Below are 72,089 nucleotides of genomic sequence, written 5' to 3'. Positions count from 1 at the left end.
TTATTTTATTTTCAATTTACATTATTGTTAATTTCTAATACCTCACTTATTTAATTTCTAGACATTTTCAAATCCCCTAATTTATTTTATTTATTTTTCAGTAGGTTCATTTGGAGTCATGGGCATGACTATTGCCACGATTATCGACACGACAGAAATTTTGTTCACAAGAAAAATACGAGAGTTGATCATAATTACCAATCCTTGTGAACTCGACCCTACTACTCTTTACGACTGTTTAGACTAATTTATTATAGGAATTTTTATTTGGTGGTTTTGACGCTCATCACTCACTTGGCAAAGTACTTCAGGTTTCTTAGTAGTACGGAGCAGGCTTCCTCATTTACTCTGGTCAAGCAGATGGTCCTTCAAGGGTTTTTTTATTATGAACCACATGCTGATGATTCACCGACATCTTGGAGCTGGTCCAAATCCATTTACATTACTTCGTCTGGATCCATAGGATGAGTATGAAGAGCTCCCGGACGATGACCTACCTAAACATGCAGACCCATCTCGACCCACTATTCTTGTTAGTCATTTCGCTGCTGCCCATGTTGTCACACCTGAGGACATATATCACACACAACAACATCAATTAGAGTAGATTAGTCACCTATAACAGCAACAGGACCGTATGGAGGCATATTTACTGCAATTGTGCCAACACTTTTTTTCTCTCGTCATTAGTTCACATGACTAGCCTAAAGCCTCTCAATCCTGACATTCCTTAAGATACCAATGAATGATTCCTCCTAATTTTATCTTTTATTTATCGTTCTTTTTTATTTTTATTTGTACTTTTATTTTTATGGTTAGTGTTAGTGTTAAATGTAACACCCCCAACCCGGCCTGGACGTTAGGGCCGAATCTGGTGATGTCACATGGTAGCGTGTTAGAAAACCGTAGCTTTGTTTAAAAAATTTTCCATTTAGAATTCTTCAATATCTTTTATTAATTCCCAAAACAGTAATTCTTATTCAGCCATTAGTTTTCAAAACATTATGTGTTGCAGAAGCTTTTTAAAACAGTTTGTGTCCTTATGGGTTTTTTGCCAAAACACATGCATTTCTTTTGAAAACCTGAGTTTTCATTCTTCTATCAGATATAACCAGAAAATAGTATAAAATTCAAATTTTAGGTAGAAATCCATAGAGGTCATTAATATAGAAAAATACCCCAAAATAAAACTTAAAATCTTAAATAAGTAACAAATAGCAAAAAAGAGTCGTGTGGCCACCGCTAAGTCTTTCGCCGCACCGATCCGCCTATGTCTGGGGATTACCTGTATAGATTAAACAGAAGGATGAGTTTATGTAAACTCAGTGTGTAATCCCCATGCAAACAAACAGACAATAACATATAATCTCAGTTTGGGCCAAAGCCCTTTTCAGTAACAATAAGCATTAGGGCATTAGCCCATCACAGTACAGTAACAATGACAGTTATGCAGTTATAAAATCCTACCCAACCATCCTCTACACTCCATCTTCGTCTAGCCTTACACTTCATGTGGGGATATAATCAACCCACCCATCCCTACACTCTAAATAGTACCGAATGCAGCACTAGACAGTAGTGGCAGCTAAGCTGCCAGTAAGTTAGGCTTGAAGCCTTCCAGTACACTTCCTCCAATCAATATCAATTCCCAACCCAATGCAATGCATCATACAGACATGTCATAGTATCATGTATAATCAGTATAGTGTATTTAGCATGCTCAACATACAAACATATATAGCTATCTTATATAGGCATGTAATAGTCTTTCAATCATTTCAGTCAATTAGGAGTCCAGGTAAACTTACCCACCCTACAGTAGGTTTACAGTTGACTTGGGCGACCTGTGCAATCATAGCAGTCAAATAGTGAAAACGTGCCCACAGGCCCATGCTGCATGCCCATATAGGCCCACACGCTCATGTGCCTACACACCCTAAAATGGCCTTGGCCGTGTGGATCACACGACCTGGCCCAAAATGGCCTTAGCCGTGTGGATCACACGACCTTGGCCTTGGCCTAGGCGCGTGGAACACATGGCCCAATTTGGCCCGGCCCATGAATAGCACATGGCCAGCCCCGTCGACCACACGCCCATGTTCGATCCACAGCCTACCACACGGGCGACCGCACGTCCGGTTGGCGTCGACAATCACATTCTTCAGCTTTTTGCTGATTTCTATTTTCAGAGTTGTGTTTACACACCTGGTATGGTTTTTGGTACGCACACGCTTCTGAGACAAAAAGCACCTAACCAATAACAATTCCATGTCCAAAATCAGTCGCGCTTAAAACCAATACCATTAAAACAACAATAATCAAACTCCAATTATGTTGCTTACCCCTACTGCTCCAAAAGATGTAACCTACGATTCCGAAGGTAGACCAAGTTTGTTGCGATTTTTTACTGCCAAAACATAATTCGACACCACAGAGTGTTAGGAACTTCACAAATTAGCAAATAAAACTTCTCCAAAACATTTGAGGCATAACTTCTCTCCCTTACCAAAAGACTTACCAACCGAATGCTGCCCATATTGATCCGAAATTTCAACTTAAGGGAGAAGTCGATAGAAAAGGGAGAATGAGGGGGAGTCAAGTATTTGGCCAAGGGAAACAGAGGAGAACCAATGCCAATTTTCCCTTCTTAGAGAGAAACCGAAAATTAAAAGTGAAGAAAGAACAAGAATTTGGCAAAGGTTTTAGGGGAAAAGAGAGAAACTGAGGCGAGTAAACCAACGAAAGAAAATGAATCGGTAGGGACAGGAGATAGAAAATCGGCAACATAAAGGTGGTGTTTGGGAAAGCAACGGTGGCAAAGGGAGGATTTTGGGGAGCAAATAATTCGGCAAAAAAAACAAGACTAAGAAAAATGGAGAGAAAGCCAATCCCAAGCCAAAATTTTGAAAGAAGAAAAAAACAGGTATTCAAATTCGGTACCAACTCTCATCATATCCCTAAAACTTCTCCTCAAAATCCTCACTACTAACCCACCATAATTCCCTCAACAACCGAAACCAACCCTCATTTAAACACTTCAGAATTTCGATTGGACCAAAATACCTACCCGAGACAAGCAATAAAATATAACACTCCATTGCACACACCAAGACTTAAATTCAAGACCTCCAGTACTTTGCCACTCCACTTAACCACTAAACCAACAGGCCCATTCTATCATATTTTACCCATTTTTAATCAAAAGCCTACTGAAAAAGAGCAAGGCTATATTTAAATAAAATCACAAAATTCTAATCAAGTCAAGGCTTGAACCTAATACTTCTCAAACACACCCAAGGCACTTAACCACTAAAGCAGACGGTCAATTATGTTAAAAAAATACGAAAATAAATATACAAGAGATTTTTGGGGTGTTACATTATTTGTTTTTCTTTTGTTTTATTTTTCGAATTAATATGTTTTTCTATGTACATTATGGTTATTACTTTTTTGCCTTTTTTTATTTGTTCTGTCACCTCTTTATCTTATTTTATTTTTGTCTATTTTCTTATTAGTGTGCACGGAACCTTGTATTTAATTAGGATCTCCTACATCTTTGGATTTTAGCTTTCTTACACAACCATCCAAATTTAGGGCGGTTTCATTTCTCTTCCTCCCTTTCTTATAATACTTTGCTTATTGTGACTAATTTTGTTTATACATTGAAGGCAATGTACATCTTAAAGTGTGCGGAGGATTTTATATGTTTGTGCGATATAATCCCTGAATTGTTATTTGTGTTTAAGTAATTTCCTCAAACCTTACATTAGATTTAGTTTCTCTAAATTTGGAGTTTTTATTGATTTTGTTTGGGATTAATTTGTAGATTTTTATGCATTGTTTGATTTATACTTTAAGACATGAGAGAGTCAAGCATGATAAACCGTTTTTCGAATACTATTATTTTAGGTTGTCTCCTTGAACTGAAGCATTATCCTGAATTTCAAATTTACAAGTTCTGAATTTTAAATTTACAAGTTTAACATCAAAACCATAATTTTTGTGAGCTTTTGAGCCTATAGAGCATGTAATAGGCCAATTTAGCCCGGGCTCATAAAACAATAATAAACCCAAAATAATAAAACAATGTCCAAAATTATATCATTTGGCCCGATCGGGATGGCCCATTACTTGAAAAAGTAGAAAGTCTATCTACAAGCTTGATGCATATGGAAACATAATCTTCAAGAATATGCAATCTTAGATATGATATGTAATCTTAGATATGATATGCAATCTTAGAAGATATGATTTTGTAATCTTAGAGATTTAATTTGTAGATACCTTTTAATCTTAGCCGTTGATGTAATTAATCTGTACCGCTGAATTTGGGGAGACTCAACTATAAATAGATGCCTTTCCCTTCATTGTAAAGGACTGGAGTTGGGGAGTAATAATAATTCTTAAGAGTATTTATTCAAATTTCTCTCTCTCTTGCGTTCTTATCTTCTATGGCTTGTTCTTATTTTGTTGATTTGTGTATAATTTATTTATTGATTTGTATATTGTTTCTAATGAATATATATATATATATATATATATATACGCACATGTCTATGTTTTTTATTTGCTTAAATACAAACTTATACTTTTAACACATATGTTATAATATATATATCTATATTTATATATTTTCTTTATTTTCATAAATGCATTATATATATTTTGTTATAAATTCTATAGTCCAAAATTTTATATGTAAACCCATGTGTATGTCTTTTATTCTTTATAATTTCAATATATATATTATGTACCTTTTATTCTTTATATTTTTGTTTAGTTCCTTCATTTTTTATTGATTTATGCTTTCATTTACATTTTAAAAGAATGTCTTTTTTTTTATTTTGCTCATTTATTTGATACTTTAAATGTCATCGTTTATTTTTTTCCTTATTTATGTTTATATTATTTCTATATCATTGTTGCATTTATTATTATTATTTGTTAAAGCGGCATTTATACATACATCAAATGAAACATTATATTGTTTTTACTTGAATTTATAAAAGAAAACTTGAAAATAAAGGCAATACTCAAATTTAGACTCTTGAAAAGATTGAGCCCTAACGTATTGGGTTCCAATTTTCTTCGTTGAATTTAATTATCAAGAATGTTTTTAAAACAAACAAAATAAAAAGCTTGTCGTTGGGAATTCAATATGTTGTGTCCTAATGCATTGGATGTGACGTGTTGATCTCACGAGATAAAGATTTTTTTTTCTTTCTAAAAATTAATAAAGGAAATATTCAATGTTTAGGATTTTGAGAAATTGTGCCCTAATGTATTGGGCCGCAATTTCTTCTTAAATCTTAAACAATTGAATATTCTCTTAAATTTTATTACATGAGTTTCTTGGACAAACTCATTTTTGAAGAAATAAAATATTGTGCCCTAACGCATTGGGTGTGACATTTTCTTCTCCAAAATGAGAGAGTCTTAATGAACAACTTAATTTAACTAAGGATCGTATTTTTCAACTCTCGACATCAGGACACTAATTAATCAATTTGGTACCAATTTTTGGGCGTTACGAGGGTGCTAATCCTTCCTCGTACGTAACTGACTCCCGAACCCGTTTTTCTAAAACTCGTAGACCGAGGTCACTTTTAGGTGATCCAATCACACCTTAATAAAAGATTGGTGGCGACTCCAATTTTCATCGACAACTCCACTGGGGACATTTTAAAAAATAAGAGAGTCGAGCCAGAAAGTTGATTGATTTTTGTCTTATGGTTGAGAAAATATTTTTTTTTTTTTAAAAGTCATGAGATCCTTTTGCATTCATTATTTTCTTGCTTAATTGATCTTTGCATTATACATTACATGAGTTGAATGATTTTACCCTTTTAAGTGGGAGTGAGAAACTATTCCTTCGTAAGGTTTTCACCTCCGTATTGGATAGTGGATCGCTTTCAGAATACATCGGTACCTATGCCTTCGTGAGATTATCATCTCCGTATAGTCATAGGGAAAATGTGTTCCCCTGAACCGAACTTGATCTATATGAGCCTATAATGGATGAAGATCGAGGAATTTGTTGGTTCAGGTACCTTTGCCCTAGAAACCGAACCTCATATAATGAATCTTAGGAACTTGCCCTAGGTAGAGTTATGTCAAACCCCTAGTGGTCACCCGAATAGGTTTTCTATTTATTCTTGCTTTAGCTTTGTACTAACCTATTTTCTTTTTGGTTGGGATTGCATTGCATTTTCATCATAAAAAAGAAGGTGTTGATTCACGTTCAGTTGCTAAATAGAGAGCTTGTCATAAGAAAATGAGTTTCTTGATAAAGTGGATGATAATATGGTTGTCCGAATATGGTCCAAGAAAACGTGATAAGAGAAGGATGATAGTTTAATGGAGGACTACACGACTATGGCTCCGTTGCCTAAGGATTCAAGATAACAAAGATTATTCAAGAGCCGCTGAACTTTCTTAAAGAGAAGCCAACGAGCATCACGAGGATGAGTGAGCAATAAGTTGCAGCCTAGATCAAGCAAAGAGGAGATGGAAGAGATGTCCCTTTTGAAGAGTTCGTGAGACTTATCTTAACGCTCGAATGAAGAAGAGGATCGAATGTCTTCGCGAGGGCAAGGCCGTATAATTATCCATTTTATGTAAAGAGATTTGTTTTCTAGAAAATTTTTCTAAATGTAATTGAATTAGAATCAATGTCTCTTTAGGCATTCATTTCATGCATCTGCATTACATGACATCATATGCATTGAAAGAGTCTAATTGAGTAAATTTATTTCAGTTAATCTGGAAACCAACCAACCCACCAAACACTGCTACGGTACTCTATCAAAAACTAAAGACGTGGACCAAAGGATGGAAAGGCTAGAACAATTCCAAAAAGAAATGCAAGATCAGCTTCAACAAAAAATGAAAGAGCAACTCGAAAAGATTTAGCAGAATATGATAGACAAAATGACGGAATCCCAAGGGAGTATGATGACACAGTTAACGCGACTGTTGACTGACAGAAAGGATAAAGGAAAGAGCCCTGTGGCCAATGTCGAAGAGGAAGGTGATGATGAACCCCAGTATCCCCCAGGATTTACTCCTTCACATGTTCAAACCCAAGTTGAGGTATACCCGCACAAATCTACTGTCACAATCAGACCTCAGCAGTTCCAGGCCGGTGCTTCAAACTTTCAGGCTGGATCTGGCTCTAACCCCGGAAACTCCCTACTAACTCTGTCATTTCTGACTTCGATGAAGTGGTTGAAAAAGAAAGAATAAAGGAAGAGTTACCAAAGCAGTTAGAAGAACGGTGCAAATGGCTCGAAGAAAAGTTTAAGGAGATGGAGATCACTGAAAACTATCGTGGGATCGACGCTAAAGAATTGAGTTTAGTTTCAAATTTAGTACTCCCTTACAAATTCAAAATGCCCGAGTTTGATAAGTACAATGGAACTTGTAGCCCCGAAGATCATATTATCATGTTTTGTAGGCGGATGACTAGGTATGTTAATAACGACCAACTACTGATACATTGTTTCCAGGATAGCCTCCCAGGGGCAGCATCCAAGTGGTACAATCAATTGAGCCGTACCAAGATTAATTCATGGAGAGATTTAGCACAGGAATTCGTAAAGTAGTACAATCATGTAATTGACATGGTACCTGATAGAATCACTCTACAAAACATGGAAAAGAAGACTGGTAAAGGTTTTAGGCAATACACACGGAGGTGGAGGGAGGTTGCCGTCCAAGTTCAGTCATCTCTTCTAGAAAGAGAGATGACCATACTGTTCTTTAACACATTAAAGGTCCCATTTATCACACATATGTTAGGAAGTGCCACAAAAATCTTTTCTAACATAGTTATGAATGGTGAAATGATAAAAAATGCAATCAGAAGTGAAAAGATTGATGCTAGAGGAAATAACAGAAGGCAAGCTTCAAAAGAAAACGAGGTGAACAGCATATCGATTGTGGTGAATCAACCAAGAAAAGTGGTTGCTAATCAGCAGGGTTCATCAAGGCAAGAATCAGGTGTAAAGCAAGGTACTGAGAAGCTCCAGTTCACGCCAATTCCAATGTCGTATAAGGAGCTGTATCAAAGCTTATTCAAGGCGCATGTTGTTTCCCCTTTTCATGTGAAGCCTCCATAGCCTCCGTACCCCAAATGGTATGACGCAAGTGCACAATGCGATTATCATGCGGGAATTATGGGGCACTCAATTGAGAATTGCACTACATTTAAAAAGTTAGTTTAAAGACTAATCAACATGGGTGTTGTCAAGTTTGGTGACTCATCTAGTGCAGAAAATCCACTACCCAATCATGATTGATAATGGATTGAATGCAATGTATGAAGAAGTGGTGGAAAACGATCACATCAATGCCATATATGAAAACACACTTGCAAAGGAACCTTGATAGACATCCACCCTTATAAACTTGAGAGTGTTCTAAATAATCGGATTGTAGAAGAAATCTCTGTAGCATCTAGAGCTTCCTTAGATTAATGTTCAGAACACACTTGTTGCCTTTAGCCTAGAGGCAATAAGAATTCCTTTATGAAATAGGCTCATGTCTGAACGTCACTATTCTAATAAAATACATATTTGCATTCATTTTTGAGCCAATATTCTTTCATTCTTCTCGAATAATTATTCTTTCATTCTTTTGAATTTTCTTCCACATTATTCCTTTATTCATTCATAATCATAATTGAACAAATAGTTATTCATAAATTTATACATTCTTTTGTATATTCTTTGATATTTATTATAGGTCCCCAGATATCAATAACATGAGTGACGCTGCTACAGGCTCAGAATTTCCTTTTGAGCAAGGCATATGTTTAGAGGGATTTCATGACTTTGAAAATGACATAGATTGTAGCTTGTCTCCTGACTTGTTGAGGATGGAAGAGCAAGAAGAGAAAAAAATTTACCTCCTGAGGAGAAAATGGAGATTGTGACCTTGAGGGAACATGCATGACCGAAGAAACAAAGTAAGACGTTGCTGAGTTACTTCAAGAATTCAAAGATATCTTCACATTGTCATACCAAAACATGTCTGGATTAAGCACTATCATTGCAATCTGAACAACAGCATGATATCAAAAATTTACAGTATGTTCAAGATTAACATCATGAACGATTCATTTAGAATTCTTTGCTGGGGCAATGCCTTCTTCTTTGGCTCATCATGGTTTTGCCCGTCGAAGTCAAGTTGCCATTTCTCTATTGTTGGATTTCATCCTAATTGAAGAGGAAGATCCAAAGTTTTTTCGTCATAGTTAAATTTCGCCCTAAAAGGCTCTATGAAAGAAATTTGATCACAAAGAAGATCTTACACATACAAGATAAAGGTGGAAGATTTTACCTAGAAAAGCATTGATTTTGATCAAAAGAGAGAACAAGGACTTGCCTAATCCTATGAGTTCAGATTCAAAAAAAATGATGAAAAAATGATAATGGAAAAAATGGGGAAAAAAAGAAAAAAAAGAAAAAGAAAAAGAAAGAAGGAGAGGAAAAGGATAGGCTAAGGCGAAAACCTACAAAGGGCACCTTGAGACCAAAGGGGATTTGAGTTAAAAACCCGAAAAGGGCGGCTCAAGTTTTGGATCAAAATGGGGCATGAGATGATCAGAGTTACTCAAAAGTAGATCAAAATGGGGTATGCGGTGATCTTGCTATGCCTGAGATGGCAGGAAAGGGTACGCGACATCTTGGGGCATCGACAGAGTAATGTAGATCTCCTAAGCACATGTCAAACTCAGAATGGTCTTTAGGAAGTTTGTACAGAGAAGTTCAAGCTGCGATATCTGGGGCACCTAGTTTTTATACTATTTATATTTGCTTATTCTTGGAATACTTCATTCTTTTTCAAGATAAAAATCAATTCCTCTTTTATTCTCAATATTCTTGATAATTTATTCATTGCAAGCTATGCTTTCAAATCAATTCTATTTTATCTATCGCTTTGTTCTTTTTGCAAGCATGTTGCATTAGAATAACGATTAATGGACTAATAAAACTTTCAAAAGGAAAGTTTTGCATATTACTCTAGAAGTTTCTAAATAATACGAGAACCTGAAACAGGACTATTGTTTAGAGCGCACCAAGTTTAAAGGTTGGAAATCTGAGAAAGAAGAGTCTAAATTAAGATTTTCTCTTTGGATTTTGTTGTTAAAAACATTGATTGAACAAAATGACAAGATGGGGTGTTGGAGATAAAGCTTCATTGAACAAATAAGCGATGATCACCTTATGATAAGAAAAAGTTCCTTTTGAAAAGAAAATTCTTCATTTGTGCATAATCATTTGGTATGACACCCTGGGAATGGTGTAAAGAACCAAAGAGTTTCACATTCTGTATTCTTGAATTAAGATAGGAGCGGATTGAGAAAAATTTAGATTCTTCTACCCTTGGGTCACAGCGGGAGAAAGATGATACAAATTTTGCGTCTTAGTGGATTGAACTTTGAAGTTCACAATGGGGGCAATCTGATAAAGTGTTTCTTTGGAGATGCCAGCTGAGCAAAAAGACGTTAGTGTTAAAGCCTTAATAAACTTTTAGCAATGACAACCTAAGCGGGATAATTCTCGAAAAAAAATTTGCATTCATGCAAACACCATTCACTCATGCCTAATTAGGAGCATTTGATTCATTTTGATCATGCCATCCTAATCATTAGGCATAAATAGGTTCATTATACAGGTCATGTTCCCTAGAGAACAGATCAGTGAAGATAACAAATCTTGCCTTCCTACACCACCAGCGAAGCAGATCGAAGACACCACCCTTGCCTGCCTAGGTTGCAGCGAAGTAGGTTAAAAATAGCAGATCTTGCCTTCCTGCACCAACAGCGAAGCAGATCAATGACCCCAGTCTTATCTCCCTGGTCAGCAGTGGAATATGTTGAAAATTGTAAGTCCTATCTCCCTAGTCAGTAGTGGAATAGGTTGAAAATTATAAATCATATCTTCCTGGTCAGCAGTGGAATAGGTGAATCCTATCTCCCTGGTCAGCAGAGGAATAGGTTGAAGATTGTGAGTCCTATCTCCCTGGTTAGCAGTGGAATAGGTTGAAGATTGTGAATTTTACTTCCCTGACGTTATAGCGGAGTAGATTAAAGCTGAAGGCATCGAATCTTATCTCCCTAGCGTTAAGACTTGAAATAGCTGAGGTGGAGTGGATTAAATCTGTGGGCAGCAAATCCTATCTCTTTGGCATTACAATGAAATAGATTGAAGCCAAAACGGCGAATCTTACTTCCATGACGTTGTAGCGGAGCAGATTGAAGCCATGACGGCGAATCTTATCTCCCTGGCGTTAAGGCTTGGATTAGCTAAAGTGGAGCGGATTGAAGCTGTGGGCAGCGAATCCTATCTCTTTGGCATTACAGTGGAGTAGATTAAAGCCGCAACGGTGAATCTTACTCCCTTGGTGGTGTAGTGGAACAGATTGAAGCTACGACGGCGAATCTAGTTTCCCCAACATTGTAATTAAAAATATTGAAGCCGCAACGGCGAATTTTACTTCCCTGGCGGTGTAGTGGAACAGATTGAAGCTACGAGGGCGAATCTCGTTTCCCCAACATTGTAATTAAAAAGATTGAAGCCGCAAACGGTGAATTTTACTTCCCTGGCGGTGTAGTGGAACAGATTGAAGCTACGACGACGAATCTCGTTTCCCCAACATTGCAATAAAAAAGATTGAAGCCGCAACGGTGAATTTTACTTCCCTAGCAGTGTAATGGAACAGATTGAAGCTACAACGGCGAATCTCGTTTCCCCAACAATGCAATTAAAAAGATTGAAGCCGCAAACAGTGAATTTTACTTCCCTGGCGGTGTAGTGGAACAGATTGAAGCTACGACGGTGAATCTCGTTTCCCCAACATTGCAATTAAAAAGATTGAAGCCGCAACGGTGAATTTTACTTCCACGGCGGTGTAGTGGAACATATTGAAGCTACGACGACGAATCTCATTTCCCCAACAGTGCAAATAAAAAGATTGAAGCCGCAAACGGTGAATTTTACTTCCCTGGCGGTGTAGTGGAACAGATTGAAGCTACGACGGTGAATCTCGTTTCCCCAACATTGCAATTAAAAAGATTGAAGTCGCAAACGGTGAATTTTACTTCCATGGCGGTGTAGTGGAACAGATTGAAGCTACGACGACGAATCTCTTTTCCCCAACATTGCAACTAAAAAGATTGAAGCCGCAACGGTGAATTTTACTTCCCTAGCGGTGTAGTGGAACAGATTGAAGGTACGACGGCGAATCTCGTTTCCCCAACATTGCAATTAAAAAGATTGAAGCCGCAACGGTGAATTTTACTTCCCTGGCGGTGTAATGGAATAGATTGAAGCTACGACGGCGAATCTCGTTTCCCCAACATTGCAATTAAAAGATTGAAGCATAGCGGTGAATTTTACTTCCTGGCGGTGTAGTGGAGCATTGAAGCTACGACGGCGAATCCGTTTCCCCAACATTGCAATTAAAAGATTGAAGCATAAGCGGTGAATTTTACTTCCTGGCGGTGTAGTGGAGCAGATTGAAGCTACGACGGCGAATCTCGTTTCCCCAACAAAGCAATTAAAAGATTGAAGCATAAGCGGTGAATTTTACTTCCTGGCGGTGTAGTGGAGCAGTTAAAGCTACGACGGTGAATCTTGTTTCCCAACATTGCAATTAAAAAGATTGAAGCATAGCGGTGAATTTTACTTCCCTGGCGGTGTAGTGGAACAGATTGAAGCTACGACGGCGAATCTCGTTTCCCCAACAGTGCAATTAAAAAGATTGAAGCCGGAAACGGTGAATTTTACTTCCCTGGCGGTGTAGTGGAATAGATTGAAGGTACGACGGCGAATCTCGTTTCCCCAACATTGCAATTAAAAAGATTGAAGCCGCAAACGGTGAATTTTACTTCCCTGGCGGTGTAGTGGAATAGATTGAAGCTACGACGGCGAATCTCGTTTCCCCAACATTGCAATTAAAAAGATTGAAGCCGCAACGGTGAATTTTACTTCCCTGGCGGTGTAGTGGAACAGATTGAAGCTACGACGGCGAATCTCGTTTCCCCAACATTGCAATTAAAAAGATTGAAGCCACAACGGTGAATTTTACTTCCCTGGCGGTGCGGTGGAGCAGATTGGCGCTTCTGACGGCGAATCCGTTTCCCCAACATTGCAATTAAAAAGATTGAAGCCGCAAACGGTGAATTTTACTTCCCTGGCAGTGTAGTGGAACAGATTGAAGCTACGACGGCGAATCTCGTTTCCCCAACAGTGCAATTAAAAAGATTGAAGCCCCAAACGGTGAATTTTACTTCCCTGGCGGTGTAGTGGAACAGATTGAAGCTACAACGGTGAATCTTGTTTCCCCAACATTGCAATTAAAAAGATTGAAGCCGCAACGGTGAATTTTACTTCCCTGGCGGTGTAGTGGAACAGATTGAAGCTACGACGGCGAATCTCGTTTCCCCAACAGTGCAATTAAAAAGATTGAAGCCGCAAACAGTGGATTTTACTTCCCTGGCGGTGTAGTGGAATAGATTGAAGCTACGACGGCGAATCTCGTTTCCCCAACATTGCAATTAAAAAGATTGAAGCCGCAACGGTGAATTTTACTTCCCTGGTGGTGTAGTGGAACAGATTGAAGCTACGACGGCGAGTCTCGTTTCCCCAACAGTGCAATTAAAAAGATTGAAGCCACAAACGGTGAATTTTACTTCCCTGACGGTGTAGTGGAATAGATTGAAGCTACGACGACGAATCTCGTTTCCCTAACATTGCAATTAAAAAGATTGAAGTCGGAAACGGTGAATTTTACTTCCCTGGCAGTGTAGTGGAACAGATTGAAGCTACGACGGCGAATCTCGTTTCCCCAACATTGCAATTAAAAGATTGAAGCATAGCGGTGAATTTTACTTCCTGGCGGTGCGTGGAATGATTGAAGCTCGACGGCGAATCCGTTTCCTCAACATTGCAATTAAAAAGATTGAAGCCGCAAACGGTGAATTTTACTTCCCTGGCGGTGTAGTGGAACAGATTGAAGCTACGACGGCGAATCTCGTTTCCCCAACAGGGCAAATAAAAAGATTGAAGCCGCAAACGGTGAATTTACTTCCCTGGCGGTGTAGTGGAACAGATTGAAGCTACAATGGTGAATCTTGTTTCCCCAACATTGCAATTAAAAAGATTGAAGCCGCAACGGTGAATTTTACTTCCCTGGCGGTGTAGTGGAACAGATTGAAGCTACGATGACGAATCCTGTTTCCCCAACAGTGCAATTAAAGAGATTGAAGCCGCAAACGGTGAATTTTACTTCCCTGGCGGTGTAGTGGAACAGATTGAAGCTACGGCGACGAATCTCGTTTCCCCAACATTGCAATTAAAAAGATTGAAGCCACAACGGTGAATTTTACTTCCCTGGCGGTGTAGTAGAACAGATTGAAGCTACGATGATGAATCTCGTTTCCCTAACATTGTAATTAAAAATATTGAAGCCGCAAACGACGAATTTTACTTCCCTGGCGGTGTAGTGGAACAGATTGAAGCTACGACGGCGAATCTTGTTTCCCCAACATTGCAATTTAAAAAACTGAAGATGGCAAGTCTTATCCCCTTGAAATTGTGTGGGGCAGACTAAATAAACAAATTGTACCTCCCTAAAGTTTTAGTGGAGTGGATTAGAGTGATGGATCTTATCTCTCTGAAATTACAGTAGAGCAGATCGCGTCAAACTCATTTTTAAGTTGCAGTAGATCAAGTTGAAGCTATAAGTCTTGTCTCCCTAAAGTTGCAGTAGAGCAGATTAAAGATAGTAAATTTTGTTCTCTTGAAAAACTACAACGTGCAAATCCTATCTCCCTGGCATTGCAGTAGAGTAGGTTGAAGCACCAGTTCCTATACCTCTGAAGATGCAGTAGAAAGGAATGAGGCTATTTGAAGAAGAAGAAGAGCTCTAAAGTCTAGCACAGCCAGGCAAAATTGGCCATTTCTAAAGTCTTTGCTCCGTTCTCGTTACACGATAATGAGCAAAGAGGGGCAGCTGTAATAGGCCAATTTAGCCCGGGCCCATAAAAAGATAATAAACCCAAAATAATAAAACAAAGTCCAAAATTATATCATTTGGCCTGATCGGGAAGGCCCATTACTTGAAAAGGTTGAAAGTCTATCTACAAGCTTGATGCATATGGAAACATAGTCTTCAAGGATATGCAATCTTAGATATGATATGTAATCTTAGATATGATATGCAATCTTAGATATGATATGTAATCATAGATATGATATGCAATCTTAGAAGATATGATTTTGTAATCTTAGAGATTTAATTTGTAGATACCTTTTAATCTTAGCCGTTGATGTAATTAATCTGTACCGTTGGATTTGAGGAGGCTCAACTATAAATAGATGCCTCTCCCTTCATTGTAAAGGACTGGAGTTGGAGAGTAATAATAATTCTTAAGAGTATTTACTCACATTTCTCTCTCTCTTGCATTCTCATCTTCTGTGGCTTGTTCTTATTTTGTTGATTTGTGTATAATTTATTTATTGATTTGTATATTGTTTCTAATGAATATTTTTTATATTTATATATATATACGCACATGTCTATGTTTTTTATTTGCTTAAATACAAACTTATACTTTTAACACATATGTTATAATATATATATGTATATTTATATATTTTCTTTATTTTCATAAATGCATTATATATTTTGTTATAAATTCTATAGTCCAAAATTTTATATGTAAACCCATGTGTATGTCTTTTATTCTTTATAATTTCAATATATATATTATGTACCTTTTATTCTTTATATTTTTGTTTAGTTCCTTCATTTGTTTATTGATTTATGCTTTCATTTACATTTTAAAAGAATGTCTTTTTTTTTGCTCATTTATTTGATACTTTACATGTCATTGTTTATTTTTTCCTTATTTATGTTTATATTATTTCTATATCTTTGTTGTATTTATTATTGTTATTTGTTAAAGCGGCATTTATACAAACATCCAATGAAACAATATATTGTTTTTTACTCGAATTTATAAAATAGAAAACTTCGAAAATAAAGGCAATACTCGAATTTAGACTCTTCAAAAAGATTGAGCCCTAACGTATTGGGTTCCAATTTTCTTCGTTGAATTTAATTATCGAGAATGTTTTTAAAACAAACAAAATACAAAGCTTGTTGTTGGGAATTCAATATGTTGTGTCCTAATGCATTGGATGTGACATGTTGATTTCTCGAGATAAATATTTTTTTTTCTTTCTAAAAATTAATAAAGGAAATATTCAATGTTTAGGATTTTGAGAAATTGTGCCCTAATGTATTGGGCCGCAATTTCTTCTTAAATCTTAAACAATTGAATATTCTTTTAAATTTTATTACATGAGTTTCTTGGACAAACTCATTTTTGAAGAAATAAAATATCGTGCTCTAACGGATTGGGTGTGACATTTTCTTCTCCAAAATGAGAGAGTCTTAATGAACAACTTAATTTAACTAAGGATCGTATTTTTCAACTCTCGACACCAGGACACTAATTAATCAATTTGGTACCAATTTTTACGCTTTACGAGGGTGGTAATCCTTCCTCGTATGTAACTGACTCCCGAACCCGTTTTTCTAAAACTCGTAGACCAAGGTCACTTTTAGGTGATCCAATCACACCTTAATAAAAGATTGGTGGCCACTCCAATTTTTATCGACAACTAATTTTTGTTTCTCAAAATAAAAGTTGGTTTCGACAGAGCATTTATTCTTTCATGGTCATTTTATTTTGCTTGTGAGTATGTCAACTAGATTTGTTATTCTAGAACTTGCTTCAATTATACATGTTGAGACCAAATTACTTATTTGACATATTAAGATGATAGAGACACTTATGATTTAACCGCTTAACTTTTTAATAGCTTACCTGTTATATTTGCCCCTAGTAAACCCGATCCTAATCCATTTTTTTTGTTCACTTATCATTTGTTCATGTTAACTCGAAAACCACATTAATTTTGTAAATCATTCATTTTATTAACTCCCTTTTTTATTGTTGATTCTTTTGGTTTGGTAACTTATCAATTTGAGTCTCAATTGTAACCACCTTTTATGACATTTTTTGTACCTTTAACCTAAGCCTCGTTCCAACCTTGTAAAGACCTCTTTAATGGTGTGTCATTTCGTTCTATAATGATAGAGATTTGATTTTTGGGCAACCCTATGGTAATAACATTTCGTGTTTGACTGTTGAGTGCACATTACTTGAACCTTAAACACTCTGAGTGCTTTGAGTGAACCTTAGTGAGGATGTTAATTCTTGTTGAGTTTAAATTTTAGTTAATTATTGAGATAAGGGAGACACTTATGTTTTTATGCTTTAAAAATTTCTGCTTAGATTGTTTGTATTCATTAGTGTCATTTTAATTAAATTTCCAATGCATGATTATCTATATATTATCCTAGGACATTGTCAGTGAAAATAATAAATTAAGGGAAGTTAACTTGAATGTTGAGAATTTTGCTTGAGTACAATCAAATGCTTAAGTGTAGGGATATTTAATAAGTGCTAAAAGCAACATGTTTTAACCTTATTCTTAATGCGTTTTTGGGTGATAATCCGATGTAAATTGTGAATTTTATACTCTCAATCCTTTAAGTTCATGTTTTAATGCTTAACAAAGCAGTTGGGAGCAAAACGAACGAAAACGAGTGAAAATTAAAGTGTCGGAGCAAGTTGAAGGAGCCATACGGGTACACCTTTTCACACGACCGTGTGACCCACACGGGCGTGTGGTAGGTCGTCGATTTCACGGGATTGTGTACTAAACAGTGAAAAATCATGATTTTTAGGTTTTTCGGACATTCTAATACGTATATATGACAAAAATAAGAATATAGGAGAGAGCCATCAGTGAATACTGAAGAAAACAACTCGAAAAACACCATTGAAGCGATTTTGAAGCAGATTTTCGTCAAGATTGAAGATTCTTAGTTGATTTATTAGGAAGTTATCATGAGTTTCTTTATTTGTTTCGGTTATATTGTAGCATGGATTTTTCTATTTTCGAGCATGAACTAATTTTCTAAATACCTAGGTGAGATGAATCCTATGATGGATTCTGTCGTTTGATTTTTATTTTACGCAATAAATACTTAGTTTCTTGTTCTCAATTATGTGTGCTTAATTCTTGGTTTGATACTTCTAGAGTATTAATCCATGTTCGATGTGCTTAAATCGGTGGTTGAATAGACCTTGTTTAAGATTAGATATTGCGTAATTGAGTGGAGTTGCATGCAATCTTAGAAATAGGACGACATAAATTTACCGGATTAGAGTCAAATTTAATAAGGGAATCCATAGCATGAGTTAATGTGATAATAGGGGTTTTAATTAGAGAGAAATTTCAATTAATCAACCTAGAATTAATTGCTTTTATGCTCGAAAGAGGTATTAGTGTAATTTAGGGATTTCTACTGATCAATGTGCTAAGTAAAGAAATTGCACAATTTAGATTGATAGTGACAGAGGAAATCTAAGCAGATTCTTACATAGGTATTGTTTTACTTCTTAGTTGCCATTTGATTATTTTCGTGTTTTGTGCTTTACTGTGTTCGTTAGTCAATTAAATTAGTTAATTTTAGTTTTTAATTGATCATTTGAATTATTCGGTTAAATAATAAAAATATAATAATTACTAGTACTTGTAGTCCTCATAAAAATAATATATTTACTTACCGTAACTATATTATTAATTGATAGATACAGCTACCTTAATCAAAATTTTAATTAATTTTGTCCTATGACTATGAACAGTTATATGGACAATCTTATATTGCAGCAACCTCATGCCATGCAATTTTGAGGTGACATTCTATTAATGCCTTACATGCATGCCAAATATGAAGCATGCGATCTCAACCATTCCTTCTGAAGACAACATGCCTTTCTTTTTTTAAAAAAAAAAGAAAGTTATTTTTAATCTTATCCGTTTCCAATTTTTCTTTCACAGGATTGAAAGGTTCCAAGGTTTCTTTTGGAAGTTGATTGCCTTTTTATGTTCCCAGTTAACATAATTTGAGGTAATTAAATAATAACTATTAAAATTTTTAAGTTAAAATTTATTATTTTCAAAATTTTATGGAGGATACATTTTATCACATTTAATATTATACTACATTACTATTTTTACATAATACTTATATTATTTTCAACTAATGAATTTAATGATTATTATTTGAATTAAAATTAAATTAAAAATATAGAAAATAAAATAATCAAATTGAAGAAGAATTAGCAAATCCATATTACACTCACAGTAAAATTTAATTTAAAAGTTTCAAATAGTATTAAGATTTTAAAATTAAAAAATACGAAATATAAAATTAATAAAATTAGAGTTGTTGTAATAAATTTGCAACATATACATTGCATAGAGAATTTCATCAAAACTTGATGATGTAATAAAGGACCAGTATATCTAATTTGCTAGAAATGGCCTACAATTAAAGCCTACTAGAATAATTTCATAATTAATTCAAGCAATCATGGTTTGGAACTTTAACAAAAGTTGTTAAAGTAGTGTATCTGTAATCTTGACTTAAAGTTGAGCTTATTATTAATTGATTTTAAAATCTATGTTAGTCCATTCGTTTACCTAATATCTATTTTAATTAATTTTAGATAGGATGCTTAGCCATTTAAATAGAGGCCCAAAGTTTTTGAAAAGTTTAATTATATCCTTAAATTTTTTAAAAATTAGTATAATTTAAAAAAAATTAGTATTACACTTTTGAAAATTTTAAAAATTCTAATTAGACTCCTCAGAATTTTGTGAAAATTTTCTTGAAACCTCTACCATTTTGAAAGTTATAATTAGACCTATAATAATTTTTGAAGATTCTCACTAAAATTTTTAAAGTTTTGTAAACTCCCCAAAATTTAATGTCAAGATCTGTTAAACCATCATCTTTCGGAAATGATAAGTAACAAAAAGAGAGCAGTGCAGAAATGAAAGTATTACATTATAGAGTCCAAGGTAAAGTTTGCATGAAAAAGAGACCTAAGTTTAACCGCAATTACGGGAAGAGTTGAGAAAAGAAGCAGTCTTGGTGATCTCCCGCAATGGCTTGTCAGTGTACCTCACCATGTTATAAACCCAAGCACCCGACACAGCTCCAATAATAGGTGAAGTAAGGTATACCCATATTCCCTTGTAATGATTCCATACTATTGCCGGTCCCAAGCTCCTTGCTGGGTTCATTGATGCTCCTGTAATTGGCCTGTCATTCGCAGAAACTTATGCTTACTTTCGCCTGGGCTTGTCCAAATTTAAACAATGTTCAAAAGGATTTGGGAAATATATATATATATATATATATATATATATATATATATTAAAATGGGTTTAGGGAAAAAAATTGAAACTTCGCCAAAATATGTTGGTTTGGATGAATTAATTATGTTATTTTCTCTTTTATTATAATATATCTTATAGAAATTAAATAAACGGTAATATTAAAATAGATGTTAAATTATTTATATTTGAAATTTTAATTAAAGAAAAGTATATAAAGTTACTAAATATTATAATATAACAAATATTATAATATAAAGTATATAATTTATATTTAAAAAATAAAGTTTTATATGCTAATTAAACATATATTGAATATTAATGAATAAAAAAATAATGGAATGGAGCCAAACACGTATATCTGTTGTATAAGATTTGGTTAGATTTTGAATCTAAGTAGGTAAGTAAAAAAAGGTAATACCCAGCAAACAGCACATTAAGCAGCACTGTAGCCCCAACGGCAAGTCCAGCAAGTTCACCAATCTGCATATTTTTGATAGAGCAGTGGAATAAAAAGATCTGGAAGACTGATTTCACTGTCATTAACCTTTTATAGTTTAAATGGTTTGAATATATTAGGCAAATTAATCAATAGTATTACCAAATATTGTTGGATATAAAAGGAAAATGAGGTTTGCTCCTTAAACTTCACCAAATTCCTTTATTTTTAGGTTATTGTGACTGGAAAGTATTATATGAAACTGACATATCATTTTATTTATATCCCTTTTCAATAAAATTTCAGTATTTTTATCCTAAATTTTAGTCGATGATGCTGAATTTAATTTTTTTCAAGATAAAATACTGAAATTTAAAATAAAAATATTGAAGTGACATGCTCTTATTAAAAGGAGATACTATTTTCAAGGAATCTCAATTTCATATAATCTTTTTTTAATTATAACTTACAGCTCTGTTATCAGTGGCAACGCCAGATATAATGAACATGAGGTAGAAAGTGATGATGAACTCGATCACAAATGCTTGGAAATCCGACCCTTGCGGTGACGTTCCGGCGAAGACGTCGTGGGGTCCGCTAAACAGAAGACGAAGTGTTCCAGCTGCCATAGTTGATCCAAGAACTTGAGCTGATATATAAGCTGGAACCTATATTGAAAAGAATCAAATCAAATTAAAACCATTGGAAGCTCCACATACATATCAATAGCAGAACATTGCAGTGACCTGTTTGAGAGGGAATCTTTTGCAGGTAGCAAAAGCAATGGTGACTGCAGGATTGAAATGAGCACCGGAGATATGACCCACTGAATAAACCAACACCATGACGGCCAATCCCCAAACTATGGAAATCCCAGTCAGTGATACAACTTTCTCATTGTTTACATTCACCACCACTGATGCACAACCAGCAAATATCAAGAAATATGTGCCCAACACCTCAGCCATCAGCTGCAAATTTCAAACATAATCATAATTCATAATTATATGGGATTAAGATTACCGAGAACTTAAAAAAGAAGATATAATATGTTTATATAGTTACCTTCTGCATGAAGGGAACAGTGAAACCGACGTCGGAATCTTTGGTTTTGGAGGTTGATGGAGGCGGATTCTGATTGGCTTCCGCGTTCACATTCAAAACTACTCCATGATTTCCATTATTCTCAGCCATGATTGCTAACTTTTATATAACAGGAAAATTAACATAACATTGAAAAAAAGGGGAAGAAACAGAGGAGACGGATTTTGCTTCTTGTGCTAGTTTTTGCTCCTCAACAACAATGAAGAAACGTGTTCCAAAAACCCACCAAACCAAAGGGTATTTAAAGGGCAACCTAGGTTATCCAGAAAAAACAGGACTGGAACAAAGACAAGTTGGGTTTTGTCTATTTAACAAATAATAATTAATAAAAATGAAGAACAAAAGGGCAAAATACTAAAAAAAGCCAATTCTTTTTTAAAATTTACCGAAATGGACCCGGTATTTTATTATTTACTGGAATGGGCTCTTTTCCCTGAAATCGCGTCCACGTCAGCGCGATGTCAGGGTACGTGCCAGGAAATCGCGGCCACGTCAGCGTGCTTTGCTGACATGGCAATAAATCGCTTCCTCTGAAGCGCGATTTGTGTCCACGTCAGCAAAGCGCGCTGACGTGGACGCGATTTCCTGGCACGTACCCTAACATCGCGCTGACGTGGACGCGATTTCACCGTGTCTCCCAGGTTAGGGTTTTTAGGATTTTTGGAGAAAAAAGTAAACAAGTAAGGGATTAGGGTTAAGGGTTTCGTAATTAAATTAATTAAAATTTATTCAAAATTGGATTACGTTTCGTGTTTATGGGTTTTTAAGATAAAATCAAAGCAGGATGATTTATCAGAAGGATTTTTGAAGTCGCGCCCACGTGTACGCGCTTTTGCTACAGTAGGTCCTGGAAAAATAATTTCGACTTGACGTTTCTTAGCAAATAGTTTAAAAAACGCTTCAAGCAGGATACTTTGTGAGAAAAATTTGTGAAATCGCGCCCTCGTGGACGCGCTTTTACTACAGTTGGTCCTGGAAGAAATAATTTCGAGTTGACGTTTTTGAACAAATAGTTTAAAAAAAGCTTCAAGCAGGATGCTTTATAAGAAGAATTTGTGAAGTCGGGCCCACGTGGACGCGCTTTTGCTACAGTAGGTCCTGAAAAAATAATTTTGAGTTGACGTTTCTGAGCAAATAGTATAAAACAACGCTGTAAGCAGCATGCTATTTGAGAAGAATTTGTGAAATCGCGCCCTCGTGGACGCGCTTTTGCTACAGTTGGTCCTAGAAAAATAATTTCGACTTGACGTTTCTGAGCAAATAGTATAAAATCGCTTCTAGCAGGATGCTTTATGAGAAGAATTTGTGAAATCGTGCCCACGTAGAAGCGCTTTTGCTATAGTAACATGTTTGGGCTGAGGCTATAAATGAGGCAAAAAATGTTCTGAGATTGCATAAGTCACAGCAGAAACAATTTAGAAAGGCTAAGAAGATTAGAGTTTCAAATATGAGTGAACGTATTAGTGCTGTTATTTACTACGATGGTGAGGTTTGCCACACCGAGAATGGTGTTGTTTTTTTGTCGGAGAATACGATGCAACTGGTTTTTAACCAGAACATAGATTTGACAAAACTTCGTAAAAGAATTAGGCATAAAATTTTCAGAACGACGCCAATGAAAGTTTTGTCTATTACGTATTGATTCTGTTTCCTCTGTTGATCCGGTGACATATGACTCGTTCGACATAAAAGGTGCTCGTAGCTTGGAGGCAATGGTGCAGACTCATCTTGCTAGTGGAACACCTTATATTGAGTTATATGTACAATTTACATCGCCAAATGATGTACTTGCGACCAGTGTTCGAGATGTATACACGAACCCTGGCCGACATTCGGTTAGCGGGTTAGAAAACATGCAACAACCCATGTTTGGTAGCGGTGTTGAATGCACATCCCCCGCAAGACACTCTGTCGGTGGATGGGACATGTACGTCGGTGGCTCGATGTTTGATGTTGGAAATACGTACTGGGGAACGACATCAAGTTCTAGTGGTTGGCAATCTACATCCAATTGGGGACGTTATGAAATGCCCATACGCTGTCAACCGGTGGGGGGACCTCATACGCTGCAGATGATTGTGGGTTAGAAGATGACTCCGATATGGATCCACCTCGAGAGCCCGGGCCCGATGGTGCAGAAGTTGGCTTATTTTCTGAACCGGAGCCTATTCTAACAGAACCTGAAGATGCTGAAAGGAGTTCAGATGAAGAAGAAAATCCACGATTCAGAGCATACTCACCTCCAGCCCACATGCATAATGTCGATCTGTCTGCAAATGATGCGTTTGAGTTTCTAGATCTACCACAACGGTTGCATGATCATACAAGTTCAAGGCTAGATTCGGGTGAATTTGAAGTTGGTAATCAGTTTACCAACAAGGATAGTTTTATTGGTGCTTTGAAACAACATAGCACCAAAAGCGGAGTTAACTACCACGTCGTTAAATCCAAATCTAATAAGTTTTAGGCAAAGTGTGCGGTGCAAGATGGCACATGTTCATGGAAAATCAACGCTTCGTTAAGGAAAAGGACAGGGTTGTGGGAGATTAAAAAGTACAAAGGTCCACATACATGTGCTGCAGGTACAATATTGACGGTATCTAAATAATACTTTTATTATGTAATGTTGCATTATTTAATGTACTCCGTTTATAGGTGTTTCACAAGATCATCCGAAGATGGATTCAGCTATGTTAGCTAGCTTGATACTGCCCACGGTAAAAGCAGATCCCAAGACTTCAGTGCCGGTGTTAATTGCCAATATCCGTAGCCAAATGGGGTACACGCCCTCTTACCACAAGGCTTGGATAGCTAAGCAAAAGGCGTTGGAGAAGATGCATAGTGGGTGGGACGCCTCATATAATGAAATATGGCAGTGGTGTCAAGTGCTAGAGAGATACGTCCTAGGTGCCATCACAGACCTTGAAACGGAACATACGTACTACAACGACCGATTGCTACGTGGATGCCAAGTGTTCAAACGCCTGTTTTGGACCTTTAAGCAATGCCGAGACGCATTTCCATACTGCAAGCCATTGGTACAAATTGATGGTACCTTTATGTTTGGTAGGTATACTCATCGGCTATTGCTTGCAGTGGCATAGGATGGCGGTGGGAGAATTCTTCCAATTGCATTTGCAATAACACCGGGGGAGTCGACTGATGACTGAGATTTCTTTCTCTCTAGGTTAAGGAGGCATGTGTGCCCCCAACTTGATATCTGTGTTATTTCAGATCCGGGCGCCGGTATACTAGCTGCATTTGATCGACAGGGAAGCTTATGGCAGCGCACACACCATCGATATTACCTAAGACACGTTGCTTCCAACTACTACAGGCAATATCCATCTAAGAGCGAACGACGACAAGTGACCAACATGGGTATTTAGTCTATATATGTGTTATTTCGTTTCTCAATTTGAATTAGTTTTATTGGTAGAAGTGGTATGTAATATTTGCTATGAACTTATATTGGCAGGGTATGAAATAAATAAAGACCGTTTTCACGAGATGTTGGCAACTTTACGTTCAATTAACGGAGAAGGGTCGGACTACCTTTGTAGCATACGTTTTGAACAATTGGCACAAGCATACGACGGCGGCCTACGATATGGCCATATGACGTCAAACCTGGCTGAATGCATAAATTCTGTTCTTAAAGGAACACGTTATCTACCGATAACATCGGTTGTGCGAGAGACATATTTTAGTTTGGCGGCGCTATTTCCAAAATGAACAGCAAGTTATGCAGGCTTGTCAGAATCTCCGTCTGGATCCAATGAGTTATGTGGACGAAGTGTACAAATTAGAAAACATGTACAACGTCTGGAGACACGTTTTCCCACCGGTCCCAGATGAACGTAAGTGGTCGCCCGTATCTCTTGCTTCTTTTAAGCTGTTACCGGATAGAGAATTTCATTGTAAACTAAAGGATCGACCTTGCTCGACTAGAATACGTAACAATATGGATTTCCGAAAAATAGCCAGTCAACATAAGTTGTGCTGATGGTGTAGGAATCCATGCCATACAAGTCGATCATGCCCTAATCGCAATAATTGAATGTAATTTTACAAAAATTATATTTTTTTCAATTATTAATTAATAATTGTATTAATTGTTAGTAAAATTATCAAATTATATCAAATTATTAATTGTTAGTACTGGTCAAAACATTTTTCAAAATCTAACATTATGTGAATATAAAATTATTAACTGATAATTGTATTAATGTTAGTAAAATTATCAAATTATATTTAAGTTAAGGGTTAGGGTTTTTAAGTTAAGGGTTTAGGGTTTTTAAGTTAAGGGTCTAGGGTTTTAAAGTTAAGGTTTAGGTTTTTCAGGTTAAGGGTTAGGGTTTTTAGGTTAAGGGTTTAGGGTTTTTAGGTTAAGGGTTAGGGTTTTTAGGTTAAGGGTTAGGGTTTTTAGGTTAAGGGTTTAGGGTTTTTAATTTAAGGGTTAGGGTTTTTAAGTTAAGGGTTTAGGGTTTTAAATTTAAGGTTTAAGGTTTTTAGGTTAAGGGTTAGGGTTTTTAGGCTTAGGGTTTTGTGTTTAGGGTTAGGGTTTTTAAGTTAAGGGTTTAGGGTTTTTAAGTTAAGAGTTAAGGGTTTTAAAGTTACTATTTAGGGTTTTTAATTTAAGGGTTAGTGTTTTTAATTTAAAAGTTTAGAGTTTTTTAGGTTAAGGGTTTAGGGTTTTAAAGTTAAGGGTTAGGGTTTTTAGGTTAAGTGGTTAGGGTTTTAATGTTAATCGTTAGGGTTTTAAGGTTAAGGGTTTAGGATTAGGGTTTTTAGGTTAAGGGTTTAGGTTTTAAAGTTAAGGGTTAGGGTTTTTAGGTTAAGGGGTTAGGGGTTTTAAGTTAAGGGTTAGGGTTTTTAGGTTAAGGGTTTAGTGGTTTTAAGTTAAGGGTTAGGGTTAGGGTTTTTAGGTTAAGAGTTTAAGGTTTGTCAATTAAATTATGCATTTAATTATAAATTATAAATTTATAAATTTTTAATAAGTTAAGGGTTTAGGGTTTTTAAGTAATAACTCAAAAAAATTTCTATTTTATTACATCAAAAAATATCAAAATATTCAAAATATTTGTACAAATAAATTTAATACAAAAACCAATGTCTGTGCCTACAAGATTCAGTGCCACATGGCGGCCGTCGACGGTTACACGTTGGATTCCTCCTTTGTCCAGCTTCTGGCGGCGGTTGTGGTTCTTCCAGCTGGGATTCTGGTTATTCCAGTAGGGCATCTGGTTGTCGGAGTTGGGATGATGAGCCACCTTAATATTATTGTGAATGTGGAGGTGTTTGCATCACCAACGGCGATGGTGTTTAAAACCCATACGGTGGTGGGGATTGGTAAAAAGAAGAGCTCCCCGACTGCCCCTCTTGCGATCCCTCGTACATCGCTGGCCTATACATCGGCGGTTACTCGGCGTAACAGGAAATGGAGCTGAATCGGGCCATTGGCTCCAACCTACCATAGGACTCGAAAAAGGAAACATATAAGGGTTAGGATACATAAAAGGGCTAGGAAACGCACCTGGAATCATTTGAAAAGGCGGTTGTGTGGATATCATCGGTTGAACTGCTGGGTCGGGTGACTATGTCGATGCTCTCGTTGGGCCGGGTGAATGTCTGGGCGTCGTTAAGGGGCCAGTGTCGTCGTCCTGTCGTCTTGGATTTAAAGAATCGCGTATTTCCTTTTGGACACGTAATTGCCGCTACCTCTCCTCTGGCGATAGTAAATACGGCTTGCCATGGATCCTAAACCATGGCATGTATTCTGGCACGCACACTAACTCCGAAACGATGATCGGTTCCATACTAGGTATATAGTCATACCGATCTTCCCACATTTGGATGTACTCGGACCAGAATCTCAGCCAATCCATATTCAATTGCCGAAGGTCGATTTTGTGGTGATCGTCAAACACCTCAGGTTCCACGGGAATCGGTTGTCTACATCCAAATTGCCGTAACACCCTGTCTGACTGGTGCATCTCCACGATCGCGTAGTTGATCAATGCGACTTTCGCGTGCCAAGCGTTTGGATTTTGTAATAACTCTTCCGAAATTACTGCTGAATTGCCGGATCCTCGTATGGTGTCCATTGAAACTATATGAACATGATAGAAATATTAGTTATATACATAATACTAAATACTAAATACTAAATACTAAATATCAATCGACTAGCGAATAATGGAAATATCAATTTTATTTAATACTTACATGTGCTTTCGACTGTTGGTCTAATAGAAGCCGTATATCTTCAAGAGAGGTAGGTAATCGAGTATGACTTGCCGGATGGTTCAACCTAATTAAATAAGTTTTTAGCATACTTTTATTTTTAAAAATCTACATAATAATTGTAAAATATAATATAAAATTTACCTTGTTATCAGTGGGAATGTATATGGATGGTCCACTCGAGGACGTAGAAATGGAAAGCGAAACCGTGCCCATGACTGCAGTAGGGACAGGCAACCTCTGATTTTTGCTTTCCTCGGTCGCGTTGCCCTGCACATCTCCCTATATAACGTTGCCAAGACAGTAGACCCCCAACTCAATTCACCAGCTGCTCTAAAATCAACGAGTTTCAGCAGCCATCTTAGATGTATGCGGCTCCGTGACAAGTCGGGCATCAGATAACCTCTAATTAACTGAAGAATGTATGCCCGAGCATATCGAATTCTTTCTATTTCGGTTGAATCTGCATCCGGATTCTGGAATGTGTCTCGTAACCAGCCATCTCGATCTTACCTCCCTCTATTTTCTCCGGAATAGCGCCCAAAAGCTAGTAGCACACCGCAAGCCAATCGCTAGATTGGGCAGACCCGCTGACTGGGTACCCGTCCACCGGCAATCCCAATTGCAGATTAACATCTTCCAAAGTGATAGTGCACTCTCCACATGGAAGATGGAATGTGTGCGTCGGGTCTCCACCTCTCGATCGACGCACTGATTAGTTTCGGGTCCACCTAGCATCCCCGGCCTACCGTCGCCACGTGCCAAAAACCCGCTTTCCGCATGTAGTTCTCTACCAACGGTGATGGAGGAGCATGCATATTCCGGATATTGCATTCCAATATCCGATCTACAGACTTTTATAACAAATAATAAATTAATAATTATCTAAAAATGCATAAATAAAAAATTCTTAAATAATATTTAAAAATTAAATTTAACGCTTACCATTTTCATTTGTTCCACCGATATGTGATTCTTATCAAGACGAGTCAATTCTTCGGCCATTGTTGAAATAGTACAAATTTTTACAGTTTAAAAAAAATTTTAAAATATAAAATTCTTTTAAAATTATTTAAAAATAGGGATTTAAGAGAAATATAAGAGGAACTTGAGAGCAAATTGAAAATAAATATGGATTTGAGAGAAATTTTGAAGGAATTTGAGAGCAAATTGAGAGGAAATTGAGAAAAAATTGAGAGGAAATTTGAGAGAGGATTAGTTGGGTGGGGGGTATTTATAGTTGTTTTTTTACCGTTGGGGGGGCAACGGTCAATTTTTTGACCGTTACCTTGGTCACTGTGAAGACAAATCGCGCCATGTCGGCGTCTTTCTTGGCGTGGACACAAATCGCGTCCTCTGAAGCACGATTTGTTGCCATGTCAGCAAAGCGCGCTGACGTGGCCGCAATTTGCTGGCATGTACCCTGACATCGCGCTGACATGGATGCGATTTCGGGGAAAAGGGCCCATTCTGGTAAATAATAAAATACCGAGCCCATTTCGGTAAATTTAAAAAAAATTAGGCTTTTTTGAATAAATTGCCCGAAAAAAAGTAGTAGAGATTGACCAATGACTACGTATCTATTCATTTCTCGCTGCTGTTACTTTTGCTTTGTTTTTTTTTTTGCCCTTTTCTACTTATTTTAGAATTATTATTTTATCTCATTCTTTGGAGATATCGTTCGAAAAATATAATTTAGTTGAGCGTCTTCAACAGACAGAAGCATTGAAGATTGCTTCAGCTACCCGCCGTTTAATACAGGAAGACATGAATTAATGCTTCAAATGGGTCCTCTAATCTCTTTTGTATTGATAAATTTTATATGAATTTTACTCTCTTTTATTTTTCCTTTTCAGCTTAAAGATAGAGTTACTTTCGACACAACATTGCATTCTCAAGTGTAAATATAAGTTTACAATATTATTAGAATAACATTATTAGAAATAAATATGAAGAATATCGAAAAAAGAAAGAGTTACCTTTTTCATCAATGTTTTCTTTAATAAATTTATTATCTAAATTCACTAAAGATATGTTTGGATACCACAACGTAATTGGATAAAAATGTAATTATTAGATTAGTAATTGTAATTCCTCTATATGTTTAGTTAATAGAGAGTAATTACATTGTAGTTCCCCATGTCATATTTGTTAGTATAAAATGTAATTACAATTTTAATTACACAACTATGTAATTTATATTTAAAAATAATTACTATAAAATGATAAAAAAATATAAATGAGTGACAAAATTAAAATCAAATCTTAATATGTAACATGTTGTTTCAAGATAATATGATTACTAATAAAAATAAGAAAATTAATATTACATACAATTTTATGTAATTACTCTAGCATTTCATATTTTGTGGGTTATTTCCTTTTAACATCTAACATATACTACTTATTATCATTTTTTTCATTGACTGAGTTCTTCATCATTTGAATTTGAATATGTATCTTTAATATTACCAAGATCTCCTTATTCCATATACTCTTCAAAGTATGAGTTATTCCAATTCTACATACAAATGAAGTTATGAAGTATGCAACATGCTATTACGACCCAATTTTATTTTTTTATGCTATATTGAGGCGATTTTGTTAATATGGAAAAAAAATCTTTTTTTGGAAAAGAAAATGTTCTTTCAACTATATTTCGAAGCTTTGGATGTTGCAAATTAAAGAATTCATGATCGACTTGGTGCTTGTGTTTGTCTCCATTTTCTCAATTGGTATCATACCTCAAGATATCATTTGATGCAATAAAATCTTTTATATTTGTAGAACTAACATATACAACATAGTATTTGAGTTCATTGTGCAAGCAATATTAGTGTTGATTGTAACACCCCGGTTTTTGGGGTTAGAAGTTTGAGATTCAAAATAAGGGTCAGTGAGTGGGTCGCACAATTGGGTTAGTTTTAGAGTCTTGATGTCAAAATGGGTCTGTTGGTCTAGTGGTTGGTTGTGTGTTGGTGTATCTTTGGATTGCGTGTTTGAATCATCGTGTGTGTGTTTTGGAGAAATATTTTTATAAAATTTTAAAATTGTTTTAGGTTATAAAAAAGTAATTATTTATTTTAAGTTTTGTAATACCCGATTTTGGCCCGGGTCTATTAAAATTAAAAATGACCTAAAATATAGTGGGCCTATATGGCCCAAACCCCAAAACAAGATCGAGGCCCTGCGTTTCTAGCACAGAGGAAACCCTAGGCAGTCTTCCACGTTCGCGCCGCAGCCAAGCCCCGCACGAGCCGAATCTTCACCTGCACAACAAGAAATAAACAGCAAAAATGGAAAGAAAAATCAAAAGATTGTGAATCAAATCAATGTAAACAGATTTTCTTTCTATATTATTGTCTTATTTCGGCTATAAAAAGCCATTGAGATACTGTAAATAGGCAGGAAAAAATACATAGAAAAAGTGGAATACAGATACAAGAATAAATACGAAAATATTTTGAATACAAAGGTTTCTTTTTATTTTCGTTCTACATTATTGGCGTTCATCATTCTTTTACTATCTATCTATATTTTTTATTTTTCTTTTATTTTTATATTTTGCTTAAAATAATAAGAGGAAGAGAAAGGGAAACTTACCTTTTTCTGCCGGAACCACCGAGTTGTTGCCATCTCCGTCGTAATCGGAGCTTTGGCACAAGGCTGAGCGGCGGCACTCAAGGGTTGGTGAAACCCTAAAGAAGCCATTTCATTTGTTGCTTTAGAGAAAGGGGAAACAAAATTGTTTCCTTAAAATTTGTGTTTTTTTCAAACTTAAAGAAGAAGCAAAACGGTGTCGTCCAATTGGGTCCACGCATTTCCACCCTAAATGGTAAATTTTCACAGTTAGGCCTCCTCTTTTGCGACATGTTTTGATTAAACCTGATGTTCCTTTTTAATTTGGCCCAAATGTTTTTACCTTTATTCATTTCAGCCCGTATCAATGCACAGCGTTTTGAAGGGCGGATTATTATTAAATTCGTCCCCCATGTCCTTCGTGTGTTGCGATCTTGTCCCTCATTTTACTTTTAATCCCATTCGTTACCTGCTAATTCTATTTCAATTACAATATGATCCTTTTTCATGTTTTAATGTTAATCCATTCAATTTATCATCCTTAGTATTATTATTTTATTATTATTACTCTTATTATATCTACGTTGTTAATATATTCATTTAATTTTCACTTGTTTTCTTATATACTTATATTATTTTATAATATATATATATTATCTTTATACTTCTAATTTCGATATAAAATTCTCTTTTATAAATATATACATTTTTATATATATTTTATATTTTAATTTCAAAAACATCCACTTTTACTTTTGTAAATGCATACGTATACGCATACCTTTTTATATATATATATATTTTATATTATTTTATTTTATAATTTTTACATATATATATATGTACATTTACATTTTATAATACATGTGCCTTTTCCATATTTTAAAATCCATGCACATATACATGTATTTTTATAATATATATACATATTTTTAGAAATTATTATAAGTTTCTTTTTTGCTTTGTATACTTCATTCAGGTTTTATATATGTGTATACTTATATATACGTATTTAAATATATGCGTATACATATTTGCAAAATTTACTTATGTATCGTACTTATATATATCTATATTGTGAGTACATATACATATATAATTTATTTTAAAGTATTTGTTTCATGTTGTATATTAACATTTTGTTTTTTAAAGGAAAATATGTTTGATTTCATTAAAGCATTAAAACTATTTTTGCTCAAAATGTAATATTCGATATTTGGGATTTTCGAGAAGATTGAGCCCTAACGTATTGGGTTCCAATTTTCTTCGTAAAATCTAACAATCGGGAATTGCTCTTTAATCAAACAAAATAAAACTTTTCATTGGGAATTCAACATGTGGTGTCCTAACGTATTGAATGTGACGCGTTGATTTCTCGAGATAAAGATTTTTGTTTAAAAAATAAACAATAAAGGAAATATTCAATGCTTAGAATTTTGGGAAATTGTGCCTTAATGTATTGGGCCGCGATTTCCTTATAAATTTTAAAAGAAATGAATATTCTCTTAAATTTTATTACACGAGTATTTTGGACAAACTCATTTTTGACGAAATAAAATGTCGTGCCCTAACACATTGGGTGTGACGTTTTCTTTTTCAAAATGGGCGAGTCTCAATAAATAATTTAATTTAAATAAGGATCGCATTTTTTTTAACTCTCGACTTTAAGAAATTAATTAATCAATTTGGTACCAATTTTTGGGTTTTACGAGGGTGCTAATCCTTCCTTGAATGTAACTGACTCCCAAACCTATTTTTATAAAACTCATAGACCAAAGTCATTTTTAGGTGGTCTAATCACACCTTAATAAAAGATTGGTGGCAACTCCAAATTTTCATTGACAACTAATTTTTGTTTTTTTTTCAAAAATAAGAATGGTTTCGACAAGTTTTATTTTTGTTTATTTATTATTTTTTCTCCTTTCACGTTCTCTCTCTCCCTCACTTCTCTGTTCCACCATTTTTCTTTTGGGAAGGTTCCTTTCTCTGCAAAGTCTGTGATTTGTTTTTCTTTTCTTTTCTTTTCCGTCGGTAAGAAAATATAAAACCTATAATATATATAACATTTATATAAAAAATTTATAAAATGTCAAATAAGTTTTGTAACACTTCTTATAAATAATATGTTTTACCATAATGTAGAAAGTTATTTTTTTTTTCTAAAAAAGTTATGATAAAAAAATTTAACACTTTTTTTATTTTTTATGAATGAGTATATTATTTTTTTATAATATATGTTTCTATCTTAAGTTGCTAGTTTGCTAAAATACAAAACACACATGGAAGTGTTAGATTGCAGTGGGCACTACAACTTGGCACTGTGAAAAACTGTACAAACAAAAACACAAAGAACACCAATGTTTGTTTATGTAGTTTGGTTTCCCTATGTCTGCAGAGCCTAAGAAGAGCAATAGGAAGTGGCTAAGAAAATTCTTCAGCTATCATGGCGAAGTGGTGGATGTTTTCATACCTTAGAAGAGAAATAGATTTGGCCGAAAGTTTGGTAGTTTCATATATGCATCGATGAATAATGTAATGAGATCCATTAATAAACTAAATGGATTTAGATTTCTTAATAAATGTGTTGGGGCGAATCTTGCTTGTTTTAATTCTAGGTCTTCTTTTTGGAGGAAAAAAAGTTCCATCAGGAAGGAAAATGAGAGTCAGAGGAAAGATAAAATAGGAAAAAAATGATTGCTATTTTGATGTTCATGCAAAATCATGGAACAAAATCATTTAAAGAGATTTAATGATGAATGCAAATGCAGAAGAGATGTCTTGTAGCAAAGAACATGAGAAAATTTTATTGAGTATAGAGTTCATTTTGACTATATTACTAATAAGTGTTAAAAGTAACATGTTTAACCTCATTCTTAATCTATTTTGGTGATTATTTGATGTTAATTGTGAGTTTTATATTTCTAATCATTTTAATTCATGTTTTAGTGCTTAATAGAGCACTTGGGGGGAGGAGCAAAAAACGGATTGTCGGAGCAAGATACAAGAGCCACACGAGCTGAACCATTCCACATGCCCAAACCATACGGCTGTGTGACCCACACGGGCGTGTGGTAGGTCGTGTTCATTTCATGGACTTACGCACCGAATAGCGAAAAATCATAATTTTTAGGTTTTTCGGGCATTCTAAGATGTATATATGACAAAAATAAGAAGATAGGAGTGAGTCGTCAGAGAATATTCAAGAAAACAACTCGAAAAAAGCACCATTTAAGCCAACTTTGAAGCGAATTTATATCAAAATTGACAATTCGCAGTTGATTTTTTAGGAAGTTATCAAGAGTTTCTTTATTTCTTTCGGTTATACTGTCTCTTGGATGTTTTTACTTTCAAGCATGAACTAATTTTCTAAATACCTAGGGAGATGACCCCTATGATGGATTCTGTCATTTGATTTTTATTTTATGCAATAAATACTTAGTTCTTATTCTCAATTATGTGTGCTTAATTCTTGGTTTAATAGTTCTAGATTATTGATCCATGTTCGATGTGCTTAAATCAATGGTGGAATATACCCTATTTAAGAGTAGATCTTGCGTAATTGAGTGGAGTTACATGCAATCCTAGAAATAAAACGACATAAATCCACCAGATTAGAGTCAAATCTAATAGGGGAATCCATAGCACTAGTTAATGCGATAATAGGAGTTTTAATAAGAAAGAAATTTTAATTAATCAACCTAGAATTAGTTGCTCTTATGCTCGAAAGAGATATTAGCATAATTTAGGGATTTCTAAGGATCAAGTTGCTAAGTAAAGAAATTACATAATTTAGATTGATAGTGATAGATGAAATCTAGAAAGATTCTTTCTTGGGAATTGTTTTGCTTTTTAGTTGTTAATCGGTTATTTTTGTGATTTGTTTTTTCCGTATTTGATAGTTAATAAATTTAGTTAATTTTAGTTTTAATAAATCACTCGAATTATTCAATTAAATAATAGAAAGACGATAATTAGTAGTACTTTTAGTCTTCGTGAGAATGATATCTTTACTCACCTTAGCTATACTATTAATTGATAGGTGTACTTGCCTTAGTCAAATTTTTAGTTAGTTTTGTGACATACTACTTTGGTGATTCAAAACCTTCCTAAAGTAAAAGTAGTAATTGACGAGGATATGGTGGAGAAACTTGAGAATTTGGTAGGTACTTTGATGGATTATTATGAAATAGGATGGTTGAAGGAAAATTTTAAAATGTATGGTGTTTTTTATATTGAAATGAAGAAGTTTTCTAGGTCACAATTTCTTATTCATTTTGAGGATGAGGATACAATAATTAAGATGAAGGAACTAAAATGCACATTGTTAAAGCAATGGTTTTTCGATGTGGAGGATGGTCTATGAAGTGTTTTATATAAAATTGGGATACTTGGACGGTGATATATAGAGTATCGTTATACGCTTGGAACTAGGCCATGGTGAAGAAGATTGTAGAGATGTGCAGAGGGAATATGTTTTAGTGAATGATTGTTGTCTTGAATTTTTTAATTTTAGTCACATAATGGTTTTGTTAATGGCTAATCAACTTAGGATGTCGTAAAATGCAGAGAAGATGAATTTGTTGGACGTGCTTATGGTTCATGGGAATAAACCCAATGTTTGCTTCCATTCTCACATTTTGCTCCACTTTCACTTTGTATGTGTGGTAGTGGGACATGTTTTGGTAGTTTTTTTTTATGGGGAACCACCACTATAAATATCCCCAAGCATAAGGTCCCTAAGCACTAAAAATCATAAGCAAATCCATCTAGTGAGGTTTTCAAGTACTTAGAAGACTTTGGCGATTTTCATGTTCTCGTATAGCTAAATTTGACGTCCTCGTCAGTTGTTTGACACGCTAGGAAGTGGTGTTACAACATTTGGATTTTGACATTTGGTTCAGGCAATGGCCGGAAGTATTTATGTTCTATCTTTTCCGCTACATTTTAACGTTTAAGCCATAATTTATGCTTACATTTGATATCTGAGCATAGTTAATATATGCGTTGTCTAGTTTTAAAAGTTTGTAAATTTAATCAAAATAACGATGTCATATTTCTTTGAATTATTTTTAAATATTTTTTGAGAATTTTATTACAAACTTTTGTGTAAAATCATTGGATTTTATTAAAGTGAAATTTCTAAAATTAATTAAGTTATAAATAATTTAGTGAAAAATTTAGAAATTCGTTGTTTGAATATATATATTATGTGCCCAAGTAAATGTTTATATGTGAATTATCTGGTTATTAGTTACATACAATTTTAGATGCATAAAATTTTTAGACTTATTGCATAAGTTATTTAGAAATAAAACTTTAGAATATATGTCTAGAGGTCCAAACAACTTTATTTAATTAGAGAATTAACCACATCAACTTGAATTAAATGAAATTATTTATTGTAGTAAGGATCTCATAAGGTTTATAGACATTAGATGTTGCATAATGGCTTAACAATAATCTTGAATAAAGTTTAAGGATTAATATCTAGCTAGCGATTGCTATAATTTTATTTAGTTAAAGACTAACCACAACATCTTTAGTTAAATACAATTATTAAAGTTAAAATCACATATGGAAAGCATAGGAATAAATCCCATTGCATAATTTATTAAGATAGACTTATTAAATGATTTTCATAGTTACCCACGTAATTATGAAAATGAATTTAATAATTTTTATCAAAAGGATAGTAAATAATTCTATCATAAAATGGATCTAATTGAATTAAAAATTTAGCCCACGATAATTTTTATGTCATCGGATTCATTATTTACACAATTTGCATTGGTAAATTATGATTTATATTTGCCTAAAATTTTGTTAGCCTCAAAGTTTTGTTAAGCATGTATATTAATTTATTTTGTAGTTTTACAACCAGTGAATATGTTTGATAATAAAATAGATATCCTTGAATTAACTAGTGATAATTTTAAGTTTCGGAAGGAGAGTATTCTTCTCCAATTGGGGTGCTTGAGTATTGACTATTCCGTAAGGAAATTTGAGCTACATATTACTGAAACCAACACTTAGGTTGTGTAACAGCTTGTTTTCAGTGAATCGGAATAGTGGTTTTGAGACCACAAATCTGATGTAGAAAATTTTATTTTAATATTATTTTTTGATCTACAGCATGATAGTATTATGGTATAAAAATTTCGTTAAGAAATTTTACCGTTTGTATGCTCAATTTGAGAAAAGAACTAAATCACGTAAAGTGCGAAAGTTGTGTTCTATTAGGTAAAAGTGTTAAATAGCTATAGAACTTTAAAGTGGAGGTCCTTATATAGTAATTAGACCATTAAATGAGTTAGTGGATGTGCATGGCTTGGTAAATTTGAAAATTTTAAAGTTAGGTAAGGGTAATTTGGTAATTAGGTAAATAAATGATAAAAAAAAAACAAAACAAAACAAATGAAAATCTATCATCTTCCTCCTAGTTACTAGTGTTAGCAAAAATTTACAATTAGAGAAGAAGAGAATTTTGGCCAAGCCATTTCCTTTGCATGTAAGTGAATTTGGTGTTCGTTTTTGTTGATTTTTAGGTTTTTGGAATCGTTGTAGCTTAACCGAGCTAATTAAGGGATTAATTTGCAAAATGGTTGAAAGTATAGGGTTTTTCCATGAGAGCATTTTAGTTTTTTGTGAAGTTTAATGGAAGAAAATGAATCTTTGTTGTTAAATAAACAACTTTTGCTAAGTGAGTTTTGATGAAATTGTTAATTAGGGGTTAAATTGAGAAATGTGAAATTTTTGTGAAAAATGTGTGAAATTGTGAAATGTATGGGCTAATATGAGCATATATGATTTTCGACTAGGCTTGGGTATGGTGAAATTGCATGAATTTCATTTTACGAGCCTAGGGACTAAATTGTAAAGAAGTTAAAAGTATAAGGGCAAAATAGTAAGTTTTCCATAACTTGATATTTGGATTGAATTGTATGGAATGAGATTTAAATTAATTTAGTTTGATTATATAAATCAATAAAAGCAACATTCGAAATTAAATCGGGGAAAAGACAAAGTAGTGGACTAATTGATCGCTTTACCTTCATACGAAATTCGAGGTAAGTTCGTATGTTTAATAAGTATTAAATTATATGTGTTTTAAATGATTTATTATTATATTTGTGATGATACAAATCTACGAAAATATTCGACGAAGTTTCAACGATGTTTGAATCCCGGTTGAACCTTAGGAATATATAGGATACAAATGACATGTCATTAAGGGTTACCGCATTTTAGGTGCTGGTCTCGTACATCCTACCGATGGTTGAGTTTTCGGCATGTGTTGCGGTTACTTTACAGCTTGTGTAAGCAGCACCGTGTAGCTACGTCTTGACTGACAGCTTGTGTGAGCAGACCCAGTTATGGCTCGAGAGAGAGCATTGGTATGACATATGAGATAGTGGTGGTTTTGACCGCGTATTGGCACTTAGTTTGCTAGATACACGCATATTCGATATTATTCCAAGTGGGTCAATAGGCACAGTGTTGTTACAAGGATTATACGAGTTCGATACGAACTAGTACAGATATTTATGTGAAATACGAGAAGGGATATATATTGACATATGAATTCATGGCTAACATGGTTGATGCTTATGTGTTAGGATTTTGGGCCAAATTGAGTTGTATTATGCCTTAAATGTTGCTTACCTAAATTGTGGTTGATTAGTAAGTTGTATTTTTAGTTATACGAACTTACTAAGTTTAATTGCTTACTCTTTTTTATTTTTCGTGTTTTATATTGCTTCCGAAGCTCGTTCGGGTTGGAAGTTGTCGGAGATTGCATCACACTATCAAACGCTTATTTTAGTACTTTTGACAATATATTTTGGATTAAATGGCATGTATAGGTTATTTGGCTAATGGTAGCCTATATGTTTTGGTCATATATTTAGCCATTTGATTTGGCTTGTTTTGGTATATTTTGTTATGTATATATGAGTAAATGGCCTTATCATATTGGTGTATGTTTATCATGTGAGAGTGTGCTAGTTGCGAATTGGTATTTTGGATATCAATTGGTTGATCTTGATATATGGCATACATGTTAAGGTTTAGGGACAATTATGTATATATGTGTTTGACCATTTAAGTAGATTTTGGAGGCATATTTGGCATGTTATAAATGATCTATTTAGATGCCTATGAGTGTCATGATTGTGTGACATGTTATAACATGTTATAAGCTTTGATATTGGTTAGTTTTGATTGCCTATTTGTGACATGGTTGTATGTAATTTGTTGAGCTTAGGTTGATACCAATTTGGGTGAGAAATATGGCTTGGCAAAATGACCTATTTTTGTCCACACGGGTAGAGACACAGGTGTGTGTCCCAGCCGTGTGTGACACACGGGCAGGTGACATGGCCGTGTGTCTCAGCCGTGTGTGACACACAGCTAGGTGACACGGCCATGTGTCCCCTGATACTTCTATAGAAACAATTCAGTAGCTTCAAACGGCCTGGCACATGGGCGTGTAGCTTGGCCATGTGGAACAAGTCAGTACACCCTCCAGTTTTCACACGGCCTAGCACACGGCCTGACACACGGGTGTGTGAGGCCATTTTGAAGGGTACACGGCCTGGCACACGGACGTGTGGTCTGGCCGTGTGACCCATGTTAATATGCTTACTAGTTTGGACACAGGCATGTGGCCCCATTTCGAATGCCCACACGGCTTGGCCACACGAGTTTGTGTCCTCTGCACCTTTGAAAATTTTCCATGTTTTCCTAAAAATTCCTTGAGTGCTCGGTTTAGTCCCGAACCATTTTTAATGTCTATTTTGGGCCTCGAGGGATCATATTAGAGACTATATGAATGAATTTGAATGGTTTTTGTTTTGAATAAGAAATGAATATGAATTGTATGATTGTTTGATTTATAAGTCTGGTAATGCTTCGTAACCCTGTTCCAGCGTTAGATACAGGTTAGGGGTGTTACAGGTTGATCTTGCTCTGTATGAAAAATGAGAGCGATCTAATCGCTTAAGTAACGACTCTATAGTCAGGGGTGTCAGAAAGTGTATTTCCGGGACTCTGTTCCTATAAATCGGACTCGTAAATATTTATTAGTTAGTTGTGTAGTTAATTAGATTTAGGTTAAATGAGTTTCCATGAATTAAGAGTTATTATAGTATAAGGACTAAATCGCGTTTAGAGTAAAAGTTGAATTATATAGTAAAAATCAATTGAGGTATTGAGATGGTAAGTAACCTTTATATTATGTAGTGGACGTCATTAATAGGGCATATATGTATATATATAATAGTTTAGTATATATAAGTTATATATTATAATTAATAAAATGAAATTGATATGTATATATGTATTATATAATAATGATAATTATTATTATAATAAAACAAAACAAAACAAAAAGTAAGAGAACATGCAGATTAAATAGAAAAGAAAAGAAAGAAAAGAGAAAGAAAGAAAAGAGGAGAAAAGGCACGACTATAGGGACTTTAGGGTTCAAATTCAAAATTGGTTAGTCAATTTAGTTCATTTTCTTGTAATTTTTATATTTTTGGAATCTTGGTGTTTAGTACTACCCAACCCATGTTGAAATTTTAGCATTGATTAAGATTTTACATGTTAATGTTGAATAGTTTTAGTATTAGGGATTAAATTGATAGATTTTAAGCTAGAAATGGAAAAAGGATTGATTGTAGAACAAATTACAAATTTTGAGTAATAGGGACTAGATTATGAAAAATTTAAAATTTAAGGTTTTAATTAAAAATAGGAGCTAAATTTAGCTTAAAGTGAAATTAATATAAAAATATAGGATTAAATGTGAAGAATAAAAATTAGTCTCGATTTAGGGACTAAATTGGAATTTAAGTAAATATTGAGTAAAAATTGAAATATTCAATGTGAAATTGAATTGTGTTGTATTGATGTATTTCAATTGTTTTAATTTTGTATCTAACATCGTACCGGAATCCTCGACTAAAAATTGGAAGGATAACATCGACGTCGAATAGCTTGGAATCCACAGTTTGTATTTCAAAAAATTTGAACCTAGTTGTTAATTGTTGTATTTCGATTTAATGCATATGGTAAGTGGTTGAGGTGAGTATTTTGGCACTTTGGAAATGAATTGAAATTATAGTTGATTGATATGGATTGAATTGGTATATACATTATGAATGTGTTGATTATTTGAACTGAAATGAATATATGTGTAAATGTGATAATGTGCAAATATGAGAATTGAATATTAGTTGTATTTGAAAAGTGAAATGAAACCCTATTAACTATATCGGGATGAGTCAGATATAGATGGCAAACCATAGGATATGAAGAGTTCAGGGATTTCTTCTACTTTGAATTGATGAGGCACTAGGTGCCAATTTGCTTCGGTTTAACCGATGAGATGCTGGGTGTCAATTTATATAGCGTTGGGAGCAATTATTACTTCAAATTTATCCGATGAGGCACTAGGTGCCAAACTGGTGTGTTGGTTGGATCCATGTATCCATCTGAGTCCAAGTCATGTTAATAGGGGTAATTAAATAATAAAGTTCTATGATTGATATTGAAATGGCAAAATATGTGAATTGGAAATGGAAAAGTGGATTGATATATGAAAGGTGAAAATATTGTGATTATAAATGAGCTATACGAGTAGTGTACTCATGGATTGAATATAGTTGGTTTATGTCATTGTTAAAATGAAATGTTGAATGATCTATGAAAAGCTATTTTTATAACAAGTGATATTAATTGAGTTATATGTTAAACCAACTAATGGAAGAATATTTGTGAAGTTGAGTAAATCATGAAATAATGTGGTATTATGCATGAAATTGAGATGGTGATAAATTACAATTGCTTGTTAGATAGTAATGTGATTATACAATTCAAATTGAGCATTCATGTATCTTTATGTCTTTAAATGTTCAGATTATAGAAATATCACTAAGTTTTACTCAGTGTACGGTTTGTTTTCTGTGCGTAGGTGAGGTACTTCTCTTTTGATCACCGATTCGACATCCAACAATGATCCCGATCTCAAATGTGGTGATGTTTACCTTTTGTGATGGCATGTACCTAAAATGTCTTAGTTGATAATTATTTTATTATTGGACTGTAAATGGAGTTATAAGTATAATGTTGGTTTGAGTATATAAATATATGTTTGTGTTTGAAGACATAACTTGGCATGTTATTTTGGAACTATTGCTTGTGAAGTGTATGTGAACTTAAACTTGATATTTTATGTAGCTATAAGTTGGGTTGAAGTGAATGAATTGATATGCTTAAAATATTGACTTGAATGATGCATTGATGATATAAATGTGATACCAATGAGAATATATTGGTTAGACACCTAGGATGATTGTTTTGACGTGTTTTTTGAGTATGTTTGATCGTGTTTTGAATAGGTTAAATGAATGGTTTTTGAGTTACTTAATGCCGAAGCAAGTAGAAAATGGAAAACTTGTTGTTTAGGGTACAATTTAGGTCCACACGGCCAGACACACGGGTGTAGCGACCTAAAAATTTTGGGTACAGGCGCTAGTCGAAGTGGTTTTTGAAAATTTGAAAATGGAGTTTTGATTTTATTTAAAAAAAAAGAGTCGCCACTGATCTTTTTTCTAGGTGTGATCGGACACCTTCAAAAATCTCTTTTTAGAAGAATTTAAAAAAAAAAAACTTTTCTAAAAAAGAGGCAATTTTAGGTCCACGTCAAAATCCAGAGAAAAGTAGGGTTCGGAAGTCGGTTACGCGCGAGGAAGGTATTAGCACCCTCGCGACGCCCAAAATTCGTATCTCGTTAAACGCGCGTTGTCTTAATTTTCAAATTTAATATTTAATCGTGATTCGATTGAAACACGAGAATCTCTTGTTTTGAAAACACGAGAATTTTGAAACACAATATATATATATTTTAAAAACAAAATTTTCGAACACGAAAATTTTAGAAACACGAAATTTTTTTAAAACACGACAATTTTTGAAACACGAGAATTTTTCAAAACACAATTTTTTTTAAAAAAACGTGACAATTTGTGAAACACTAGAGTCATTGAAAACACGAAAATTTGTGAAAAACGAAATTTTTTGAAGCACAAAAATTTTTAGAAAACACGAAAAATTTGAATCACCGGAATTTTTGAAAACACGAAGATTTTTGAAACACCAAAATTTTTAAAAACACGTGGATTTTTAAAACACAAATTTTTTTTTGAAAATACGAAAATTTTTGAAAACACATAAATTTTTAAAACATGGGAATTTTTGAAACACTGAAATTTTTGAAAACACGAGAATTTTTTAAAACACGAAAATTTTTGAAACACGGGAAAATTTTTTTACACAAACTTTTCGATTTTTTATTAAGCAAGTATCGTATTTAACACGAACCGATGATATTCACTCAACATAGCAATGAAATCAACAAATTAGTGTCAATCGATTCGCTGCCTTATTTTTGAAAACATGAATATTTTTTTGAAACACGAGAAAAATTTCCTGAAGACACGAAAAAATTTGAAAGATAGAAATTTTTTTGAAATTATGAGATTTTTTTTGAATATTTTCAATTTTTAAAAGGGCGTATCGATTTTAACGCGAACCAATGATATTCACTGAACATAGCGATGAAATCAACGGGTTTATGTTAAATCGATTCGTTGTCTTATTTATTAAAAGTATTCAAAATAAAATAAAATTAAAATTAAATTAGATTTAAAATTAAAAATATAAATACAAAAATATAAAAATGCACAAAATACTAATAATATTAAAACGAAAAAAATACGAGCATTAAATTAAAATTAAAAAATGAAATTACCGAAAAGATCTCGAAACACGAATTTTGTCGAACGGGTCCCACAAATTGAACCTTTTTTTTCTCTTTTTTTCTTCCCTTTTTTTCTTCTTTTTTTTTTTGCTTCTTTTGGGCTCTTTGGGCCTTTTTGTCGTCTTGGTAGGACTCTTCAGTAGGCACAGGGCTCTTGGTCATTTCTTCTGAAATGGGCTCAAATTTGCCCAAAATGGCCTGCTTTCTTTGTTGTTTTGTTTTGCTTTTTTTTGGCTTTGCCTTTTTAGGCTGAAGTCATTAGGTCGGGCCAGTCGTCACGGGTCGGTGATTCGGGTCGGGTCGGGTCGGTTTGACCCATTGTTGAAAAATTTTATTTTTTCTTTTTTATTTTCCTTTTCTTTCTTCTTCTTCTTTTTCTTTCTTTCTTTTTTCTTCTTTTTCTTTCTTCCTTTCTTTCTTCCTCCCCGATCACCCCGTCGATTTCTCTTCTTTGCCGGTGCTTTCTCACTTTGCGATCATGTTGTGACAACAATGACGTCGTTGATGGAGCTCTCCTTTTCTCCTTTTTCTTCTTTGCTTGCTCCTTTTTTTATTTTCGTGGGTATTTTTCTTTGATGATTTTTTTTTGCTTGATTTACTTTCTTTGGTGGTAGTGGATGGGAGTATAACGGTGGTGGCGGTTTGACGACGCACGGTGGCGATGAGGCTGCTGTTTTTGCTTGATTTTGCTCTCAAAAATTTTGTTTTTTTTTTCTTTTTTGCTTCCTTGCTTTGGCCCCCCATTTTGGGGTTTAAAACCCCTTTTTATTGTTGATTTTCTGCTCATTTTTCAGGTGGTAGGTGGCTAGGGGAGAAGAAGGCCGTGCCTTAGGTCTACCATTGCGATCTTAGTCTTAACTTATACTGTCATTGCCGAAGAACCAAATTACAAATACCGTAAAATTTCTGGGGCCAAAATGTAATTTTGAGAAAATGTCAGGGTCAAAATATAATTTTGAGAAAGTTTAGGGGTCAAAATGTAATTTAGAAAAGTTCAAGGGTTAAAATGTAATTTTGAGAAAGTTTAGGGGTTAAAAGGTAATTTTAGAAAAGATTTGGGGTCAAAATGAAAAAAAATTAAAAAAATTCATGTTTTTAAACACGAAATTAATCCCGGACAAAATTCAGTGATTACAGCTGCCCCTCTTTCCTCATCGCTGCGAAACAGGGATAGAGGAAAGACTAAAAAGCACTGAATTTTGTTCGACCATCCAAAATTTTTCTTTTTATTTGAAAAGCAGAAATCGAGAATAGCTCGGCGTTCGACCCGAGGCTCAACTCACCTCTCGCAATATGAGTTGATTTTTTGAAAAACAGAATTTGAAAAGAATACCTCGGCATGCGACCCGAGGCTCAACTCACCCCTCGCAGTATGAGTTGATTTTTGAAAAACAGGAATTGAAAAATACCTTGGCGTGACCCAAGGCTTAACTCACCTCTCGCAATATGAGTTGATTTTTTTTTATGAAAAACAGAAATTTAAAAAAATACCTCAGCATGACCCGAGGCTCAACTCACCTCTCGCAATATGAGTTTATTTTTGAAAAAAAAAAGAAATTAAAAATACCTCAGCGTGACCCGAGGCTCAACTCACCTCTGTATTATGAGTTGATTTAAAAAAAAGACATAAATTAAAAATACTTCAGCGTGACCCGAGGCTCAACTCACCTCTATATTATGAGTTGATTTTAAAAAAAGACCGAAATTAAAAATACCTCAGCGTGGCCCGAGGCTCAACTCACCTCTCGTATTATGAGTTGATATTTGAAAAAAAACAGAAAGTGAAAAATATTTCTTAAAAGAAACAGGGTTTCAAAAAACATCTGGTAAAGCTAAAAGCCTTCTTCTTCATTGATTCTGTGCAGCTTTCTCCCAGTATTCCTTGCTCTACTGGTATACCTGTATATGTCATTTATGATGTTATTATGATATGCACATGTTTGTCCTAAATGATTTTGTGTCTACATGATCATACAATGCACCCTGGGCTGTTTGTCACGTGCCCCACTTTTGATTTTCGTGAGGGTCCGCATTCATTTCCTCAATTCTTGACTTTTCTCTCCAATTTTGTACTCATCCTCAAGTTCTGTGAGTAATCCACATTTTCGTATACCACCTTCCTGCCCCCTTGTTGAACTTTGTTCTTGCTTCAGGATCCTTGTATTTATCAAATTCTCATTCAGGTAATGCTCAACATTCCTTTTGTTTAAAGTATGTCATCTTACTATTTATCATTTAAATGAATCAAACACGAGATGCATGAAAAATGGCAAAGTAGGCATGAAAGAAAGACCTCACATTCATTTTTCAAAAGCAGCAAACAAAGAAAATTGACAAGGAAAAATTCAAATAAAAAAAATATCATAAAGAAAGGAAAGCGAATTCAATGGCCACAAATGTTCTAGATATCCAATGCATGAACTTTCCACGTTTCTTTATCCTGGATCTTTTCGAGCACGGCTTCTTGTGTAGAAGATTTTGAGCTTCTGAGAATGCTTCAAATATTGTGACTTCGCCATTCGACTCCCCATTCAAGTCGTCTTGCTCCTTAAGTTCAAGCCCATTTCATTAGGACACCCTTTCGGGTTTTTATCCTAATCCTTTTTGTTTATCAAGACGCCATTTTCGAGTTTTCATCTTGATTTTTCTTTTTTTATTTTTTTGTTTTTTTGTCTTGTTTTTTTTAAGCATAATATTTTTTCACAACGTCTGAGTTCACTGGATTAGGCAATTCTTTCCCATCCATCTCAGTGAGAATCAGAGCCCCTCCTGAGAATGCTTTTTTTTACAACGTATGACCCTTCCCAATTTGGCGACCATTTTCCTCGAAGGCCTTTTTGTATTGGGAGGATCTTCCTTAGTACCAATTCTCCTTCGCGGAATTCTCTTGGCCGCACCCTTTTATCATGGGCCGTGATCATTCTTTTCTGATACATCTGTCCATGACAAATTGCCTTCAAGCGTTTTCCCTCAATAAGATTTAGTTGATCATATCGAGCTCGAACCCAATCTGATTCTTCTAACTTTGATTCCATCAAGATACGTAGGGATGGGATCTCCACTTCGATGGGCAGAACAGCTTCCATTCTGTAGACTAGAGAAAAAAGAGTTGCCCCCGTAGATGTTCGTACAAAGGTGCGATACGCGTACAAAGCAAATGGTAGCTTCTCGTGCCAGTCCTTATATGTCTCAGTCATCTTCCCGATAATCCTCTTGATGTTCTTATTAGCTGCTTCTACTGCTCCGTTCATCTTCGGACGATAGGGTGAAGAATTCTGATGCTTTATCTGAAATTGGTCGCATACTTCTTTCATCATCTTGTTGTTCAAATTTAAAGCATTATCTGAAATGATTCTTTCAGGTAGACCGTATCGACATATGATCTCCTTTTTTAAGAACCTACAGACTGCAGCCTTCGTCACATTAGCAAACGAATTGGCCTCTACCCATTTTGTGAAGTGGTCTATAACCACAAAGATGAATCGATATCCATTGGAAGCTTTCGGGGAAATTGGCCCTATAACATCCATGCCCCACATAGAAAAAGGCCACGGAGAAGTCATGACATGAAAGGGTGAAGGAACCACATGAATTTTATCACCGTAAATTTGACACTTATGACACTTTCGTGCGTATCCAATGCAATCCCTTTCCATTGTCAGCCAAAAATAACCAATTCTCATAATCTGCCTGGCCATAGTGAAACCACTGGCATGCGTTCCACAAATTCCTTCGTGAACCTCTTCAAGTATCTTTCTAACTTCAACAGCGTCCACACATCTCATGAGCACTTGATCTTTCCCTCTTTTGTATAGAATATCCCCGTCAAGAACAAATCTAATCGCCATTCTTCTGATTGTTCTTTTATCATTCTCGTTTGCTTGCTCGGGGTACTTTTGATTCTTGATGTACTCTAGGATATCATGGAACCATGGTCGTCCATCTGACTCCTCCTCAATGCTAAAACAGTGTGCAGGGACCTCATATATACTCATTTGGAGAGGTATTATTTCAGTTTCTCTGTTTGCTTTGAACATTGAAGCCAAGGTGGCCAGGGCATCAGCCAACTGGTTTTCCTCTCGTGGGAAGTAATGAAAAGTCACTTCTTTGAATTCTTTGACCAATTCTGCCACGAGATCGCGATACTTGACTAATTTTGAATCTCTTACTTCCCAGTCTCTACGAATTTGATAAATCGCTAATGCTGAGTCCCCATACACCTCTAAGATTTCTATTTTTCGTTCAATAGCTGCGCAAAGTCCCATGATGCAAGCTTCATATTCTACTATGTAATTAGTACAGAAGAAATTCAACCTGGCAGTGAGCGGGTAATGATTTCCCTCTGGTGACACTAAGACTGCTCCTATCCCGTGCCCTAAATGCGTTCAATGCACCATCAAAACTAATTTTCCATGATTCCTCTTTTGATGACTCGCTTTCTTTTTCTGAAATGCACATCAAATCTTCATCTAGGAAATCAAATCTCAAAGGTTCGTATTCCTCTGTTGTTCGACTTGCCAAGAAGTCAGCTATTGCACTTCCCTTTATCGACTTTTGGCTCACATATACAATGTCATACTCAGTCAATAGGATCTGCCATCGGGCCATTCTCCCTGAGAGTGCAGGTGACTCCATTATGTACTTTATTGGGTCCAGTTTTGAAATTAACCATGTCGTGTGATACAGCATGTATTGCCTGAGCCTTCGAACCGTCCAAATCAATGCACAACAAAACTTCTCAATTGAAGGGTACTTTGCCTCATATTCTGTGAACTTTTTGCTGAGGTAGTAAATTGCCTTTTCTCTTTTCCCTGACTCATCATGTTGGCCCAGTACGCAACCCATTGAGTTTTCAAACACGGTCAGGTACAATATTAAGGGTTTTTCAGGAGTCGGCGGTACTAGTACCGGAGGATTAGACAAATGCTGTTTTATCTTGTCAAAGGCCACTTGGCACTCCTCGTTCCATTCTCCCAGATTATGCTTTCGAAGGAGTCGAGAAATTGGGTCACATTTGTTGGTAAGTTGAGCAATGAATCGAGCAATGTAATTCAACCCTAAAAATCTTCTGACTTACTTTTGTGTGCGCGGGGGAGGCAGTTCTTGTATAGCTTTTATCTTGTCTGGATGAACTTTAATACCTCTCTCACTGACAATGAAACCTAGCAGTTTTCTCGAGGTAGCCCCAAACGTACATTTGGCCGGGTTTAGCTTCAACTGAAACTTTCTTAGCCTTTTGAACATCTTCTTGAGATTTCCAATATGCTCTTTTTCTTCCCGAGATTTGGCAATCATATCATCGACGTAAACTTCTATTTCTTTGTGCATCATATCATGGAACAACGTCACCATGGCTCTCTGATATGTTGCCCCAGCATTCTTTAATCCGAATGGATATTGTCACGAATGTGGTTTTCTCCATATCTTCGGGAGTCATTTTTATCTAATTATAACCTTGCCGTCTTTCTTCGATACCGGGACTATGTTAGCCACCCACTCTGGATATTTGGAGACTTGTAGGAAGGCGGCGTCAAATTGTTTCTTGACTTCTTCTTTTATCTTTAACAACATTTCGGGTCCCATCCTTTTTAATTTCTGCTGAACAGGCTTGCATTCTGGTTTCAGTGGGAGCTTATGGACCACAATATCTGTGTTCAACCCTGGCATATTAAGACTAGGCAAACACATCCTTGTACTCACAGAGCAAGGTGATCAAATTTTGTTTGGTGTTCTCTGAAATGGAAGTCTCAATCTTCACTTCTTGTTTCTTTTCTTCACTTCCCAAGTTCATTGTCTCAACAGATTCTTGATGGGGTAAAATCTGTTTAACTTATTGTTCAACCATTCTCAGTAAGTCAAGAGGCGGGACACAATCTTCAGCACTTTCTTCGGCTTCGAATTCTCCTAAACAAACAGCTTTCTCGAAATTGATTTCAAGACTTGTAACGGGATTGTTCATGCCATTGATATTTGAGCAACTGAAAGGTGAATGGAAAAGAAAACTATAGAAGAGCATCAAAGTATTGGAATCAACAAATACAATGTTATGGAATGATATGAGACACGTGTAGGGAAATGATATGAAGAGAATGGATACTTACGAAGCTAATGGAAATAAAAGGACCATGACAAAATGCATCTTCATTGATGTTCATTGAAATGATAAAGAGCAAACATAAGCTCTTACAAAAGGAATCCCACTATTTAGGGACACAAAAAATAGAGAATTAACATTGAGCATTACTCTAGAGAGGACTTAGAAACTACAAGAAGGTCCACAGCAGTCCAATTGTTCAAAACATATCTTGGGGGACAAGGGTGTATCATTGAAACATCCTCAATTGCATCACTCTCATTGAGTTCAGCGTCCATAGCTTTACCTCTTAGATGCGTTCTATAAGAATGACGTGATTCCAGACTTGTAGTGTCACAACTGTGGATTACGCGGTTTTAGCCTCAGTGAATGGTTAGGTTGATATGTACATGCAAAGAATGAATGAATGAATGACCAATGAATGTCAGTCATGATAAATATGCAAGAATTTAGTGTTGATTTCAAGATAGCCCCATAATTAGGCGTTTCATTAATCAAAAGAGTCCATTACAAAGTATTTTACCAATAAAGATCGGAGATATATATTTTCTTTAAACTATCCTCTTTTACTATCTGGATCCTCGAAGACCAATCTTGGACTACAGCATTTTTCTATGTTACTTGTGTAATTGACTCCTCCATCAGAAACCCGTTTTTGGCAACCAATCTTTAACCAACACCTTCATAATGAGATGTCTATGATGCATGATGAAAAAATAAAATGAAGAACAAATAACCTTGGTTAGAGATCACAATAGAAATAAACAGAGCAAAAAAAGAAAAATAAAGACTATGGAAAATTTAACAAATTAAGCTATTCAATCATGTAATTTGGTGGAACAGACCCACATTTATTTATTTATTTATTTTTTGCCCCAACATGCTTTACAAGAAACCTACCCCACATACCATCAGACAATCTATCCGACCCAATTTATTAAACAGACTCAATTCATTTGCAAATAAATGTAAATGTAAAAGAAATAAAAGGTAAGAGGCGTTTCTCCCGTGCACTAATTTTGGTAACTATCAAACGGACAGATGTTCGACATGGCTCTAATTGGGTGGCTCGTACGGTTCACTATATGTGGCTTCGGTTCTAGAAAGGTACTCGAATTGTCGATACTGTCACCTACTAAGGTAAGTACGGAGCCTCGGTTATCGCTCGTCATGGGCTTGCGAGTTCAATTCGAGGGATTACATTTACTTATGCCTATGCGGAGGGACAAGTTAACTCACGAAAGCATAAATCATATGTAACCCGGAAGTAATTACTAGCCTGTGCGGAGGGACGAGTTAACTCACGAAGGCGTAGCGTTTACTTCCACTAAAACGGACGGAGCCCGAGTAGAGAGCTCATGTTATGCAAAAAAAACAAGTGCACGGTGTGTGGGGAGAAACTCACAAACCTTCTAAATTTTATTTTTGCAAAAAAAAAACAAATTAAAAATCGTAAAACATAGAGCTAAAAAAACAGAAAAATAAAACAAGTTAGAAACATATTAATTTAAAAATCGAATGCAGATACATGACTTTTCAAAAATAAAATTCAAGGATCACGATTAAAAATTAATTTGAACAAGGAATTTTGAAAATTTTGACAACACGCGTTTAACATTCGACTCGACTCTCACAAAAAAAAGTCCTTAGTGGAGTCACCAGCTGTAGCGACCTAAAAATTTTGGGTACGGGCGCTAGTCGAAGTGATTATTGAAAATTTGAAAATGGAGTTTTGATTTTATTTAAAAAAAGGAGTCGCCACTGATCTTTTTTTTAGGTGTGATCGGACACCTTCAAAAATCTCTTTTTAGAAGAATTTTTTTTTTAAAAAACTTTTCTAAAAAAGAGGCAATTTTAGGTCCACGTCAAAATCCAGAGAAAATTAGGGTTCGGGAGTCGGTTACGCGCGAGGAAGGTATTAGCACCCTCGCGACGCCCAAAATTGGTATCTCGTTAAACGCGCGTTGTCTTAATTTTCAAAAATACGAGTTCAATTTAATATTTAATCGTGATTCGATTGAAACACGAGAATATCTTGTTTTGAAAACACGAGAATTTTGAAACACAATATATATATTTTTTAAAAAACGAAATCTTCGAACACGAAAATTTTAGAAACACGAAATTTTTTTTAAAAACACGAGAATTTTTGAAACACGAGAATTTTTCAAAAAACAATTTTTTTTAAAAAAAACATGACAATTTGTGAAACACTAGAGTCATTGAAAACACGGAAATTTGTGAAAAACGAAATTTTTTGAAGCACAAAAATTTTTAGAAAACACGAAAAATTTGAATCACCGGAATTTTTAAAAACACGAAGATTTTTGAAACACCAAAATTTTTAAAAACACGTGGATTTTTAAAACACAATTTTTTTTTGAAAATACGAAAATTTTTGAAAACACATAAATTTTTAAACACGGGAATTTTTGAAACACTGAAATTTTTGAAAACACGAGAATTTTTTAAAACACGAAAATTTTTGAAACACGAGAAATTTTTTTTACACAAACTTTTCGATTTTTTATTAAGAAAGTATCGTATTTAACACGAACCGATGATATTCACTCAACATAGCAATGAAATCAACAAATTAGTGTCAATCGATTCGCTGCCTTATTTTTGAAAACATGAATAATTTTTTGAAACACGAAAAAAATTTTTTGAAGACACGAAAAATTTTGAAAGATAGAAATTTTTTTGAAATCATGAGATTTTTTTTGAATATTTTCAATTTTTAAAAGGGCGTATCGATTTTAACGCGAACTGGTGATATTCACTGAACATAGCGATGAAATCAACGGGTTTATGTTAAATCGATTCGTTACCTTATTTATTAAAAGTATTCAAAATAAAATAAAATTAAAATTGAATTAAATTTAAAATTAAAATATAAATACAAACATATAAAATGCACAAAATACTAATAATATTAAAACGAAAAAACGAGCATTAAATTAAAATTAAAAATGAAATTACCGAAAAGATCTCAAACACGAATTTCACGAACAGGTCCCACAAATTGAACCTTTTTTCTCTTTTTTTTTCGGCTGCTTTTTTGGGCTGTTAAATGGTGCGTCTTGGGTGGGCTTCTTTGGTCAGCTCAGGTGGGCCTGGGCTCATTGGTCATTTCAAGAAATGGGCTCATTGGTCGCCAAAAATGGCTTGCTTTCTTTTTGTTTTGTTTTCTTTTTTTGGGGGGCTTTGCCTTTTTTTAGGGCTCTGTCAGTTTGTTGGGTCGGTCGGTCGTTAGTCGGGTCGGTAGATTGGTTTGGGTCGGGTCGGTTTGACCCGACAGTTGAAAAATTTTATTTTTTATTTTTTATTTTTCTTTTTCCTTTTCTTTCTTTCTTCTTCTTCTTTCTTCTTTCTTTCTTTTTCTTCTTTTTCTTTCTTCTTTTCTTTCTTCCTCCTCGATCATTTCTCACGATTTCTCTGCTTATTCTTAAGTGCTTTCTCATGGCAGTAAATGACATTACAACGACGACGACGTCTTGGTGGAGCTCTCCTTTTCTCCTCTTTTCTTCTTTGCTTGCTCCTTTTTTTTTTATTTTCGTGGGTATTTTTCTTTGATGATTTTTTTTTGCTTGATTTACTTTCTTTGGTGGTAATAGATGGGAGTATAACGGTGGTGGCGGTTTGACGACGCACGGTGGCGATGAGCTACTATTTTTGCTTGATTTTTCTCTCAAAAATTTTGTTGTTTTTTTTCTTTTTTGCTTCCTTGCTTTGGCTCCCCATTTTGGGGGTTTAAAACCCCTTTTTATTGTTGATTTTCTGCTCATTTTGAGGTGGTAGGTGGCTAGGGGAGAAAGAGGTCGTGCCTTAGGTCGGCCGCTGCAGTGTAGGTGCACAACTTGCGCTGTCAGCTGCCAAAAGGACCAAATTACAAATACCGCAAAACTTCTGTGGCCAAAACGTAATTTTGAGAAAATGTCAAGGTCAAAATATAATTTTTAGAAAGTTTAGGGGTTAAAATGTAATTTAGAAAAGTTTAAGGGTTAAAATGTAATTTTGAGAAAGTTTAGGGGTTAAAAGGTAATTTTAGAAAAGATTAGGGGTCAAAATGTAAAAAAATTAAAAAAATTCCTTTTTTTTTAAACACGAAATTAATCCCGGACAAAATTTAGTGATTACAACGGGCATGTAACTTGGCCGTGTGAGACACACGGTTGACACTCGAGCGTGTAAGGCCATTTTGAGAGTTACACGGCTTGGCACACTAGCGCCTTGCTTAGCCGCGTGGCCCAAGTCAGTAAGTTGCACGGGTATGGACACGAGCTGGGATACGGCCGTGTGTCCCTATTTCAAAAGTTACACGGCCTGAGACACAGACATGTGTGTCAATCGTGTGAGTCACATGGCCTAGCCACACGGCCGTGTGACCCCTACAGTTGAATTTTTCTAACTTTTTCCTTAAATTTTCAAATGTTCCCAATTTAGTCCCGGATCGTTTCTAAAGTGATTCTAAGGCCTCGAGGGCTTGAATAAGGGACGATATGCATGCTTAATGATGGATTATTTTGTGATTATTGAAATGTTTTGAAATGAATGATTTAGGTAACGTTTATTCGGTAATGCTCTGAAACCTTATTTCGACGACGGATACGGGTTAGAGGTATTACAACTTAAGTATCATGTTCATAAAGAGTAAGGTTCCTACTGATGTTCGTGGCTCAATTGAGCATTATGGGAATGTCCAAGAATTATTAACGGATATTGAAAAATAGTTCAAAACTTCTCAAAAGTCATTAGACAGCACCCTAATCATGAAGTTCACATAAATGAAGCTCACTACCGTGAAAGGTATACATGATCACATCAACAAGATGGGAGATTTAATAGCTTAATTATGAGCACTTGAGGTTGAAATGTTTGAATCTTTCCTGGTGCGCTTTATATTGAACACTCTTCCATCTTAATATGAGTATTTTAAGATCTCCTATAACACACATAAGGATAAGTGGTCTATCGATGACCTTTTGACCATGTGTGGTCAGGAAAAAGCTGGACTCATACTGGATATAGGAGAGAGTGCACTGACGGTTACTCAAATAAAGAAGACGATCCAAGCCAAGCAAAAAGGGAATGCTAAAATGCAGCCCTAAGCTGGCATAAAGAAAGAGTCCAAGTGTTTCTTTTGTAAAAAGAATGGACACTTAAAGAAGGACTGTGTCAAGTTTAAAAGTTGGCTTGAAAAAAAAGGTAAATCAATCTCACTTGTTTGCTTTGAGTCTAATATGGTTAATGTTAGTTATAACACATGGTGGATTGATTCTGGTTCTACAATCCATATCTCAAATTCCTTACAAGGATTAAGAAAGTTGAAAGAACTAGTGGGAGCTGAGCAATACATCTATTCAAGAAATAAGATGGAGTCACATGTGGAAGCAATTGGAACATGCGAATTAGTGCTTAAGAGTGGATGTTGCACCACTTAGGTATCGTTTTAGTTTTCCAAACATCAATTTTAGTTTATTTTAGAAATTTGAACTTGTTGGAAATGGTGTTTTATTTTATGGTCTTTATTGTCTTAATTTGCAAAATAATGTCACTCATAATGTTATGCACATTCAAACTGGTACTAAGCATTATGTTATAAATGAATATTCGTCTATTTTATGGCACCGGAGATTAAGACACAGCTCCATTGAAATAATTAAGAGATTAATAAATGATGAGGTACTCAGTACTTTAGATTTTACTGATTTTAATTTTTGTATAAACTGCATTAAGGGCAAGTGTACTAACAAGTCAAAAAAAGGTACCAAAAGGAGGTCGATCATATTGGAAATCGTCCATTTTGATATATGTTGCCCAAATATGGATGTGCAAGGTCAGAAATACTTCATCACTTTCATAGATAATTATTCACGATACATATATCTCTACATGCTTCATCACAAGAGCAAAGCATTAGAAGCCTTTAAAGTTTTCAAGGCTGCAGTAGAGAAACAATGCAATACCAAATGAAGATTATGAGAACCGATAAAGGTGGTAAGTATTATGGTGGATACACTGAGGATGTACAAACACCTAGTCTATTTCTGAAGTTTCTTCAAGGTAACGATATAGTTGGCCAATACACAATGCCAGACTCAACTGATCAGAATGGTGTTGCAGAAAAAAGAAATTGCACTTTAATAGACATGGTGCGAAGTATGTTGAGTAGCTCTAAGCTGCTGAAGTCTTTATGGGTTGAAACTCTCAAAACAATTGTGTATATATTAAATCGAGTTCCAACCAAAACTGTCCCAAAGACACTTTTTTAGTTGTTTAAAGGTTGGAAATCGAGTTTGTGACATATAAGAATATGGAGATGCCTGTCTGAAGTAAGAGTTTATAGCCCACAAGAAAAGAAATTAGACCCAAGGACCATTAGTGGGTCTTTCATTGGATATGCCTAAAGGTCCAAAGGATACATATTCTATCGTCCATCTCATAGCGCTAGAATTATGGAATCGAGAAATGCAAAATTTCTTAAGAATGACTCAATCATTGGGAGCGATCTATCTTGGGACACAATTCCCGTAGGCCAACCTTCCATTTTAGGTGAGAGATTGATTATCATACATAATACCTCTCAAGCTCAACAGAGTGTTGAACAACCAAGCAATGAAAATTCACAAGTTGCTGAAAACACCCCAGTAGATCAAGTTGTTTAAGAAAATATGGAAGTTATTGAACAACTAGTTGAACAACATGATCCACAAGAAATTTTTGGTTAAACATTAAGGAGATCTACTAGAGAAAAGAAATTAGCAATTTCTATTGACTATATTGTGTATCTGTAAGAGTCTAACTATAATATTAGAGCTGAGAATCATCCAGAGTAATTTTCATAAGCCATGAGTATTAAAGAGTCAGAATTGTGGTACAATGTGATGAAAGAAGAGATGAGTTCCATGAAAAGTAACGATGTTTGGGGTCTTATGCCGTTGCTGGAAGGCCTAAAAGCCATTGGATGTAAATGGGTCTTCAAAATAAAAAGAAACTGAATGAGCAACATAAAAAGATATAAAGCTAGAATCGTTGCAAAAGGATTCACTCAACGAAAAGGAATCAATTATATTGAGACTTTCAGTCCTATATCTAAGAAAGATTCCTTGTGCATTGTGTTAGTATTTGTAGCTCATTTTGACCTTAAGTTGCAACAAATGGATGTGAAATTCGCCTTTCTCAACGGTGACCTAGAGGAAGAGGTATACATGAAACAACATGAAGGATTCTCCTATGTGATGGTGAACACTTGGTATGCAAGCTAAAGAAGTCCATCTATAGATTGACACAAGCCTCTCGACTGTGGTTTTTAAAATTTCATGAATTTATCTATTCGTTTGGTTTTGTTGAGAATATCATGGATCAATTCATATATTAAAAGGTCAGTGGGAGTAAAATTTGTTTCCTTATTCTATATGTGGACGGCATTTTACGTACAACAAATGATAGAGGTATGCTACATGAGGTAAAACAGTTTCTTTCTATAAATTTTGATATGAAAGATATGGGCAATGCTTCTTGTGTCATTGGAATTAAGATTCATTGTGATAAACATCGCGGTATCCTAGGCCTATCTCAAGAAACCTATATCAACAAAGTTTTAGAAATTTTGGTTAAAGGATTGTTCATAGAATGTTACTCTTATCGTGAAAGGTGATAAGTTCAATTTGAACCAATGCTAGAAGAATGAATTTGAGAGGGATCAAAAGAAAATCATTCCATATGCTTCTATTGTTGGAAGCCTGATGTATGCTCAAGTCTGCACAAGACCTGTCATTGCATTTATAGTTGGAATGTTTGAAAAATATCAGAGTAATCTAGGTATTAACCATTAGAGAGCTACAAAGAAATATTTGAGATATCTTAAAGGTACAAAGGACTACATGCTTACATACAAACAATTAAACAATTTGGAGGTGATTGGCTACTCCAATTCAAACTTTGTCAACTGTGTTGATTCATGTAAATCAACATCAGGTTACGTATCTATGTTCGTTGGTAGAGCTATATCTTGGAGGAGCGTCAAGCAGTTCTTAACTACTACTTCCACTATAGAGGCTAAATTTGTTTCATGTTTTGAGGCTACCTCACATGGAGTATGGTTGAAGAGTTTCATATATGGGCTTAAAATTGTAGATTCAATTTCTAGGCTGTTGATGATATATTGTGACAATTCAACTACTGTCTTTATGGCTAAGAACAAAAAAGAAAATAGAAGTCGAAGTAAACATATTGGCATTAAGTATTTAGCCATAAGGAAACGTGTTAAAGAAAAGTAAGTGGTCATTGAGCACATCAACACTGAGTAGATATTAGCTAATCCTTTGACTAAAGAATCCACCTTACAAATTTAAGGACTATGTTGTCACTATGAGACTTGTTCCCACCTTGTAAATTTTTGTTATAGGAACGATTATAAAGAAACTCTGTTATATTTGATGTTTCTCATATTTTGTGTGCACATTAATTTGATTATTTTGAGAAATATCACTAAAGTTTGGACTTGGAATAAATATTGAGTTTATTCATTAAGAAATTTGGGCTAAAGTGTTGAGACATAATATATTGTGATACATGGAAGGTACTACTCAAATTCTAAGAGAAAATATTGTCATGATTCGTGTATTATGTTTCGACTCTAAGTATTCTTGGGCAATACGAACCGAGTGGGATAAAAATGTAAGCATAAATTATGGCGTAAAAGATCGAACATAAAAATCTCCAACCATTACCTAAACCAAATGTCAAAATCCATACGTTATAACACTACTGTTGAGCGCGTCAAACAACCGACGAGGACATCGAATTTAGCTATACAAAAACACGAAAAGTGCCAAAGTCTTCTAAGCACTTAAAAACCTCATTAAATGGAATTGTTTTTTATTTTTTGTGCTTAGAGACCTTATGCTTGGGGGTATTTATAGTGGTGGTTCCCCCTAAGAAACAACCAAAACATGTCTTACTACCACACATACATAGTGAAAATGGAGCAAAATGTGGGAATGGAAGCAAACGTGGGGGTTATTCCCATGAACCAGCACGTCCAACAAAATTTCCTTTTAAGGCCTTGAAGATTATTAATAATTCGTAATCTTCATCAGATAATAAAAAAGTTATCCCTACATCATCGTTTGATAAGTAGGGTGGTCAAGAAGATGGAAAGTCTTTACTTGAGGTAGGTGATGGTGATGGGGCAAGTATAGTTAATGTTGTTAAAAAAATTGGCTTAGAAAGAAAGATTGCTTTCACAATAGAATATAAAATTTTTCTAATATCAAGCCCTTATGTTATCTATGACAATAGATTTTACCAAACTTAGTACATGTGTTATTCTCTTAGCGAAACTCATTGATTTCTACTTTCAACCAACAAGATCTTCTTTTCTATTCTTGAACTCTCAGTTGCTTTAAGAGTGCGCCCTAATTCTTGAATTGATCATACAATGAAAACTTTAACTTTCTATTGAGGAAAGTTAATTATCTCTATGGCTAAATAAACCTAAATATCAAACTCGAGCTCTCATGAAAAATATAATTTATATTGGAAAATAAATCTTAGTAAATTTTGGTAGGGTAATTATGCTAAAAATGAGTGTATATTACTTTGTCCATAGTCCTTATTTATAGGAAAAAATCAAAAAGAGTTTTACTTGAACAAAAAGAAATAAAATAATAATATTTTAATAGAAACCATTGACTCCCACTAGGAGTCCACAGAGTAGGCAACACACACTGAGTCTGGGAACTCAATGTGTCACCCATCCTTGTTGGATAGGATTACGAGGCCTCTTTCATGTACTAGCTACAATTATATGGGTTATCTAGTTTTTAAACTGACTCATATAATTTATCTAACTCAATAACACGTTTCCTATTCAAAAAAATATTATTGATTTAATTAATTAAAATAAATTTAATTAATTCTTCTAATTAAATTATTTTCTCAACCCAATTTCAATTCCGTTAAAGTCATGATAACTTTATTGTACTAGAATCAATGACTAAATCAATTTAGTTGTCTAGTTTTATAAAACTGCAATGATTGTTTAGTTTTAATTTTTTACTTTGAACTCATTTATTTAATTACAATAAATTAAATATTAATTCAAAAAATTAAATTAATTCCTACGTCATCCTTTGTTCTTGCGATAAAATGCATTTACGGGATAGTAATATATGCAATCTATTTCTATTTTAATTGTTTTCATTCATTTAAAGTATCAATTCGATTGCACTCGTAAAGGGTTGTATTGAGCTAGTGAATGGCCGATTGAACATATATAATTAGGGCTCAAATAATTTGTAATTAAATTCTGATTCTTCATCTATTAATTACAATATCATTTAATCATGGAGTCAATCTACTAAAAGTACCATGACTAAACTCTCCCTTATTATTACCATTATTAAGCAACTTATAGTTTTTCTCGGCTAATGACCTTGTCATTAGTGTGTTATCCTCATAAGATATCTTTAATCTCTTTGGTTAAATCCGTTCACTCAATATGATCATATTTTATGTCATGATAATCGTTGCACTTTCTTCCATGAAAAATTCTATTACTAACAAATAGTAATAAATTTATTTGTCCTGGACAAATGACTTATAGCCACATATCTTTTCCATTAACCATGCAATGCCAGTTGATCTGCCACAATTCGTTGTGGTAAATTAGAGTCTTTTCGGTACTTAACGAGCTTGTTTTCTATTCGTTTTATATCATTTTGTTTTTTTTAGTAATTTATGTTTAATTTTGATAAAATAAATGTTTTTACGTATTTTTTTAGCTATGGAATAACCTAACGAACCTAGGGAAGGACTAAATTATCCATTTTGCCATTTTGGAATATAAGACACAAAAGAGAAACAACTTTGTTGAAAAGAAAATGTCAGCAGTAAGCTTTAATTTAATAAGATGATATTTTATATAATTTCTAGTTATATATGTATGTATCCCTCGTAGAAAAAAAAAGTTATATATATGTGCCCTTAATCAAATTCCTCAATGTTGACACATACATACATAAGACAGAAATCCCTTGGTCTGTAAAAAGGCAATGCCGAGGCTAAGTTTGTAATGAGATGGGTAAAAGTGGCGGAATAGAGGAGTAGTTTAGTGTCGCAATCTGGAAACATTGCGGCTGAGGCTAGAATTTTTGTCCCACATGCTCAACACATTGTGCCATAAGGCTATATCCATACTACAATTACAGCTAAAGATTCGTCCCTCATGTCGAATTTGTCCACTATCAAGTACCACTTTATAAATTTGGACCGACTCAGATTCAATACATTTTAATTACCTATAAAAAATAATGAATTTCCAAGATTTCAGTTAAAATATGTTTGAAGTTTTTGAATACTAAGAATTTTGTTTTTATTTTTATTTTTATTTTATACTTTTAATTTAAGTCTAATTATTTAAATTCTTTGGTTATATTCATTAGTGTATTATTTTAAAATTAGAAAAGTTATATGACAAAAAATAATGTAATGAATTTGAATATAACATAAAAAAATTAGTGATGTTCATAATTAGAATTGCATTTTTAAATCTGAGACTAAATTTCTTAAAATAAAAATAAAGGGTTAAATTTTAAATGTAAAAAATAGAAATTAAGAAGCATATTTTAACCATTATAATCAAGTATTAATTTAATTATTTTGTTTCTCTTTAGGTTTAGGTTTTTGGGTTTTAGATTTTGAGTTTTAAGATTCAAGTTTTGAATTTGATATTTTGTATTTATTTGAATTTAATAATTATAATTAATAATTAATTTTAAAATAAAATTCTTTACATTTATTTTAAATCTTCTATTTTTTATTTTACACCAATGACGACGTGTCACCTTATTATTAACTAATAGAGCATGAAATTAATGCATTGAAATGGATTAAATATTTAATGCATTGAAATGCATAAAATATTCTTTTATTCCAAATGATTAATATTTAATATACCGCCACTACATAAATTTTATGTACCATCAATTAATAATAAGATGACACATTATTATTAATATAAAATAAAAATAAAATAAAAGATTTGAAAAATAAATATAACTATCTTTATTTAAAATAATTAAATATTAATTATAATTATTTTAGTTCTCTTTGGAATTTTTATTTTTAAGTTTTAAATTTTAAGAATTTGGGATTAAAGTTTCAATTTAGTATTTTATATTTATTTGTGTTTAATAATTATAATTAATATTTATTTTAGATCCTTCAAATTTTTATTTTACATCAATAATAATCAATCATTTTATTATTAACCAATAATCTCAATTATTTGCCAACTCTAAATTTCTTGTTCGATTTTTTTCATTTTTTTGTCCTACGTTGGTTGATTATTTTATTTGTTGCTTCTCCACGTTCTTAGCAAATAATTGGCGAAGTCTAAAATGACATCATTTGCCTTAAATATTAGATTTGAAAAAAAATTATAATTCAACATTAGAGCATTGGGTTTTCTTATCTAAGAAAAACATGATGTCATATTCAGCCATGAATTGCGTCATCATATTTGCCTTGTTCACTAATAATGATTATTTTTATTGCTTAATTATGACTTACAACACCCTCAAATTGAATTTTAGTTTTCCCAAATTTGGCATTTATTTATGTCATTATGTCATTGCTTTTAAATATGTTTTGGAAGAGAAAAAAGTGTTTTTAGAAAAAAATTTTAAAATCCAAAAGCAAAAGTAAGTTTTGAAGTCAAAATAACATATTTTATAAATTATATTTTATATAATATTTATATTAAGTATATAATTAAATTATTTTAAATATATATTTAAATTTATAAATGTTATATTTTAATAATATTCAAATTTTAGATTTTATATTTAAATTATATTTTAAAAATAATTAATATCAATTACTTACAAATATTTAAAATTTATAATTCATATATTAAAGTATTAACAATGAGTTAAAAGAAATTATTTTTACATTCTTTCTAAAATATCATAATATTAGCGAATATGAACATTATTTAAATACATACTTTTACTTCACAACATCATGTCTAAAATAGATATTTTATTTAAAAAATATTTTGACAACAATACTAAACACTTAAATTTTAAACCAAACTTTTCAAAAGTATTTTTTCACAACACTTTCCAAAAGCAATGAGAAATTGGCTCTAAGTAATTTTTTCTTTTAAACCATTAACATTATATAGCCAAAATTAGTTGAAAATATTGATTTGAAAAAATAGAAAATAACTTAATTATTCAATTAATTAGGAAAATAATTCGTTTTTGCTGAAGTGGGCAAAATATAGAAAGCGCTTTCCATTGACATAGCAATTCTATAAGAAGTGAGGACAACACACTCTCTCAATGCTCTCCCATTCTTATGGCTCTCTGCCCTCACTAGGTGAACCATCTATCGATCTTTGCCACATTTCTCCCCCTTGCTCATCATGATCAAGAACACTTGAGTAATTCCCTATTAGAATTAGAGAGTATAATTGATATGTTTTAATTATGTTCAACTCTGTGAGATTCATTAATTATAATAATTATTTAAACATATAATTAAAATTCAATTACTAAGTGATTTTTAAAACACATCTCAATAATCTTTTGCATTAATTTTAACTTGAATAAAAGAAACACTAGAAGTCTAAATAGTAAAAGGAAAAAAGAGGTTGAGGAAAAGAAAAACATAGCGGTGTAACTGGTATCAACAACTGTAGACATTTTCTTTTTAGTCCATTGAATCAAATCCCGAGTGGTAACATGGTAATGGATGGGGAATTGAGACCTACCAACAAAACTCCAGTTGTTCAATACGCATGCAAAACTCTCAACTTCCCACTAACACCCAAATAGTCAACCATGCCTCTTTAATTATCCCTCTTAAATCATAATTATAAACTCCACAACTAAATGTGCTCACTACTCTAACTTTGGTTTATTCATAAAGTGTTTATCTTCTACAAAAATAATTTAGATTCGAATTTTCATTATACCAAACAAAATTATGTTTATGGATCAGATTAAGTAAGATTTTAATCGAGTTTATACATAATATTAATATTATATATAATTATTTAAGTTTAGTAGATTAATCAAAATTTTCTTAATTGCATCTATATTTATAAATGGTTAATCTAAATATATTTAAGCTCAAACAAATTTTTAAATAACTTTTCTATTTACTATTTAGTAAATTATATGTAAGTGTAACACCCCAAACCCGGCCTAGACGTTATGGCCGAATCTGGCGATATCACATTGAAGTATTTTTCGAAAACATAGTTTCAATAAAAAAACCCCCTGTTCTATATTAATTCTCATTTATTGAAAACTCAAGTTGTCTTTAGCAGTTTGTTGATCATATTAGTTTGTTACTATATTTAAAACATTGTTTGATGCAGAAGCCTTTACAGTATTTTACAAAAACGTGGTGTCTTGAAAAGCATAAATATTTTGAAAATCCGCGTCCTACTACTACTATCAGTAAGATTTTAAATAATTAAAATCCCAAATTAAGAGTTAACAATTTAAAAAGGCCTTATTACAATCAAATACCCAAATTAAATTATTATCAGTAAAAATCCAGTATAAAAGCAGGTGCGGTTGTGTGGTCACCTCCGAGTCTCTTGCACATCAGTCCCTAAAACTGGGGATTACCTGTAAAATAAATAGAGGGTGAGTTTACGAAAACTCAGTGTGTAACCCCATATAAGCAAAATGGCCAAACAGGCCCTAGGTAATTGCAGTCTGGGCCTAAGCCCAATTCAATAACAGTTCAGTTCAGTTGGGCCTTAGCCCATTATAGTGACAGTAATAGTTCAGACATGCAATCAGAAATCCTACCCAACCAACCTCAACACTCCACTCCGTCCAGCCCAACATTCCATGCGGGGATAATATCACCCACCCATCTCTACACTCCAAAATTAGCACCAGTTGCGGCACTAAATAGTATATGCAGCAAAGCTGCTAGTACAGTAGACTTCTTCCAATAATAATCCCATTCTCATGCAACATATCTTACATGTATGGACCATATATATATCTCGTGGCATGTTTATATAAAGTCATACATAGAGCATACAATCATTTTATAACATAGGGGCATAACAGTCATTTTACCACGTGGGGGGCATAACAGTCATTTTATATCAGTTTGGGAGTTTAGATCTACTTACCGACCCATCAGTAGGTTCACAGTCGTCTTGGGCGACCCGTGCAACCTTAATAGTCAAACAGTAAAATTGAGCCCATGGCCCATAATGCAGGCCCATGTGGGCCTACACACTCGTGTGGCCCACATAGCCTAGAATTGGTTTCGATCATGAAATTACACAGTTTGGCCCAATTTTCTCCACACGCTCGTATGGTTTACCCGTGTGAGGTCCACAAGCTCGTTGGGCCCACACAGCCTATTTCGGCCCATCGTGGCCCAAAACGGCCTAAGACCACAAAATCACTCATGGTGACCGTAATAGTCTAATGCCCATGTTTTATGCGTTCGATTTACCACACGAGGGAGCGCACGCTCGTGTAACTTCAATTGCCATAATTTTTGGCTTTTACCGGTTTACGTTTTGGGCAGGGTTTACACACCTGATTTCGTTAGTAATTAAACCGCACTCCGAGCACTCCAAAAACCTAGATTCAACCAAAACAACATTAGTCAACTACTTAATTCGTTATTCAATCAAAGCCTAACGAAGTTAAGAATCGATCAACAATTGAAACCCCCTTACCGAGATCAACAGAAAACACACCCTCAGATTCTTGAAGATGCACCAACCAACCCTCGGTCTCCACCTAAAACGAGAGTCACAAAACCTTTTCATTAAACCTTAAATCAAATTTCCCTATAACATTAATTAAACCATACTTATCGATCAACACAACCCTTCATTCAATATCTTATAAAACGAGATAACAACACCCAAATCACTTACCAAACTGATGACAGCGCAGAGTGCAATTTGGCAATGCAAGAGGGAATGAATCGAGATGAAGAAACAAAGATTGAAATGAGGCAAACAGAGGGGGTGACGACAAGAATAGGAAAAAGATAACGATGGAAAAGGAAGTGCATAGTCGAAATGGGACAAAAAATAAAGCAAAATTCACTTAGCAATATTCGGCCAAAAAGAGGAGCAAGATAACGTACAGTCGGCTTGAGGGGAAGGGAACTAGTGTCACAATTTTGGGAACAGAAAGGGCAATTGAATTTTGAAAATAACGGCGGCAAGTGGAGGATTTTCGGCTGATAACAAAAAAGTGAACAATAAGAAAAAAAAAAGATGGAGAGGGGAAGATTCGGCCAAGAAGAGGAGGGGGACATTTGCTCACCTTTTTCTCTGAAGAATAGAAATTTTTGGGAAGCATAGAATTCTACTCAATCCCCACTTCCCCTTAAATCCCTTAATTAACTCCTATCCCTAAATTCACTCCCACACTGCCCCACACCCCTCAAACACTCCAAACTGTCCACACTCATCCCACTCTCTTCAGAATTCTGCCTCCACTCAAACACTTCCACGATATCTAGTAAAAATAAATCTTTCGCTCGTACAGAGACTCGAACTCCTAACCCCAACACAACTAACCCTCCACTTATCCACCAGACCAGCAGGCCCATTCTGACATATTTTATCAACATTTATTTATAAGCCTACTGATTAGAGATAGATGTTTTATTCAATTAAAACTAAAATTTTTACTCAAGTAAAGGCTTGAACCCAAGACTTCTTAGACACTCCCAGAATACATAACCACTGAAGCAGACATATATTTATGTCATAAACCTACAAAAATAAATATATAAAGGATTTTTGGGGCTTTACAACTCTACCCCCTGAAAGAAAATTTCGGCCTCGAAATTTTACATGATCAAAACATATGAGGATACTACTGACGCATCACATCCTTAGGCTCCCAAGTGGCCTCCTCAAAGCTATGATTACGCCAAAGAACCTTAACTAGTGGGATGGGTTTTCTTCTTAGAACCTTTATATCTCACTCCAATATTTGAACTGGCTCATCCTCAAAGGTCAGATCTGGCCTAACCTCAATCTCCTCAACAGGAACAATGTGCGTGGGACCAGAGCGGTAGCGCCTCAACATAGAAATGTGGAACACGTCATGAATCTGATCTAATTTCGGAGGTAACTCTAACTAGTAAGCAATTGGACCCACACGTTTCAGTATGCGATAAGGCCCAATAAACCTAGGGCTCAACTTGCCATTCCGTCCAAATCTCAGTACTTCTTCCATGGCGAGACCTTAAGAAAGACGAAGTCCTCCACAGAATACTCAATCTCCTTGCATTTCAAATCTGCAAATAACTTTTGTCTGTCAGATGCCACCTTCAGTCGACCCCGAATTAATCTAACTTTATCATCGGTATCAGAAACCAAATCAGGGCCCAAAATATGCTGCTCGCCCAACTCAATCCAACACGAAAGAGTACAACACCTATGACCATATAATGCCTCGTAAGGTGCCATCTGTATGTTAGACTGGTAGCTATTATTGTAAGCAAACTCAACCAAAGGTAAATAGTCTTCCCAAGAGCCTCAGAAATCAATTACACAACACCTTAACATATCTTTCAGTATTTGAATCACTCTTTTCGATTGGCCATCTGTCTGGGGGTGAAACACAGTACTAAAGTCCAATCTTGTACCCAAAGCCTCATGTAACTTCTTCCAGAATCGAGACGTGAAGCGAGGATCTCTATCTAATATTATGGAAACTAGTACCCCATGCAGTCTCACTATCCCAGCCACATACAATTTAGCCAGCTTCTGCAAAGAGTAATCAGTACGAATTGGTATGAAATAGGCTAACTTGGTCAACCGATCCACTACGACCCATACTGTATCCTTTTTAGTAGGCGTTAAGGGTAGCCCACTAACGAAGTCCATAGTTACCCTTTCCCACTTCCAAAGTGAAATTTTATCCAGTAGCAACCTTGAAGGTAACTGATGTTCAGCCTTCACTTACTGGCAAGTTAGACACTTACTTACAAAATTAGTAACTTTACGCTTAAGACTAGGCCACCAATATAACTCACGAAGGTCGCGGTACATCTTATTTCTGTCAGGATGCATAACATAAGGGCTACTATGAGCCTCCTGCAATACAGATTGCCTCAATTTAGTATCTTTTGGTACATAGATTCTCTGTCAAAAACAGAGCACCCTTTCGCTTTTCAGTCTAAAATCCTCGGTATTCCCACTCTCAACCTGTCAGAAACGAAGACCCAACGACTCATCCTCTATCTGTTTACCCTTAATCTGCTCTATCCACGTCGGTTTAACTTAAAGTTCGGCCAATATACTACCACCATAAAATAAAATGAGGCGAACAAACATCGCTCTCAGGTCAGTTATAGCTCTACAGCTCAGTGCGTCGGCTACCACATTAGCCTTACCAAGGTGGTATTCAATAGTACAGTCGTAGCCCTTAAGTAGCTCAACCCATCTATGCTGTTTATGATTCAGCTACTTCTGAGTGAGGAGGTACTTGAGGCTCTTGTGATCGGTGTAAATAATACATTTCTCACCATACAAGTAATGCCTCCAGATTTTCAGTGCGAATACCATTGCGACCAACTTCAAGTCATATGTCGGGTAGTTCGCCTCATGAGTCTTAAGTTGACGAGATGCATACGCTACCACCTTACCCTCTTGCATTAACACACATCCCAAACCGACATGTGATGCATCGCTGTAGACAGTAAACTTTTTTCCAGACTCTGGCTATATTAAGACAGAGGCCTCCATCAGAACCTTCTTAAGTTTCTCAAAACTCTCTTGCTGCTTATCAGTCCAGACAAACGGTACCCCTTTACGCAAAAATTTAGTTAGAGGTACAGCAATCAACGAAAACTCCTAAACAAAACGTCTATAATACCCTGCCTGACCCAGAAAACTTCAAATCTCAGATACCGTCTTAGGTGGCTTCCAATCCAGAACAACTTCAATTTTCCAAGGATCAACTCTAATCCCCTCAGTAGATACCACATGGCCCAGAAATGCTACTCCACGTAACCAGAACTCATATGTACTGAACTTGGTATATAGTTGTTTCTTTCCCAGAATTTGTAGAACCACTCTGAGATGTGTGTCATATTCATCCTCAGTTCTCGAATACACTAAGATGTCATATATAAAAACCACTACAAACTGATCTAAATAAAGTTGGAACACTCGGTCTGATCCATAAAAGCTGTCGGTGTATTCATCAGTCCAAATGGCATCACTGAGAACTCGTAGTGACCATAACGAGTCCTAAACGCTATCTTGTGTACATCAGGCTCTTTGACTTTTAGTTGATGATACCCCAATTGGAGATCAATCTTAGAGAAGGTCGAAGCTCGTCGAAACTGATCGAATAGATCATCAATCCTCGGCAGAGGGTACTTGTTCTTAATAGTCAATTTATTCAGTTGCTGGTAGTTGATGCACATACGCATGGATCCATCATTCTTTTTCACAAATACAACTGGTGCTCCCTATGGAGACACACTAGGGTGAATGAACCCTCGACCCAGTAACTCTTGAATCTGAGCCTTAAGCTCTACTAGCTCATTCGGTGCCATTCTATATGGAGAGATGGACACCGAAACTGTACCCGATAAAAGTTCAATCCCAAATTCAACTTCACGATTTGGAGGTAGTCCAGGTAATTCATCGAGGAAAACATCTAAAAAATCCTTGACTATTATGATATCTTTAACAGACTGAGCCTCAGAATCAACACCATTGATGTAGGCTACATACGCCTCACAACCCTTACGAACCAATTTCTCGGCCCTTAGGGCAAAAATCACATTTAACAGATAATTTCGACGCTCCCCTATTAACACCACCTCATCCCTCTCAAAAGTTTTTAGTAACACCCGTTTAGCAGCACTGTCCAAATTCACTTGATGCTTAACCAGCCAGTCCATGCCCAGTATTAAGTCGAATTATCCAAAAAGAAGTTCCATTAAGTCCGCCAAAAAGATGGTTCCCTGAACCTCCAACGGTACATCTCTGAACAATCTGTTCACTTTAACTGACTGCCCTAAAGGATTCAACACAGTAATTTCACTCGCAGTAGTTTCAACCATTATACCCAAAGTCTCAGACACCAAGCATGCTATATATGAATGCGTAGACCCAACATCAATCAATGCAGTATAAGGTACATTATTGATAAAAAACGTACCAGTAATAACATCTAGGGCGTTTTTGTCCTCTTGGCGACGTGCAGCATAAACCAGAGCTAGTTACCTTGCCTCAGTATAACCAGCACCTCTGCCCAGTGCTCCACGACCACGGCCTATACCATTCCCATCTCTGGCCTGGCTACGACCTCTCGGTGGCTGTTGAACACCTCTCGACAGTTGAATAATACCCTGACCTATAGCTTGTATTTGCTCCGGCCTCCGTAGATAGTCTTTGATACAATGCTCTAATAATCCGCACCTCAAACATGCCCCAATCCTTTTCCAGCACTCACCCTGATAGAGTCTACCACTGTCAACACATGTCTGTGGTCCAGTAGCAGCAATAGGGGCCCCAACTCTGACCGACCCATCCACTCTGTCCTTTTTCTTTGGCCTCTGAGCAGAAGTCGAGGGCTTCGAATCCCTCTTATTCCTACCTTTTTATCTGTTCAGGTGCTCAGTACGCTTTACCTCCTCGGTGATCTTCACCTTGTCCACTAGTGTGGCAAAATCTCGCTCCCTCTGTAGAGCTAGCAAACTCTCAGACTATCCTTGAGGCCGTCTTCAAACTGAACACACCGCTCATAATCTGTTGCCACCATCCCACGTGCATAGCGGCTTAATCACAAAAATTCAACTTCATACTCAGCCACTGATTTATCCCCCTAAGTCAGATTCAGAAACTCCTTCCTTCGGGCATCCACATAACTAGCGCCCATATACTTCCCTTGGAAAGCAGCTTTGAAGAATTCCCATGTCAATCGGTCAGCCTGAGTACCCTCTTTAACTGTAAGCCACCACTGATAGACTTCGTCTCGTAATAATGACATGGCTCCTTTTAGTTTCTGTTCGGGGGTGCAGTCGAGGTTATCCATGATCCTCTTTGTGGCCTCAATCCAATATTCAACCACGTTAGGGGCAACTCCAGCAATACCCCTAAAAATTTCAGCCCCGTTAGACCGGAGTCGCTCCGTAACCGACCCGCGGCCTCTAGCTCTAGTATTGGGCGCAACGACCCTCTCTAAAATCCTTAACATGGCTTGAGACAGTGCGTCGTCCCCAGCCACTCGGTCTTATGACCCAGTCTCAGTGACAGGCGACACCAGCATCTCGCTAATGTTTAGATTTGGCATACTGCCCAGTGAAGAGGACTCAACTCAAGCCCCTCTACGGCCTCTACCTTGGCCTCTAGTACCCCGTCCGCGAGTATCTCGTGCGCTCATCGTCTAGTCGCGTTTATCTGAATTAAAAATTTTACGAATCAGT

The 72,089-nt window shown here is 34.9% G+C and overlaps 1 protein-coding gene and 1 long non-coding RNA gene across 2 annotated transcripts; both read right to left on the bottom strand.

The window, feature by feature from the left end:
* Window positions 1-19,917: 19,917 nt before the first annotated feature.
* LOC105771552 (aquaporin NIP1-2) lies at window positions 19,918-22,093 on the bottom strand. Its single transcript, XM_012592993.2, has 5 exons — window positions 21,838-22,093; window positions 21,519-21,743; window positions 21,243-21,440; window positions 20,755-20,816; window positions 19,918-20,259 (listed from the first exon to the last, which is right to left on the bottom strand). Exons 1-5 carry the CDS (start codon window positions 21,964-21,966, stop codon window positions 20,046-20,048), a joined length of 828 nt encoding a protein of 275 aa, XP_012448447.1. The 5' UTR covers window positions 21,967-22,093; the 3' UTR covers window positions 19,918-20,045.
* A 9,056-nt stretch (window positions 22,094-31,149) lies between these two features.
* Window positions 31,150-31,841, bottom strand: LOC128041856 (uncharacterized). Its single transcript, XR_008196776.1, has 2 exons — window positions 31,726-31,841; window positions 31,150-31,391 (listed from the first exon to the last, which is right to left on the bottom strand). It is a non-coding gene; the product is annotated as an uncharacterized LOC128041856 (long non-coding RNA).
* Window positions 31,842-72,089: the final 40,248 nt, after the last annotated feature.

Source organism: Gossypium raimondii, chromosome 6, assembly GCF_025698545.1.
Source record: "Gossypium raimondii isolate GPD5lz chromosome 6, ASM2569854v1, whole genome shotgun sequence".
Lineage (NCBI taxonomy): Eukaryota > Viridiplantae > Streptophyta > Magnoliopsida > Malvales > Malvaceae > Gossypium > Gossypium raimondii.
Note: the sequence above shows the minus strand (reverse complement) of the source record. Positions and strands in the feature narration are given on the sequence as shown.

Excerpts from the sequence above, each read along its gene's own strand:
- LOC105771552 (XM_012592993.2), bottom strand. The coding sequence starts at position 21,966 with ATGGCTGAGAATAATGGAAATCATGGAGTAGTTTTGAATGTGAACGCG. Across the intron at positions 21,744-21,837 it reads CTGTTCCCTTCATGCAGAAG|CTGATGGCTGAGGTGTTGGG; the intron begins GTAACTATATAA and ends TGAAATTTGCAG. Across the intron at positions 20,817-21,242 it reads TTGCCACTGATAACAGAGCT|ATTGGTGAACTTGCTGGACT; the intron begins GTAAGTTATAAT and ends AAAAATATGCAG.